At 42.4% G+C, this 72,089-nt stretch overlaps 2 protein-coding genes across 2 annotated transcripts in view; one reads left to right on the forward strand and one right to left on the reverse strand.

The window, feature by feature from the left end:
* tstd3 (thiosulfate sulfurtransferase like domain containing 3) overlaps nt 1-13,478 on the forward strand; it is a 26,166-nt gene extending 12,688 nt beyond the window's left edge. Inside the window, exons 3-4 of the mRNA XM_068025994.1 lie at nt 2,052-2,211; nt 12,855-13,478. Coding sequence (XP_067882095.1) covers nt 2,052-2,211; nt 12,855-12,921 — 227 coding nt within the window. The 3' untranslated portion in view covers nt 12,922-13,478. The remainder of the gene's footprint in view (nt 1-2,051; nt 2,212-12,854) is intronic.
* A 9,109-nt stretch (nt 13,479-22,587) lies between these two features.
* Nucleotides 22,588-59,899, reverse strand: ccnc (cyclin C). Its single transcript, XM_068026002.1, has 12 exons — nt 59,650-59,899; nt 56,866-56,972; nt 56,224-56,308; nt 52,386-52,455; nt 50,530-50,581; nt 47,238-47,293; nt 38,500-38,535; nt 37,980-38,071; nt 36,764-36,831; nt 35,297-35,376; nt 28,061-28,179; nt 22,588-23,797 (listed from the first exon to the last, which is right to left on the reverse strand). The coding sequence occupies exons 1-12, from the start codon at nt 59,679-59,681 to the stop codon at nt 23,743-23,745; spliced, it is 852 nt and encodes a 283-aa protein (XP_067882103.1). The 5' UTR covers nt 59,682-59,899; the 3' UTR covers nt 22,588-23,742.
* Nucleotides 59,900-72,089: the final 12,190 nt, after the last annotated feature.

Genomic DNA, 72,089 nt, shown 5'->3' on the forward strand with positions numbered 1-72,089 from the left:
CTCCTAGTCTAGAACTGCTCAATTGTTTAATTTCATCTTGTCGTGAAAGCTAATAAGTGTTCGTGGTTTTGTAAGTTGAAGGAGCACATACTAATGAATATCCTTTCCTGGGCGTCAGTAAGTGGGCCTACATTATGCAGCTAGGTTGTTATAATGTTTTAATATGTAAATCGCTTGAAAAATATGAGTAAGTATAGACTTCGTTGTAAGTTACAATTTCAATGTGTGTCCTGTTGAAGTTTGGCTATGCATGAGAATCTATGAAAGAGCTGAGCTGTAAGATTGTGAGAAAGCTTTCTGGAACAGCTTTATAGCATTTAACCTTGGCCGATTGACCAGCTAGATGGTATTGTTTGACATTATTATCTTACATGGTTCCTTAAAGTACTCTTTTTCTCCTCCCACATCTGTCCGCTGCACAGAGCTTGGCCATCACATCCTGCTACACTTACTGTGCAGTCAACTTCTGGAGAGCCGGTCCTGCAATTGACAAAATGGGCAACGTTCCTCACACGCATCTCATGTAGCAGCATTTACAGTTTTCCAGCCATCAAACATCAAAATGTTACATTGCTCTGTCACTAGCTCAGACTGTTTTCTAGCTCCACATTGGGTTTACTTTCCCTTGCATTTTGCCTGCCACTTCTTTAACTATACAACCTTTGAAAATCCTCCCCACTCTCTTTCCCCGCCCCCCCCTATTTCCCCCCCCCCATCTCCCTCTCTTCCCTCGCTCGCCCCCCCACCCGTCTCCTTCTCTTCCCTCGCCCCCCCACCCACCCGTCTCCTTCTCTTCCCTCGCCCCCCCACCCACCCGTCTCCTCCTCTGCCCTCGCCCCGCCCGCCGCCTCCTCTGCCCTCGCCCCGCCCGCCGCCTCCTCTGCCCTCGCCCCTCTCTTTCCCCCCTATCACCTCGTCCCCTTCCCATGGCACATTCCGCTGCAATCACAGGAGGTGTAATACCTGCCCATTTACCTCCTCTCTCCTCACTATCCCAGGCCCCAAACACTCCTTTCAGGTGAAGCAGCGATTTACTTGTACTTCTTTCAATGTTGTATACTGTATTCGCTGCTCACATTGTGGTCTGCTCTACATTGGGGAGACCAAACGCAGACTGGGTGACCTCTTTGCGGAACACCTCCGCTCAGTCCACAAACAGGACCCTGAGCTTCCGGTTGCTTGCCATTTCAACACACACCCCTGCTCTCATGCTCACATCTCTGTCCTGGGCTTGCTGCAGTGTTCCAGTGAACATCAACGCAAGCTCGAGGAACAGCATCTCATTTACCGATTAGGTACGCTACAGCCTGTCGGACTGAACATGAGTTCAATAATTTCAGAGCAGGACGGGCCCCCTTTTTACTTTTATTTTTAGTTATTCTTTTTTTACATTTTTTTTGTATGTTTATTTTATTTCATCTTAGTTTGTTCAGTTTGCTTACCATCTGTTTTTTTAATTGTTTGTACTTGCTGCTGTTCAATCTTCATGTCTATTAACACCCTATCTGTACTAACGCTTTGTCTTTCAACACGCCATTAACATATTGTTTGCCTTTGCTCCATGACTACTTAGTCAGCTAATCTGTGGCCTCGTCCAATCTACACCTTCTCCTTTGTTATCTCTTGCCTCACCCCCGCTTTACTTGCTTATAACCTTTTACATTTTTATATTTGCCCGAAACTTTAACTCTGCTTCTCTCTCCACAGATGCTGCCAGACCTGCTGAGTATTTCCAACATTTCTTACAGATACTGCTCATTTGATTTATGAGGTGTATGCACACCCTTAACTGCAGTGTATTTTGTAACTGAATTTATACATTACTCCAGTTACGTGTGTAAAACTGAAACTGCTGTCATTTGTACTTTAAATTATAAAAATGTAATTTAACCTCTGAGTCACAGTAATGGTGAATGGCAAAAAATTAAATGTTCTTTTGGATTTATGACCATGCAACAAAAAAAATACTGTTGCCCTTTTACAGTCAATATCTTATCGGTGGAACTGTTTAAATATGGGTTACGCTGATTTGTTTTTCCATTTATCTTAAGTGGGGCAAGTGGAGCAAGCCTTGAAGTTGGACCCCAGCAGCTTTATGGAAACTTACAATGGGAAGATGCCATCTACATCAGACAAAATTGTCTTTTCATGTTTGGCAGGAATCAGGAGCAAAAAGGCTTTAGATGCTGCTGCATCAATGGGCTACAGTAGGTGAGTACTGGCAACATAAAACATTGTTACTGGTGTATCTACTTTATTACTTAGTTACCTGAGCAAAATTGTTGGTCAAGACTGAATCATAGCTGTGTGTTGGAAAGGGACTGGATTCATAGACTGTCACAGAACAAGAAAAAGGCTCTTTTCCTATTCTGTCTAGTCTGCCAGTATTCTGGAATTAAAAGCTAGTCTAATAATGGCCATGAAACATTGTTGATTGTTGTAAAGGACATGTCCTTTAGGGAAGGAAATCTGCTGTCCTTACCTGGTCTGGCCTTCGGGTGACTCCAGACCCACAGCAATGTGGTTGACTCTTAACTGCCCTCTGAAATGGCCTCGCAAGCAACTCAGTTGTATCTAACTGCTACGAAGTCAATAAAAAAGAATGAAACTAGACGGACCACCCGGCATCGACCTGGGCACCAGAAACGACAACGGCAAACCCAGCCCAGTTGACCCTGCAAAGTCCTCCTTACTAACATCTGGGGTATCAGTGTGGTGGTGGGTGGTGAGTAGTGATATAGGTGCAATAGATCGTGATGTGAAATCAGATTGGGTGGAAATGAGGAATAGCAAAGGGAAAAAGTCACGGGTGGGAGGCGTCTTTAGGCTCCCGAAGAGTTGCCTCACTGTAGGACGAAGTATAAATCAGGAAATAAAGGAGACGTGTAAGAAGGGTGCTACAATTGTCATGGGTGATTTTAATCTGCATATTGACTGGACAAATCAGATTGGCAGAGGTAACATGGAAGACGAATTTGTAGAGTGCATCAGGGATTGTTACTTAGAGCAATATGTTGCAGAACCTACCAGGGAACAAGCTATTTTAGATCTGGTAATGTGTAATGAAGTAGGATTAATAAGAGATATCATAGTTAAGGATCCTCTAGCAGGTAGCGATCACAACATGGTAGAATTTCAAATTCAGTTTGCAGGTGAGCAACTCTGGTCTCAAACCAATGTCCTCAACTTAAACAAGGGCAATTACAGAGTTATGAACAAAGGGGCGGCGCAGTGGTTAGCACCGCAGCCTCACAGCTCCAGCGACCCGGGTTCAATGTGGGTCCGCCTGTGCGGAGTTTGCAAGTTCTCCCTGTGACCACGTGGGTTTTTGCCGGGTGCTGCGGTTTCCTCCCACAGCCAAAGACTTGCAGGTTGATAGGTAAATTGGCCATTATAAATTGCCCCTAGTATAGGTAGGTGGTAGGGGAATATAGGGAAGGTGGGGATGTGGCAGGAATATGGGATTAGTGTAGGATTCGTATAAATGGGTGGTTGATGGTTGGCACAGACTCGGTGGACCGAAGGGCCTGTTTCAGTGCTGTATCTCTAAATAAAGAGTTGTCTAAAGTGGGCTGGGAAAATAGACTAAGGGGAAGGTCAGTGGATGAGCAGTGGCAGACATTTAACAAATATTTCATAACACTCAGTAATAATGTATCCCAGTCAAAAAGAAGAACTCGATGAGAAGGATCAATCACTGTGGTTAACATAGGCGGTCAAGGAGAGTATCCGATCAAAAACTAAGGCATAGAAAGCGGTGAAAACTAATGGTAGGCCAGAGGATTGGGAATTTTTTAGGAACCAGCAGTGGATGATTAAGAAGCTAATAAAGAGGGAGAAAATTGATTATGAAAGTAAATTGAAAAGAAATATAAAAACAAATAGCAAGAACTTCTACGGGTATATAAAAAGAATAGCTTTCTATTCTTTCTATAAAGTGAGCATGGGACCCTTGGAGGATGCGACTGGTGAATTGATAATGGAGAACAGGGAAATGGCAGATAATTTAAACCAGTATTTTGCATCGGTCTTCATGGTGGAGGACACTATAAACATCCCACAGATATCAGATAAGCAAGGAGCTAAAGGGAGGAAAGATCTTGTAACAGTCTCTATCACGAGGAGCAAAGTATTTGACAAACTAATGGGACTAAAGGCTGACTAGCCACCAGGACCTGATGACCGACATCCAAGGGTTTTAAAGGAAGTGGCTGCAGAGATAGTGGAGGCATTGGTCGAAATATTCCAGAACTTACTGGATTCCGGGAGGATCCCAGCGGATTGGAAAACTGCTAATGTGATGCCCCTGTTCAAGAAGGGAGGAAAGGCAGGAAACTATAGACCTGTCAGCCTAACATTGGTCGTTGGTAAAATGCTAGAGTCCATTATTAAGGAAGAAATAGCAGGACATATAGAAAAGCATAATGCAATCCAGCAGAGTCGTCATGGTTTTGTGAAAGGGAAATCATGTTTGACAAATTTGCCAGAGTTCTTTGAGGATATAACAAACAGAGGTGATAAAGGGGAACCGGTAGATGTAGGCTATTTAGATCATTTGTTAAGATGTCACATAAAAGATTATTGCACAAGATAGGAGCTCACGGTATTGGGGGTAATGTATTAGCATGGATTGAGGATTGGTCAACTCACAGAAGACAGAGTCGGGATTAATGGGTCTTTTTCAGGTTGGAAAGACGTAATTAGTGGAGTGCCACAAGGATCAGTCCTAGGGCCTCAATTATTTACATCTATATTAGTGACATGGAGGAGGGGGCAGAGTGTAATATATCCAGATTTGCTGCTGATACAAAAATAGGTGGAATGGCATGTTCTGATGACATAAGGAATCTGCAAGGGATATAGTGTCGATGTGAGTGGGCAAAAACTTGGCAGATGGAGTTTAATGTAGGAAAGTGAGAGGTCATGCACTTTGGTAGGAAGAATCAAAAGGCAGACTGTTATTTAAATGGAGAGAGACTCCAAAAAAGTGCAGCACAGAGGGATCTGGGTGTCTTGTGTATGAAACACAAAAAGTTAGCATGCAGATGCAGCAAGTAATTAAGAAGGCAAATGGAATTTTGACCTTTATTGCTAGGGGGTTGAAGTTTAAAAATATGGAAGCCTTGTTACAACTGCACAGGTTGTTGGTGAGGCCGCACCTGGAGTACCGTGTACAGTTTTGGTCCCCCTATTTAAGAAACAGTGTACTGGCATTGGAGGCAGTTCGAGAGATTCACTAGGCTGATTCCTGGGATGAAGGGGTTGATTATCAAGAATGGCTAAACAGGTTAGGCCTTTATTCATTAGAGTTTAGAAGAATGAGGGGTGATCTTATTGAAACCTATAAGATTCTAAGGGGGCTTGACAGGGTAGATGTTGAGAAGATGTTTCCACTAGTGGGGGAATCTCAAACTTGGGGACATAGCAACAGAATAAGGCGGCACTCATTTAAAACTGAGATGCAAAGGAATTTCTTCTCTGAGGGTAGTGAATGTCTGGAATTCTGTACCCTCTACAGAGAGTTGTGGAGGTTAGATCACTGAAAGTAATTAAAGAGGAGGTAGACAGATTTTTCAATTATCGGGGAGTTGAGGGCGATGAGGAGTTGAGGTCTGGGGCAGATCAGCCATGATCTTCTTGAATGGCAGTGCAGGCTTGAGGGGCCGAACGGCCTACTCCTATTTCTTGTGTTCTTATGTAAAGTTGGGAGAGCTGTCCCACAGACTAGTCAAGCAACAACCTGCCATAGTCATACTCAAGGAATCATACCTTACAGACAATGTCCCAGACACTGCTATCACCATCCCCGGTATGTCTTGTCCCACCCCCAGGACAGACCCAGCAGAGGTGACAGCACAGTGGTATACAGTTGGGAGGAGGTTGCCCTGGGAGTCCTCAACATCGACTCCGAACCCCATGTTCTCATGGCATCAGGTCAAACATGGACAAGGAAACCTTTTGCTGATTACCACCTACAGCCCTCCCTCAGCTGATGAATTAGTAACCCTCCATCTTGAACACCACTTGGAGGAAGCACTGAGGGTGGCAAGGGCATAGAATGTACTCTGGGTGGGGGACTTCATTGTTCATCACCAAGAGTGGCTCGGTAGCACCACAACTGACTGAGCTGGCCGAGTCCTAAAGGACATAGCTGCTAGACTGGGTATGCGGCAGGTGGTGAGGGAACTAATGAGAGGGAAAAACATACTTGACCTCGTCCTCGCCAATCTGCCTGCTGCAAATGCATCTGTCCATGACAGTATTGGTAGGAGTGACCACTGCACACTCCTGGTGGAGACGAAGTCCTGCCTTTACATTGACGATACCCTCCATCGTGTTGTGTGGTACGACCACCGTGCTAAATGGGATAGATTTCGATCAGATTTAGAAATGCAAAACTGGGCATCCATGAGGTGCTGTGGGCCGTCAGCAGCAGCAGAATTGTACTCGACCACAGTCTGTAAACTCATGGCCCAGCATATCCCCCACTCTACCATTATCATCAAGCCAGGAGACCAACCCTGGTTCAATGAAGATGGCAGCAGGGCATGCCAGGAGCAGCACCAAGCATACCTCAAAATGAGGTGTCAACCTGGTGAAGCTGCAACACAGGACTACTTGTGTGCTAAACTGCGTAAGCAATTGCGATACACAGAGCTAAGCGATCCCATAACCAACAGATCAGATCTAAGCTCTGCATTCCTGCCACACCTCGCTGTGAATAGTGGTGGACAGTTAAACAACTAACTGGAGGAGGTGGCTGCACAAATATCCCCAACCTTAATCCTGGAGGAGCCAACACATCAGTGCAAAAAATAAAGCTGAAGCATTTGCAGCGATCTTCAGCCAGAAGTGCCGAGTTGATGATCCATCTCGGCCTCCTCCTGAAGTCCCCAGCATCACAGATGTCAGACTTCAGCCAATTCGATTCACTCTGCGTGATACCAAAAAATGACTGAAGGCACTGGATACTGCAAAGGCTATGGGCCCTGACAATATTCCAGCAATTGTACTGAAGACCTGTGCTCCAGAACTTGCCGCGCCTCTAGCCAAGCTGTTCCAGTACAGCTACAACACTGGCATCTACCTGGCAATGTGGAAGATTGCCCAGGTAGGTCCTCTATACAAAAAGCAGGACAAGTCCAACCCAGCCAATTACCGCCCCCTCAGTCTACTCTCAATCATCAGTAAAGTGATGGAAGGTGTCATGGACAGTGCTGTCAATCGACACTTGCTCAGCAATAATCTGCTCAGTTTGGGTTCCGCCAAGGCCACTCAGCTCCTGACCTCATTACAGCCTTGGTTCAAGCATGGACAAAAGAGCTGAACTCGAGGTGAGGTGAGAGTGACTGCCCTTGACATCAAGGCAGCATTTGACCGAGTATGGCATCAAGGAGCCCTAGCAAAACTGGTCAATGGGAATCAGGGGGAAAACCCTCTGCTGGTTGGAGTCATAGCTAGTACAAAGGAAGATGGTTGTGGTTGTTGGGGGTCATTCATTTCAGCTCCAGGACATCACTGCAGGAGTTCCTCAGGGTAGTGTCCTAGGCCCAAACTTCTTCAGCTGCTTCATCAATGACCTTCCTTCAATCATAGGTCAGAAGCGGGGATGTTCGCTGATGATTGCACAATGTTCAGCACCATTCTTGACTCCTCAGATACTGAAGCAGTCCGTGTAGAAATGCAGCAAGACCTGGACAATATCCAGGCTTGGGCTGATGGTGGCAAGTAACATTCATACCACACAAGTGCCAGGCAATGACCATCTCCAACAAGAGAGAATCTAACCATCTCCCCCTGACATTCAGTGGCAGTACAATCGCTGAATCCCCCACTATTAACATCCTGGGGTTACCATTGACCAGAAATTGAACTGGGTAACCATATAAATACTTTGGCTTCAAGAGCAGGTCAGAGGCTAGGAATCCTGAGGCGTGTAACTCACCTCCTGACTCCCCAAAGCCTGTCCACCATCTACAAGGCACAAGTCAGGCATGTGATGGAATACTCTTCACTTGGCTGGATGGGTGCAGCTCCAACAACACTCAAGAAGCTCGACACCATCCAGGACAAAGCAGCCCGCTTGATTTGCACCCCATCCACAAACATTCACTCCCTCCACCACCGTGACACAGTGGCAGCAGTGTGTACCATCTACAGGATGTACTGCGGCAATGCACCAAGACTACTTGGACAGCACCTTACAAACCCACGACCTCTACCAACTAGAAGGACAAGGGCAGCAAATGCATGGGAACACCACCACCTGCAAGTTCCCCTCCAAGTCACACACCATCCTGTCTTGGAACTATATTGCTGTTCTTTCACTGTTACTGGGTCAAAATCCTGGACGTCTCTTCCTAACAGGACTGTGGGTGTACCTGCCTCACATGGACTATAGCGGCTCAAGAAGGCAGCTCACCACCACCTTCTCAAGGGCAATTAGGGATAGGCAATACAGGCTAGCCTAGCAGTGACACCCGCATCCCATGAATGAATAAAAAAAAAGAAAGCCACCTAGTTTAATCTCACCCTCATGATTACTCTCTATCTTGTATTGCACCTTTTTGTTTTGCAAACAGCTTTCTAATTCCCCTTTTAAAATACATTTTGGATTCCTGTTTCAAAAATGACGTGCAGCAAAGATAACATTCTAATCACTTTCAAGATTTTTTTATTCTAGCCTTCTCTTAACTCTTTGTGATTCTTAAATGTACATCCTCTTGTCACCATCTGACTGGCCAGTGGAAACAGTGTTTGCTATTTACAGTATTATAGCTCTTCAAAATGTTGATTTCTTTCGGGCCACTGAGCCTTCTCACCTCTAGTTAAAATGTTCTAACCTTTCTTCATAACTTCAACCCATAAAGCCAGATAACACCCCTTTTCCGTTTTAACGTTTCAGGTCTGTGGAACAGACATGAAATGTTAACTGTTTTTCTGTCCATGGATGCCATCTGACCAGAGAATTTCTAGCATTTTCTGCTTTTTGTTGCAGATTTCCAGCATTCACAATATTTTACTTTTGTGACACCCTTTATCCATTGTTTTGAAATTGATGTAATGATGAGCCCAAAAATGCATACAGTGCTGCAATTGCAGCCTAAGGTCTTGTACAAGTCCAACAATATCTTATTTTTGTTTTGTGTCCCTAATTTCAAAACCAAGCAGTTTGCCTTTTTATGCCGTCTCAAGTTGACCTGGCACCTTTGTTGACCTGTGTGTCTGCATACCAAGATGCCTGTACTCCATTTTAAATCTTTACTATTTAATGTGTGTTTTTTCAGTGCTTCCATAATGCAATATTTCATATTTTCTACATTGAACTGCATCAACCGCTTATTTGCCAATCCTAATCTACATGCGTCCTCTGACAGTCTTTCACAGTCCTTGTTACAGTTTCCAATGCTCTCCAGTTTGATGTCATCAAATTTTAATCTTCAATTCCTAAATCTAGATCATTTATTTAAATAGCAATTGGGAGTGGCCCCAACAGACCCCTTTGAATACCATTCACCACATCTTTCTAGTCCAAGAAAGGTCTTTTAACTCCAACTTTACTTTCTACCCACAATCAGCAGTCTACTCATGCACCTATATTTTTTTAATGCACTGTGCCATTACTTTTACGTAGAGTGTCTCTTATGTGGTATCTGATCAAATGCTTTGTGAAAGTCCATACGTCCCATCCATTTTATCTTTCCTATATTATCAGTTCAAGTAATTCTATAGGGTTGAAATGTGACTTGCCTCTTGTAAATCTGTGCCGATGTTTCTCCACATATAAGGTAGTCAAGAAGGCATACGGCATGTTTGCCTTCATCGGTCGGGGCATAGAGTATAAAAATTGGCAAGTCATGCTGCAGCTGTACAGAACTTTAGCTAGGCCACACTTAGAATATTGCGTGCAATTCTGGTCGCCACACTACCAGAAGGACGTGGAGGCTTTGGAGAGGGTACAGAGGAGGTTTACCAGGATGTTGCCTGGTCTGGAGGGCATTAGCTATGAGGAGAGGTTGGATAAACTCGGATTGTTTTCACTGGAACGACGGAGGTGGAGGGGCGACATGATAGAGGTTTACAAAGTTATGAGTGGAATGGACAGAGTGGATAGTCAGAAGCTTTTTCCCAGGGTGGAAGAGTCAGTTACCTGGGGACATAGGTTTAAGGTGCGAGGGGCAAAGTTTAGAGGGGATGTGCGAGGCAAGTTCTTTACACAGAGGGTGGTGAGTGCCTGGAACTTGCTGCCGGGGGAGGTGGTGGAAGCAGGTACAATAGTGACGTTTAAGAGGCATCTTGACAAATACATGAATAGGATGGGAATAGAGGGATATGGTCCCCGGAAGTGCAGAAGGTATTAGTTTAGGTAGGCATCAAGATCGGCGCAGGCTTGGAGGGCCGAATGGCCTGTTCCTGTGCTGTACTGTTCTTTGTACTCAGAGACTAGTTGTTTACCAACTGAAGTCAGACCAATTAGACTATGATTTCCGGGCCTATCCCTATGTCATGTTTTTTGAAGGAGGACTGAGCTACTTTCCCCTCTCCACTCCTCTGGCATAGTTTTACTTGCCAAAGAATTTTGGAAAATTATCATCTGTAAAAGTAGGGAAAATCCCAAGATATTCTATAAATATATCAATGGGAAGAGGATAACCAGGGAAAGAGTAGGATCCATTACGGACCAAGGGGGAAATCTGTGGGTGGAGCCAGAGGACATTGGTAGCGTGTTGAATGAATACTTCACATCTGTCTTCACCCAAGAGAATGAGGATGTAGATATTGAACTCGGAGAGAGAGACTGTGAGGTTATTGAGCAAATTGTCATAGGGAGTCACAAGTATTGGAGGTTTTGGCAAGCTTAAAAGTGGACATATTTCCAGGTCCGGATGATTTGTGTCCCAGGATGCTGTGGGAGGCAAGGGTGGAGATTGCAGGGGCTCTGACCCAAATCTTTAATTCCTCTCTGGCCATGGGGGAGGTGCCGGAGGACTGGAGAACAGCTAATGTGGTCCCACTATTTAAGAAAGGTTGTAGAGATAAGCCAGGGAACTACAGACCAGTGAGTCTCACGTCAGTAGTAGGGAAACTATTGGAGAAAATTCTGAAGGAGAGAATCTATCTCCACTTGGAGAGGCAAAATTTGATTAGGAATAGTCAGCATGGCTTTGTCAGAGGGAGGTCATGCCTAACAAATTTGATTGAATTTTTTGAGCATGTGACCAGGTGTGTAGATGAGGGTAGTGCAGTTGATGTAGTTTACATGAATTTCAGCAAAGCCTTTGACAAGGTCCCACATGGGAGACTTATCAAGAAAGCAATTGCAAATGGGATACAGGGTAACTTGATAAGGTGGATTCAAAATTGGCTTAGCTGTCGGAGACAGAGAGTGATGACAAACGGCTGTTTTAGTGACTGGAAGCTCCAGTGGCGTACCACAGGGATCTGTGCTGGATCCCCTATTGTTTGTCATTTATATAAACGACCTAGATGACTATGTGGGGGGTAGAATCCGTAAGTTTGCGGATGACACGAAGATTGGCCGAGTGGTTAACAGTGAGGTGGAGTGTCTTAGGTTACAGGAAGATATAGACGGGATGGTCAAATGGGCAGAAAAGTGGCAGATGGAATTTAACCCTGAAAAGTGTGAGGTGATACACTTTGGAAGGAGTAATGTGACACAGAAGTATTCAATGAATGGCCTGACACTGGGAAGTTCCGACGAACAAAGGGACCTTGACGTGTTTGTCCATAGATCTCTGAGGCAGAAGGGCAGGTTAATAGGGTGGTGAAAAAGGCATATGGGACATTTGCCTTTATCAATCAAGGCATAGATTACAAAAGCAGGGAGGTCATGTTGGAGTTGTATAGAACTTTGGTAAGGCCACAGCTGGAGTACTGTGTGCAATTCTGGTCGCCACGTTATAGGGAAGGATGTGATTGCACTGGAGGGGGTGCAGAGGCGATTCACCAGGATGTTGCCTTGGATGGAACATTTAAGCTATGAAGAGAGGTTGGATAAGCTTGGGTTGTTTTCGCTGGAGCAGAGAAGACTGAGGAGTGACCTGATCGAGGTGTACAAGATTATGAGGGGCATGGACAGGGTGGATAGAGAGCAGCTATTCCCCTTAGTTGAAGGGTCAGTTACGAGGGGACACAAGTTTAAGGTTTAAGGGGGATTTGAGGAAGAACTTTTTTACCCAGAGGGTGGTGACGGTCTGGAATGCACTGCCTGGGAGGGTGGTAGAGGCAGGTTGCCTCACATCCTTTAAAAAGTACCTGGATGAGCACTTGGCACGTCATAACATTCAAGGCTATGGGCCAAGTGCTGGCAAATGGGATTAGGTAGCCAGGTCAGGTGTCTTTAATGCATCGGTGCAGACGAGATGAGCCGAAGGACCTCTTCTGCACTGTATTATTCTGTGATTCTGAACTCTTTTGTTCTTTAGCTTTTCTCTGGCTCATCGGAGCAGCAAATCCAGGATTATTCCAAAAGGATCACAAATTAAATTCATCTGTTGCTTTAGTATATACAAGTCACCGACTAACCAGTGACCCTTTTGTAAAAAGCATCTGTGGGCTTTGATGATTGTTTAGTATTAGGGGATGTAATATGATTTCAGGAAACTTGCATTAGCTTCCCCATGTCTGAGAAATGTCCTATTTTATAAAAGCAAATAATTATTTTTAATTCAGTTCCAGAACAATTACTGTATTACAAAAGCAATTCAGTATATCAGGTGCTTTGAGAAGAATTGATGTGATACTTAAATCCAAAGATTTATCAATGACAAAAATTCATACTGTTATCACACAATGTCAGATGATAAGTGGCTAATTGTTGCTTTTTGTTTCAGAGCTCTACATTTTCCTGGTGGTTGGGAAGAATGGATGAAACATGAATTTTCTGAGAAGCAACATTGAACTGTTTTAGGAGATTCTTGCAGAAATTTTTCTCGAAAGCATACGAAGGAATAAATCTAAAGATAGAAAATAAATGATTTTTGTTGCAAAATGTTTTTGCAGGCATGTATTATTATACATAATCATTACTCAGGAATATTATATTTGCACTTTTAAATTTGAGCTTTTCTTCACTTTAGTTCAAAAGTCAATGTTTGGCTATAATATTTGGGGATTGTGAAATATTAAGGACTTTTTGAGGAATGGTTTTACAAAGCAATATATTGTTTTGTTCATTGCTCAAAGTGCTTCAAATGATGTGAATTCTCCAGCAATATTAATGGTGACATAGCTGATAAAATGACCAGTTTTACCATGAGTATTCTTTTTGAATAAGAACCTAAAGGGGCTAAATTCACTGGTATTCACTGATTCAGCAAAATCTGTACTAAAGCATTTTTAATTTGAGAATCATGATTCATAATTTAAACACAACCTGTGTAATGTAGTTGTATTCAAACTTAAAATTTTGTAAATGACATCTCTGAAAACAAGTAAAACTTTTTATTCGTTTGGAATGAATGTTCTTCCCTATTATTTAGATCTCATCATCTAACAAGCTGTTGTACTTCATATGTTAAAAGTAGTCCTGCTGCTGTCACTGCATATATAGTTTTTCTTGTAGCGTTTCGTACACATTTGATCATAGTAAAGCTGTCCCATAGTAAAGCTGTGGGCGGCACAGTGGCGCAGTGGTTAGCACCGCAGCCTCACAGCTCCAGCGACCCGGGTTCAATTCTGGGTACTGCCTGTGTGGAGTTTGCAAGTTCTCCCGGTGTCTGCGTGGGTTTCCTCCGGGTGCTCCGGTTTCTTCCCACATGCCAAAGACTTGCTGGTTGATAGGTTAATTGGCCTTTATAAATTGCCCCTAGTATAGGTAGGTGGTAGGGAAATATAGAGACAGGTGGGGATGTGGTAGTAATGTGGAATTAGTGTAGGATTAGTATAAAATGGGTGGTTGATGGTCGGCACAGACTCGGTGGGCCGAAGGGCCTGTTTCAGTGCTGTATCTCTAAACTAAACTATAACTGTTACCAAAATATGAGCTTTTATTGGCAATAATTGCATAAGGGACTATATTCAGAACTTTTTCTACCTTTTGAACCATTTGGTTTGTCACGCTTACAAAAGGAACAGTCGTGAACTAAAGTGAACTGGAGCTATTCTGAACTGCAAAAATGAACTGGTGAATTAAACTTTTTTTAAAAAGACACATTTTTCTGCAGACAAGATGGAGTAAGAAGTAAGTTGACCCCTCCTATACATTGTGACTGTTGGAGACTAAACCCATCATATCTAGACTAGTTCTGGGGATGGCATATTAAAATACTATACAGGCCATTCAATGCTAAATGGCTCCTATCTTCAAGGATTGAGTTGACAAAGACTTCACAGCCAGGGTGACTCTCGATTCAAAGCCAAGATAATAGGTGGGACTTAACACCACTTTATCAAGTTAAACCACATTCAAACCCCATTGTGTAACAATGGCCCCATGTTCAAAGACATTTTATGAGCACACCTGATCTAAACCAGATAAGGTTTTTCCTTTTTTTTAAAAAAAGGGATTTCTCTGAACGAGGGAGAAAGCCAGCCAGCAAGGCAGCAGAGAGATCCATTTAAGCCAAGAATAAGACTGTCTGTAAAATCTTTAAACTACTGCGGCAGAGACTGAAAAAGATGACCTTGAAAACTCCCATCTGAGGAATTTTAACAAGATTGTCCACTGACTTTGAGTAAACAAAGGAGTCTGCAATACTTCAGTGAACCTAGAAATGGAACACCAGGCCTGCAATGCCATTCTTAAAAATTCCTCCTGGAAAACCAAGGAGGTTTCAAAGTGAACTCTTTTTGCAACTGTTACGACTGACTGCTCCTGTCAAAGCCCCCAATCAAAATATATGATTCTGTTAGCCAATCTATGGAATGACAGGATTGAATTAACACATCATTTGAAACTTTCCTAATGAAAGAGAGACCCAGCCAAATTTTACCATCTATTAACCCCCGAATGAAGCTAACTAAGCCAGGTGTCTTTAAATCTATAAATTAACTCTAAGAATGTAGTTCTTCTAATTAAATACTATGAAGATATAAGAACATAAGAAATAGGAGCAGGAGTAGGCCATTCAGCCCCTCAATCCTGCCCCGCCATTCAATAAGATCATGGCTGATCTGTCCCAATCTACTTCTCTTTCGGGCCTGCTCTGCCTAACCCTCGACTTCCCGAAATTTCAAAAATCTATCTACCACCTCCTTAAATACCAGCCTTCACTGCTCTCTGAAAAAGACCCATTGATTCTGACTCTCTGCCTTCTGTGTGTTAGTCAATCCTCAATCCATGCCAACACATTACCCCCAGTACCCTGAGCTCCTATTTTGTGCAATAACCTTTTATGTGGCACCTTATCAAATGCCTTCTGAAAATCCAAATACACAACATCTACTGGTTCTCCTTTATCCACTCTGCTTGTTATATCCTCAAAGAACTCTTAACAAATTTGTCAAACATTATTTCCCTTTCATAAAACCATGTTGACTCTGTTTGCATTGTTTTTCTAAATGCCCTGCTATTTCTTCCTTAATAATGGACTCGAGCATTTTCCCAATGACTGATAAGCTAACTGGTCTATAGTTTCCTGCTTTCTGTCACCCTCATTTCTTGAATAGGAGTGTTACATTAGCGGTTTTCCAATCCACTGGTACCCTACCGGAATCCAGTGAGTTTTGGTATATTATGACCAATGCCTCCACTATCTCTGCAGCCACTTCTTTTAAAACTCTTGGGCGCAGGCCATCAGGTCCTGGGGACTTGTCTGCCTTTAGTCCCATCAGTTTGTCCAGCACCTTTTCCGTCATGATAGCGATTGTTACAAGTTCCTCCCTCCCATTTACACCTTCATCTATTATTATTGTTATGCTTATAGTGTCCTCCACCGTGAAGACTAATGCAAAATATTGGTTTAAATTATCTGCCATTTCCCTGCTCCTTGTTATTAATTCCCCATTCTCATCCTCTAAGGGCCCCGCACTTACTTTAGCTACTCTCTTCCTTTTAATATACCCATAGAAGCTTTTACTGTTTGTTTTTATATTTCTTGCCAATTTACTCTCATAATCAATTTTCTCCCTCTTTATTAGTTTATTAGTCATCCACTGCTGGTTTCTAAAAACTTCCCAATCCTCTGGCCTACCACTTCACTGCATTGTACGCATTTGCTTTTGATTTGATACTCTCCTTAACTTCCTTTGTTATCCACGGATGGTTCATCTGCCTCTTTGAGTCCTTCCTTCTGACCAGAATAAATGTTTGCTGAGTGTTATGAAGTGTCTGCTTAAAAGTCAGCCACTGCTCATCTATGGACTTCCCCTGTAGTCTATCTTCCCAGCCCGCTTTAGACAACTCTTTCTTCATACCTCTGAAATTGCCCTTAAGTTGAAGACTTTGAGACCCGAGTTGCTCACCCTCAAACTGAATTTGAAATTCTATCATGTTATGATCGCTTCCCCCTAAAGGATCCTTCACTATGAGATCTCTTATTAATCTTACCTCATTACACATTACCAAATCTAAAATAGCCTGTTCCCGGGTAGGTTCTGCAACATATTGCTCTAAGTAACAATCCATGAGGCACTCTACAAATGCGTCTTCCATGTTGCCCTTGCCAATTTGATTTGTCCAGTGTATATGCAGATTAAAATCACCCATGATATTCGCAGTGCCCTTCTTACACGCCTCCATTATTTCCTGATTAATATCTTATCCTACGGTGAGGGAACTCTTTGGGGGCCTATAGACCACTCCCACCCTTGATTTCTTTCCCTTGCTATTCCTTATTTCCATCCAAACTGATTCTACATCACGATCTATTACACCTATATCATTACTCACAACTGCACCAATCCCTTCCTTTAATAGCAAAGCTACCCCACCTCCTTTTCCTTTCTGCCTATTCTTCCGGAATGTTGAATATCCTTGAACATTTAGATTCCAGTCCTGGTTATCCTGCAACCACGTCTCACTGATAGAAATAAATGAACTTAATTTGATAACTATCTGTGCTGTCAGCTCATCTATCTTGTTACAAATGCTATGTGCATTCAGATAAAGAGCCTTAAGATTTGACTTTTTACCACTTTTACCTACTCCGGTTCTAATTTCTGCTGTACTCTTGTGCTTGTATTCTCTGTCCCTTCCTGTCACTCTCTGATTAATGTATGTTCCTTCACTACCTTGCATCTCTGCTCTCCCGTTACTTTTTGACTTTTTAAACTTCCTTTCAATTGAACACTCCCCCCCCACCCCCACACTATTTAGTTTAAAGCCTTATCTACAACCCTAGTTATATGATATAAACATTTAAAATAGAAAAAATTTGAGTCCTTGCAAATTTACAGTCCAATGTTGCTTTAAGTCCTCACAGGATGTTACTCGAAGTCCTCAATGTTGCTTTCCTTCTCCAGCGAATTTCAACAATTAACAAGTTGTAAACACTTTCAATAGAATCAATCTGACTTTAGCGTTTTTGAGGGATAAAAGATTGTCACAGTCTAACTTCCCTTTCTTCAATTTAAATTACCAGAGATCAGTGTTTTGGCTTGAATTTTTTATTAGAATTTTGAGAGATAATAATTAAATAGACTAAAAATCCTCTTCCTTCAGTTTAAATGGTTGAGAGCTCTTTTTCAGGTGTCCTCTCTGCCTGTTAGAACAAACTGTCTCACTAAAAGCCAGTTCAAACTGAATTGAAACAAATGTATCGCATCAGGCTCACTCCCAGTGGCTGTTTCCATGGTATCGAGAATGCATCCTTTGATTCGCAGTCTCCAAATGATCGTTTCTAAGGCAACAAAAATGCACCTTCCTATAACTCCTGAGGCTTGCTCATTCTTAAAGCAATACTGATCCCTTGCAAGCCTTAAAGGCAAACTGCATATTCCAAATAAAAACTACAGAACCATGACATCAAAGTGAACTCTTTTTGCAACAATCAAACTCAAATGTCCTCTAACCTCTATCTTTTTTTGTGTGTGCCTGTGCGCCTGGGTGAGGTTGTGAACATTTTTAGGTATTGTTTAATGTAGTTATCTTTTTAAACCTATGAGGAAACCTATCGTTGGTCCGTTTATTTGACCTTTAAAACACTCAGGGACTAAAATGCTTTTTTTACAAAAATGCTATCAGCAGTCAGTTGAGAGGTGAATAGCATAAGTCATCCACACCATCTCCCACCGTAATAGGTTTTCATCATGCTATTAGGATCTCTTTGCACCCAGTGTCACATTAAGGACCTCATTAGATGCAGCGTAATATCAGAAGAGTATCTTCCCACCATCGCAAGATTTCTTTTTATATGGTCATGTTCAGAGTGCTGATTTAAGCGTAGCCTAGGCCCAGTACTTGTTTATATTGAGACTGGATTAGGACTACCCCAATTTACTTCATTGGACTCTTACCTCTATAGGTTTTCTTATCTGTCTGCACTAAATTTGAATGTAGGTCTCCAGATTTAAAAGGATATAGTTAATCACCCACTCTTTTTACCCCTCAAAATATATGCAACACATACACCCGTTATCGGCACTTAAGCATTATAAACAGCATTTAATATCAATGTTTTATTGGCAACCACAATTTCAGTAACATTATTTTGGATATAGTATTCCTTTTATTAAACAATGTGGTTGACTCTTAAATGGCCTAGCAAACCTTTCAGTTGTACCAAACTGCTGCAGAAAAAAGTCAAAAGAATAAAACAGGACGGACCGCTTGCTATCGACCTAGGCACCGGAAACAACGGCAGTCCCTGCCCTGTCGACCCTGCAAAATCTTCCTCACGAACATATGGGGTCTGGTGCTAAAACTGGGAGAGCTGTCACACAGGCTAGTCAAGCACCAGCCTGACACAGCCATACTCACCAAATCATACCTTACAGCCAATGTCCCAGACTCCTCCATCACAATCCCTGGGTATGTTCTGTCCGACAGGCAGGACACACTAACCAGAGGGTAATGGCACAGTGATATACAGTTGGGAGAGTGTTGCCCTGGGAGTCCTCAACATTGTCTCCGGACCCCATGAAGTCTCATGCCATCAGGTCAAACCTCCTGCTGATTACTATTTACTGCCCTCCCTCAGCTGATGAATCAGTATTCCTCCATGTTGAAAACCACTTGGAAGCGGTACCGACAGTAGTAAGGGCATAAAAAGTACTCTGGGTGGAGGTATCAATGCCCATCACCAAGAGTGGCTTGGTAGCACCATTACTGACTGCGCTGGCTAAGTCCTGAAGGACATATCTGCCAGACGGGGCCTGCTGCGGGTGGTGTGAAAACCAATGAGGTAAAAACCTGCTTGACTTTACACTCAACAATCTACCTGTCGCAGATGCATCTGTCCATGACTGTATTGGTAGGAGTGACCACTACACAGTCCTTGTGAAGACGAAAACCTGACTTCACACTGAAGATACTGTCCATTGTGTTGTGTGGCATTACCCCCATGCTAAATTGGATATATTCAGAACAGATCTAGTAGCCCAAAACTGGGTATCAAAGTGTGCTGTCGGCCATCAGCAGCAGAATTGTATTCAAACACAATCTGTCATCTCATGGCCTGGCATATTCCTTACTCTACCATTATCATCAAGCCAGGGGATCAACACTGATTCAATGAGGAGTGCAGAAAGGCATGCCAGGAGCAGCACCAGGCATACCGGAAAATGAGGTGTCAACCTGGTAAAGCTACAACACAGGATTACTTGCATGCCAAACAGCGTAAGCAGCATGTGATAGACTGGGCTGAGCAATCCCGTAACCAATGGATCAGATTAAAGCTCTGCAGTCCTTCCACATCCAGTCGTGAATGGTGGCGGACAATTAAAAAACTAACTGGAGAAGGCTCCACAAATATCTCCAACCTCAATGCTGGGGGAGCCCAGAACATCAGTGCAAAAGTCAAGGCTGAAGCATTTGCAACCATCCTCAATCAGAGGTGTCTAGTGGATGATCCATCGCGGCCTCCTTCTGAGGTTCGCAGCATCACAGATGCCAGTCTTCAGCCAATTCCTGATATCCAGTGGAGTGAATCAAAGCATCTGAAGGCCCTAACAACATCCTGGCAGTTGCACTGAAGACTTGTGATCCAGAACCAGCTGCGCCCCTAGCCAAGCTGTTCCAGTACCACTACAATACCGGCATCTGCCCAACAATGTGGAAAATTGGCCAGGCATATCCTGTTCACAAAAAGCAGGACAAATCCAATCAGCCAATTACCACTGCATCAGTCTACTCTCAATCAGCAGCAAAGTAACGGAAGGTGCTATCAAGTGGCACTTACACAGCAATAAGCTGCTCACTGACATTCAGTTTGAGTTCTGCCAGGGCCACTTGGCTCCAGACCTCATTACAGCCTTGGTCCAAACATAGATAAAAGAGCTGAACTCAAGAGGTGAAGTGAGTGGTTGCCATTGACATCAAGGCAGCATTTGACCAAGTGTGGCATCAAGGAGCCCTGGCAAAATTGATGTCAATTAGAATTGGGGCAAACTCTCCACTGGTTGTAATCATACCGAGCACAAAGGAAGATGGTTGTGGTTGTTGGAGGCCAAACATCTAAGCCCCAAGACAGCACTGCAGGATTTCCTCAGGGTGCTTTTCCGAGGCCCTACCATCTTCAGCTACTTCAGCAATGAACTTCCCTCCACCATAAGGTCAGAAATGAGGATGTTCACTGATGATTGCAAAATGTTCATTACTATTCGCGATTCTTCAGATACTGAAGCAGTCTGTATCCACATGCAGCAAGACTCAGACTTGGGCTGATAAATGGCAAGTAACATTCATGCCATACAAGATAGATTGTGTCAAGTATTATGAGCTGACTTGAGTAGACCTCTTTGGCAGAAGTCAGGGATAGTTGAGGTCTGCTAGAGTTGGGGTAGGCCATTTGGAGCAAGTCAAAAATAGGTACATAAATTTAATTTTTTAATATTTGGGCTGTATTCTATGGTTACTGTTGAAATCACTAAATAATAGTTGGGGTGATTTCATTGGCTGCCTTTTACTAGTTCATTGGCAGCTTTCCTATTTAGTCAAATGAGGAAGTCAGTATTCTTCAGTTAATTTTTAATCAATATATTTAATCAGGTGCAAGTACAATATTTTCCTCTGAACCTTTGCCAGTCAGTTGATCATCTTTCAAAGTTCTGAATTGGAGACCAGAGGTTCCCGTACATCACTGTTTCCAAGTCATATAGTCTGTTTAATCACCCTGCTTGGAAAAAAAGTGTAAAATGACACTACTTCCATATACTCCATCCACAATGTAAAATTGAACAGTAATGCATTTAGTTTTTAAAAATGTTTCACTTATCACTTAGACATACCCGTACTATGCACCATACCCGAACCAAAGAGGAAGAGACAAACTGCCCTGGGGTTTTTCTAAAACTAGTATTAACTCCATAATCCCATCCTCCCTGATAGAAACTCACTTAGCACTTAAACAGCCAAGATCTGGATCATTTCAAATCGGTGTAATTTCAGGCAGAAACCTGTAATGCCAAGGCATACCATTTATGATACATAAGTCTTGGTATACAGCCCTGTAGAAAATGAATACAGTACATTAAATCTACAAAGATCCATCTGTTACAATTAAGATGCTATATTTTGAACATCTTTACATTTTTGTAAACGTCACTATCTACTGAACAGAGGTATAAAAACTCCAAATTTTAAACTATTGGAGAAATAGTTTATGAATGCTTAACTGGCATTTCTATTTATAGTCTATTCCAGTGTAGATGGTTAACAGACACATGATATGTTCGGTCACCTTGATCTCAAAAAGTTAAGTCTTTGAACTTTGTAACCAGCAGCAACGAGCTATAAGGCATCCTTAGACCAGTATTTAACTTAGCACAGATAGTCCTATTTAAAGGATATGGCATTATGGTACTACAGTGAAAACCACAGGTTTCAAGTTATTCCAAGCTATCCTAGTTTTGGCAAGTATAGCCCTGGGTTAGTCCATATTTATGATATATTCTGTACTGGGTTAAAAATTCAGTTTAAGACATTTCAAGCATATCATATTAAAACATTACATCAATGTGACAGTTGGTTTGCAGGCTTAGATAAGTGAAGGCAGTCGCAAAAACAAATCCTATTTGCCACAAACCCATAAACATTCTAGATCAGACTTGTCCACTACAACAATTCATAAGGTTCACTTTACAATTCACTTTAATAGCAAAAAGACATCTGAAAATGTGCTAAGAATTTGTCAGTAGTAAACTTTGTTGCTCTTCACAAGTGTAATGTTCTCTACTGACCTTTCATGATTGTTTCAACCACTGTACTTTCATAAAATGCTGTTTTACTCCCAGTCATGTTATTAGGATGACTCAAAGTACCAAATGTAGCAATGCCCCATCCACACAAATGCATATCACTCTCTAACAGAGACCTGATTTTTAAAAACTTGCATTTATATATTGCCTTGTATGACCCAGGATGTCCTAAAGCGCTTTACAACCAATTAAGTACTTAAGTATAATCACTGTTGTAGCCTCACAATTATATAAGTAATCTGGTACAATTATAATTTCATAAAATCAGCATTAAAAATTGATGCCACTCAAATGCTGGCAAATTTAATTCAAAAAATAATTCAAAAACAAAGGTGGGGGGGGGGGGGGGGGGGGCGGTGGAGAAGGAAACATTGTATACAGGACACAGTTTAGCCAGACATGAACAGAAAATACACAATTGTGCATATTTATGCTATACCCATGACAAGACAGTCAAAAAGCAGCCACAAAACTCACTATGGCACTGGTCCATTTTGTTTATTTTTTTTTAAAGTTCAGCCAGCTACTTTCAAGTTATTGAACAAATACAGTAGCCAAAATAAGTTTAACCTTACTAAATATGACCATTTTATATAGACCCCTGCATCTAACAAAATAGAAGTAACTCCTTTTTAAAGTTCCATTTTAAAAATGGTATTTCTTCAGATTTTAATGAAGTAAAATGAGAAAATAACAGTTTTACTCCAAAGCTTTTAAAATATGAAGGATCAATGCTTAGCATTATATCTGGAAACTTGAGTGGGAGGTATAACCTTATCCTGGTTATATAGTTAGAAATATATCTATTTCAACCTATACAAATTACATTTCATATTTATGGGAAATTAATTCCACATAACAGCTCATGTACCAAATAAACAATACTTCTAGTTTTCTTTATAAGGTATAAAGAAATATACTGTCTGGAAATTATTTTCAGGAGCTTACAAATACAATTAAGCTACTGCATCATTCCCTTGCCTACCCTAATTGCTCAGCCACTTTTTCTTGGACTTTAATTCAGAATTGAACTGGGGAATTTGCATGAATCTTATAATTTGGTGTAGATTTTATTACAACACAATTCTAAAGCATAGCTCGAGTAGGACAAGAAGTACAATGCCTCCTCTGAAACACATAACACAAGTTACAAACATAAATGATCAAAAGTTAAATGAAACTCAAGTGTTTGTTTTTGCAGCAGCAACTCTAAAAGAGTAATTTTCTTGGTTTCCGACAATAGCTTTTCTTTCTTTGAATAATTGTGATAATTCATGTCCAGTTTCTCACACCACACCCAAGTGTCTTCGCTCCACCACGCTGACTGGCAGAAAGTCTTTACGAAGTGAAAGGAATTTCCTCCTCTATCAGATAGTCAAAATCCACTTTATTTCACATCTTTTGGTACATGGAACTGCCAGTTTCTTAGGACTGGTTGTAGGTAGAATTTTGACTGCCATTAGGACCCTGTTCTCCTTCACTGTTTATGACAAAAGAAGAAAATTAAAGAGAGAAAATAAAATACCCAAAAATTAGAACATTTTTGCAAGCTATTTCTCTACTGTCTTTCTCTAAGTCTCCTCAAAACATTCAATAGCCAATAATGTCAACTGACACATTTCCAGATCTCTACAACTGCCGTTTAACCAGAAGGCTTAGGCAACTTATTCAGATATTTCTTCCATTTCATGGCAAAACATCAAACCTCCAGTTGGCAGCTGAAATTAAGAACTCAATTTCTGGGGAATCAAAGGCATTGTACTGTAATAATTCAAAACAGTTCTAGGTCCTACAATTTTGCTATTCTTTATTCAGAGTCTAATCTTGCATTTAATTATATATAATTGCTCAGGGATAGGAGCTAACAACCCCACTGCCTTGTGGGCATCTCTGGAGAGATCAAGGCTAAGGGAGTAAACCCTAACAGAAAATCTGGATTGGAACCCCAAAGGTGGTCATGTGTCACCTTTAGCATGTTTCCGGCAGTTCCTGCAGCCATACCGGTGCCAAATGTCATGCTCTGCACTCCTTTGGACCCCACCAGGAAGGCAGAGAGGGGGGTTTTGATGCTTGGGCAACTCACAACCTCTATACATCTGCCCAGGCATGCGCCATGGAGGTGTCACTCCATAGTCGCCTCACAGCGAGCAAAACAACACGGAAGGCAACAGTTAAGGGTTAGAAGTCCAGCACAATTGGCGTAGAGATTGGGCGCCACAGGTTGCCTTTGTTGGTGGGAGAGGTCATCGCATCTCACTGGACAGCTACCGCCCGCCTCAAACCGGGCAGCCCCGGGTCAGTAAGATTCTGTCTCGCCACAGTTCACCTGCTTCAATGGGTGCTTGGAGCTCAGGGCTATCGCCCGACAAATGGACTGTAACACCACACCAAACAGAACGACAAAAAAAGGAAAGAAGGTACCAGCCCTTTGTTTTGCAAACTGGAAATGTGTGTCCTGGCCTGTCGGAAGACCTTACACAAATCAATGACTCTCGGAAGACTGCCATCATTAACAAAGAGCTCAGCAGACTCAATGTGGACATTGCAGCACTTCAGGAGACACGCCTCCTTGTGAGCGGATCTCTAAGAGAGCAAGACTACACCTTCTTCTGGCAGGTTAGGGATCCTGAAGAACCAAGACAGCGTGGAGTGGGCTTCGCCATCAGAAACTCTGCTCAGCATGATACAGCTACCTTCAAATGCTCAGAATGCATACTGTCCATCCGACTGCTCACTGCCTCTGGTCCAGTACACCTACTCAGCATCTATGCTCAAACACTCTGCTCCCCACCTGAAGTTAAAAACCAGTTCTACGAGGAACTTCATAATATCATTAGTAGCATTCCCAATACTGAACATTTGTTCCTGTTGGGGGACTTTAACGCCAGGGATGGGGCCGACCTTGACTCATGGCCCTCCTGCCTTGGGCGCTATGGCATTGGAAGGATGAATGAGAATGGACAGAGACTGCTGGAGTTGTGTACCTATCACAACCTCTGCATCAACAACTCGTTCTTTCATACTAAACCCGGTCACCAGGTTTCATGGAGACACCCAAGATCATGTCATTGGCACCAGCTGGACCTCATTGTCACAAGGTGAGCCTCTATAAACAAGTGTCCAAATCACACGCAGCTTCCACCGTGTGGACTGCGACACCGACCACTCCCTGGTGTGCAGCAAAGTTAGACTCAAACCAAAGAAACTACATCAGTCCAAGCAGAAGGGCCCCCACGGATCAACACTAACAGAACTTCTTATCCACGGCTGTCACATAAGTTTCTAAATTCACTTGAAAAAGCCCTTCAAAACACTCCTACAAGGGATGCAGAGAACAAGTGGGCCCTCATCAGAGACACCATCTATGACTCAGCAATGACCACCCTATGGCAAACGTGAGAAGCAGAATGCAGACTGTTCAATCACACTTTGATGAGCTGGAACCTGTCATAGCCGCTAAGCGCATTGCACTGTTGAACTACAAGAAAGCCCCCAGCGAATTAACATCCGTAGCACTTAAAGCAGCCAGAAGCGCTGCACAAAGAACAGCCAGGCGCTGTGCAAATGACTACTGTCAACACCTATGCAGTTATATTCAGCTGGCCTCCGACACGGGAAACATCAGAGGAATGTATGATGGCATTGAGAACTTTTTGGCCAACCATCAAGAAGATCGCCCCCATCAAGTCTAAATCAGGAGGCACGATCACTGACCAACGCAAGCAAATGCACCATTGGGTGGAGCACTACCTAGAACTGTACTCCAGGGAGAATGTGGTCACTGAGACCGCCCTCAATGCAGCCCAATCTCTGCCAGTCATGGATGAGCTGGACGAACAGCCAACAAAATCGGAATTCAGTGATGCCACTGATTCTCTAGCCAGTGGAAAAGCCTCTGGAAAGGATGGCATTATCCCTGAAATAATCAAGAGTGCCAAGCCTGCTATACTCTCAGCACTCCACGAACTGCTTTGCCTGTGCTGGGATGAGGGAGCAGTACCACAGGACATGCGCGATGCCAATATCATCACCCTCTATAGGAACAAGGGTGCCTGCGGTGACTGCAACAACTACCGTGGAATCTCCTTGCTCAGCATAGTGGGGAAAGTCTTCACTCGAGTCGTTTTAAACAGACTCCAGAAGCTGGCTGAGCATGTCTACCCTGAGGCACAGTGTGGCTTCCGAGCAGAGAGATCCACCATTGACATGCTGTTCTCCCTTTGCCAGCTACAGGAGAAATGCCGTGTACAACAGATGCCCCTCTACGTTGCTTTCATAGATCTCACCAAAGCCTTTGACCTCGTCAGCAGACGTGGTCTCTTCAGACTACTAGCAAAGATCGGATGTCCACCAAAGCTACTATGTATCACCTCATTCCATGACAATATGAAAGGCACAATTCAGCATTGTGGTGCCTCATCAGACCTCTTTCCTATCCTGACTGGCGGAAACAGGGCTGTGTTCTCACACCGACACTGTTTGGGATCTTCTTCTCCCTGCTGCTCTCAAATGCGTTCAAGTCGTCAGAAGAAGGAATTTTCCTCCACACAAGATCAGATGGCAGGTTGTTCAACCTTGCCCGTCTTAGAGCGAAGACCAAAGTACGGAAGGTCCTCATCAGGGAACTCCTCTTTGCTGACGATGCTGCATTAACATCCCACACAGAAGAGTGTCTGCAGAGACTCATCGACAGGATTGCGGCTGCCTGCAACGAATTTGGCCTAACCGTCAGCCTCAAGAAAACGAACATCATGGGACAGGACGTCAGAAATGCTCCATTCATCAATATTGGTGACCATGCTCTGGAAGTGGTTCAAGAGTTCACCTACCTAGGCTCAACTATCACCAGTAACCTGTCTCTCGATGCAGACATCAACAAGCGCATGGTAAAGGCGTCCGCTGCTATGTCCAGACTGGCCAAGAGAGTGTGGGAAAATGGCGCACTGACACGGAACACAAAAGTCCGAGTGTATCAAGCCTGTGTCCTCAGTACCTTGCTCTACGGCAGCGAGGCCTGGACAACATATGTCAGCCAAGAGCGACTTCTCAATTCATTCCATCTTTGCTGCCTTCGCAGAATCCTTGGCATCAGGTGGCAGGACCGTATCTCCAACACAGAAGTCCTTGAGGCGGCCAACATCCCCAACATATACACCCTACAAGCCAGCGGCGCTTGAGATGGCTTGGCCATGTGAGCCGCATGGAAGATGGCAGGATCCCCAAGGACACATTGTACAGCGAGCTAGTCATTGGTATCAGACCCACCGGCCGTCCATGTCTCCACTTTAAAGATGTCTGCAAATGTGACATGAAGTCCTGTGACATTGACCACAAGTTGTGGGAGTCAGTTGCCAGTGATCGCCAGAGCTGGCGGACAGCCATAAAGGCAGGGCTAAAGTGTGGTGAGTCAAAGAGAATTATCAGTTGGCAGGAGAAAAGACAGAAGCGCAAGGGGAGAGCCAACTGTGTAACAGCCCCGACAACCAATGTTATCTGCAGCGCCTGTGAAAGAGTCTGTCACTCTAGAATTGGCCTTTATGGCCACTCCAGGTGCTGCTTCACAAACCACTGACCACCTCCAGGCGCTTACTCATTGTCTCTCGAGACAAGGCGGCCAAAGAGAAGAGAATCTTGTATTTAAAATCCCACTTCAGACAGCCTAACCCTCATAACTAAAATGGCCTTTATTATATACGGATGGGCCAAATGGCCTCTTTTTGTGCTGAATCATTCTACGATATACCTGTTTGGAGGTGGTTTCGGTTTTGGCATCTTGTTAAGGATTGCAGCCATTTCTTTGCGGTCATCAAAATTCTTCCATAGATCATATAGCTTTAAAATGACTCGAATTATCTCAAGGATCTGCCCACACAAACAAGAGCCAGAATGTTAAAACTAATTAAAAACTAAGTAAAGTTCCTTATGTGTTATAAATATTTCTCTCCACTTATACACTAAACAATTTAGCATACTTTAATAGAAGGTAATGTTCAACAAAGATAGATTATTCAGTGTTTTTCATTGACTGGAAATCTCTCGGTGCAGGAGTAGCTGTTACATGGGAACTGACCCCAGGGAGAAAACTAGTGAAGTGCCTCTTACTGAAAGGCTTTATCTATGCAAAGATATGGAGGTAACAATTACCAACATCAGTTTTTTAAAAAAGTGATCTGGGTCAAAGGGCTAATGCAAACAAAAAATAAATAAACTGCACTTACATTATCAGTTGCTGCCAACTCCATCTCAAATTTTGCCTCTGGCTATTGCTTCTCCAAATGACATCGCCATCCTACAAGTTTCCCCAGGCCCAGTCACCAGTGCTCCAAATTATCCCTGCAACTCCACCAACCAATTCTCCTCCATAAGCACTCCCACATTCCAACCCATACTCACAAATGCTCCTTATGCCCAAGCCAACCACCAACCGCCCCTCCATAGTATTCACTAATCCCAGACCCACCAGCTTCACTTAAGTTGCTCAAACCCTAGCTTACCCACTCCCTCCCAGACCCCTGCTCTATACCTCTCCTATCTGCAACATCCTAATTATGTGTTCCTCGAGGTAAAGTGCTAGTCTTGGCTCAGTGAAAATGCTCTTGCCTCTGACACAGAAGGCTGTGGTTTCAAACCCCATTCCAAAGACTTGAGCACATAAACTGCTACCATTCTAATGCAATACTGAGGGACTGCTACATTGTCAAGAGGTGCCATTTTTCAGTTGAGGACTTCTCAGGAGGACACAAATAATCCCACAGCACTACTTCAAGAAGAATAGGGGAGCTTTCCTAGTGCACTGGCCAACATTCATCCCTTAGCATACATTGCTAAAACAAATTGGTTCATTATCTCATTGCTATATATGGGACCTTGTTGTGTAGCCTGTCAGTGTGGAAGTCGAGTGCTATGTTTCCTTACATTACAACTGTGACTACATTATAAAATAAGTACTTGATTGAATTTTTCGAGGAGGTGACTAGATGTGTAGATGAGGGTAAAGCAGTTGATGTAGCCTACATGGACTTCAGTAAGGCTTTTGATAAGGTCCCACATGGGAGATTGGTTAAGAAGGTAAGAGACCAAGGGATCCAAGACAATTTGGCAAATTGGATCCAAAATTGGCTTAGTGGCAAGAGGCAGAGGGTGACGGTCGAGGGTTGTTTTTGAGAGTGCAAGTCTGTGACCAGTGGTGTACCACAGGGATCGGTGCTGGGACCCTTGTTGTTTGTAGTTTACATTAATGATTTAGACATGAATATAGGAAGTATGATCAGTAAGTTCAATGACACAAAAATTCGTGGTGTCGTAAATAGTGAGCAGGAAAGCCTTAGATTAAAAGACGATATAGATGGGCTGGTAAGATGGGCAGAGCAGTGGCAAATGGAATTTAATCCTGAAAAGGAGAGGGGTGATGCATTTTGGGAGGACTAACAAGGCAAGGGAATATACAAGATATGGTAGGACCCTAGGAACTACAGAGGGTCAGTGGGACCTTGGTGTACTTGTCCATAGATCACTGAAGGCAGCAGCACAGGTAAATACAGCAGATAGGAAGGCATATGGGATACTTGCATTTATTAGCCGAGGCATAGAATACAAGGGCAGGGAGTTTATGATGGAGCTGTATAAAACAATAGTTAGGCCACAGCTGGAGTACTGTGTACAGTTCTGGTCACCACACTGTTGGAAGAATGTGATTGCACTGGAAATTCACCAGGATGTTGCCTGGGCTGGAGCATTTCAGCTATAAAGAGAGACTGGATAGGCTAGGGTTGCTTTCCTTAGAGCAGAGAAGACTGAGGGGGGACCTGATTGACGTATATAAAATTATGAGGGGCATAGATAGGAAGAAACATTCTCCCTTAGTGGAAGGATCAATAACCAGGGGGCATAGATTTAAGGTAAGGGGCAGGAGGGTTAGAGGTGATTTAAGGAAAAAACTTTTTTCACCCAGAGGGTGGTTGGAATCTGGAACACACTGCCTGAAGGGGTGGTAGAGGTAGGAACCCTCACAACACTTAAGTATTTAGATGTGCACTTGAAACGCCATAGCATACAAGGCTATGAGCCATGTGCTGGAAAATGAGATTAGAACAGATAGGTGCTTGATGGCCGGCATGGACACGATGGGCCGAAGGGTCTATTTCTGTGCTGTATAACTCTCTGACTGTGAAGTGTTTTGGGACATCCCGAAGGCGAAGAATGGTGTAATAGGAACGCAAGTTCTTTCTTTAAGGTATAGTGACTCCACCAGAATGGTGATTGAAATTATAAAATTGGAGACAGCTCCAAAGAACCTTTCTGTAGTGTTTAGATATTGAACTTCCTTACCAATATCAAAGCTGCACAGTACAGTCAGACACAATTTGATCTCCGAGGTACAACTTCAGAAGAGAAACCCCCAACACAGTAACAGTAATAGGCAATTCTGCTCTTTAAGCCTGTTCCATTAGATCATGGTTGATCTATGGCTTAACTCCATCTACCTGCTTTGGTTCCTTAACCCTTAATACCCTTGTCTAAGAAAAATTAATCAATTTCAGTTTTGAAATTTCCAAATTGACCTAGCCTCAACAACATTTTGAAGAAGAGTGCTTCCTGTCATCACCCCTGAGCAACCTTGCTATAATTATGCCCCATTGTTCTGGACTCTCCCATCAGAGGAAATAGTTTCTATCTTCCCTATCATCTTAAAAACCTCAATCAGATCATCCCTTAATTTTCTATAATCAAGGGAATACATGCCTAGTCTATGCAACTATCCTCATAAACTCAGCCTTTTAGCCATGGTAGCATTCTGGTGAATCTGGGCTGCACCCCCTCCACTCAGGCCAATACATCCTTGCTGCGGCCCAGTGCTCAGATTTGAATAAAGTACTCCAGATGGGGTCAAACCAGAGCTCTCTGCAACTTCCATCCCTTTGTATTTCAGCCCTTAAGATAAAAGCAAACATTCCATTTGCCTTTTTAAACTCATTTTACTTTTAGCTTTTTGTTCACTAGCTTTTAATGATTTCTGTACTTGAACCCCTAAATCGCTGCCCATTCTGAGTTCCTAGCTTCTCACCATTTAGAAAATACTCTGCTCTGTCTTAGGTCCAAAGTGGATTACCTCAATTTCCCCACATTGAATTCCAGCTGCCAGTTTTGACAATCACTTAATTTAACAAAGTCCTTTTGCAACTTTCTGTTCCCACCTATGCTATTTACTGTTACCTAACTTAGGGCCATCAGCATTCTTAGATATACGGCTCTCTATACCTTCATCCAAGTCATTTATAAATATGGTGAAAAGCTGTGGCTCCAGTATTGATCCTTGGGGGAAATCACTAGTCACAGCCGGCCAATTTGAGTATATACCATTATCTCCACTCTCTCTCCTATCTCCAAAACAATTCCTTATGCAAGCCTCCAATTCCATGCACTCTCGTTTTTGTTACAGTCTCTTAGGTGGAACCTTGTTGAATGCCTTCTGGAAGTCCATATAAAATCACATCCATAGGCACTCCATTATCTACCAAGTTAGTTATTTGTTCAAAGAAATTCAACTAGGTTTGTTACACACAACTTAACTTTACAAATCCATCTCGGCTCTCTTTGATCAGCTGAGTCACTCTGTTCCCAATAACGCACCACCACCTTCTCAAGGGCAATTAGGATTGGGCAATAAATACTGGCCTATCCAGCGATGCCCACATCCCGCAAAAGAATAAGTTAACAAACAACAGATTCTAGTAACTTCCCCATAACTGGTATCGGACTAATAGGCCTATAAATCCCTAGTTATTTTGTTGACAGTTCTTAAATAGTGGAGTGAATGAGCAATTTTCTAATCCAAGAGACAATTCCTGAATTGAGTGTGTTTGGAAGATTATGACTGATGCATTAACAATTTCCTCACCTACTTCATTTAATACCGGAGATGGAAACCATCTAGAGATTTATCTATCTTTAACAACAGTAGTTTTTCTACTGGTATGTTTTTAAACTTATAATGAATCTAATTATTTCTCCCTGGATTTATTTTTAGTTTTCCTTATATCTCTGATATTTTGCTTTCATCCTCTACTGTGAAGACTGACACAAAGTAGCTATTTGGTCAGTCTGCCATGTCCTGATTTCCAATTACAATATCACCTGTATCTGTTTAAGGGGCCCACATTACTTTTAGTCACCCTCTCTTGTAATATATTCATAAAAATTTTTAGTGGTGTTTTTTTCTCATATTCCCTATTACCACTTTCTTTGTATCCCTTTGGTATTATTTACATCTCTCCCAGCCCTTTGTTCTTTGCCTTTGTATAAGCCCTTTCTTTTACTTTTACACTATCTCACTTCCCTTGTTGACCAAGGCTGTTCAATTACTCAAGTAGAGCTTTTGCCCTTTAGGATTCTGTAACAGGTCTTGTATTCTACCAAATACCTTTTTTGAATATTTCCTATTGTTTATTCATAATTTTATCAGTTAATAGTTCTGGCCAGTCTATTGTGGTCAAATTCTGTCTCACCCCTCCAAAGTTAGCCTAACCTAAATTTAAAACCTTGGTTTGTGACTTGACTTTTTCCCTCTCAAACCTAATAATCGAACTCTATCATATTATGGTCACTGTTAGCTCAAGCATCTTAACCAGTAAAGGGGTGGGAGGGGAAGACACACAGAAAGAAAAAATAAAAATTGCCTAAAGAAAGACTTAAAAAAAGGACAAGAATGAAGTCTAAGCTAATATTAAAAAAAAAAATCAGGTTCAGAAGGAAATACAGGAAATAATAAAATAACTGATCAAAATACAACAGAAATGATTAAAAGAAGGAAAGGGTTAAAATGTGTTAAAAACATCAGGACGTAAAGGCTGTTCCCTTACCATTTTATTGCCTATTTCGGACTCATAATTCATGATTAAATTTAAGATGGGCTGTTCTCTTTTTGGTTCAAGAACATATTGTTCCAGAAAACTGTCCCAAGTATAATCAAGAAATTCACTGCCTTTAGAACACTAACTGTTCTGGTTCTCCCATTGTGTGTGAAAATTAAAGACTGTTTTTGCAACAAGTTTCTCTAATCTCCAAGTTTATTTATCTTGCCACTTTATAGACCTCCAAATAAGAGAAAAAAAACAACTTTCACCAAAGTGATGCATTCTTTATATTCCTCAATTCTACACAGCATTTCTACTGCCTGCTCATCCTTACTGGTATCCCCTCTTTCGACTACTGTAATATCAATCCCTCATCAGTATTGCTACTCCCCCTCCTCTTCTGATTTCTCTGTCCTTTTTGATTTTATAACCTTGAAAATTTATCTCCCACTCACTATTTCATAGCCTTTCAGCTGAATTTGCACTTCTAGTTCACTTGTTTTATTTATTATGCTATTTGCATTAGTGTACAGAACTTTGAATTTGGTAATAGTCCCTGGTCTGCCTTTACGTCCTGATGTTTTTAAACACATTTTAACATCACTTTCCTTCTTTTAATCATTTCTGTTGTATTTTGATCAGTTATTTTATTATTTCCTATAATTCTTTCTGAACCTGATTTTAAAAAAAATATTAGATTAGACTTCGTTCTTGTCCTTTTTTTTTTAAATGTCTTTAGCCAATTTTTATTTTTTGTTTCTGTGCGTCTTCCCCTCTCATCCCTTTACTGGTTTAAAATGCTTGAGAGTCCTATTTATCCTTTCAGCAAAGACCTTAATCCCAGTCCAATTCAGGTGTAACCCGTCCCAGCAGTAGTTCCTTCCTGTTCCAATACTGGTGCCATTATCCCATGGAATGAGGTCCCTCTCTCCCACACGTTTATTTTCATAATCTGTTTGTCACTATGCCAATTTGTAAATGGCTTGGGGAATATTTCCCTCGAGGTCCTGCCTTTTAATTTAACTCCCATCTCTTGGTACTTCCTCAGCAGGACCTCATCACTTTTCCTCACATGGACCATGACAACTGGTTCTGCCCCACTCCCCCCCCGTTCCAAATTTCTTTCCAACCGCTCCAAGATATCTTTACCTTTGCAATAGCTAGGCAATACACTCTTCTATCATGGCTGTAGAGGATGCTATCTATCCCCCTCAATATTGAATACCCGACATCTACTAATCTACTATGTTTCTATTTTGTTCCTCCCACCTTTGAACAGCCTGCTCCTCCACATTGCCTAGGTCAGCATTGTGGCGCTCATCTGCACCGTCTCTTTCCTTATTCTCAGAGGTATCAAGTACATTGATCCCGTTGGCTAGGATCAGGTGTTCGCAAGACCTCTTCCTCTATCTCCCCTCAGCTTACTGACAGTCAACGCTCCCCTTCCTGTGCTTTCCTCGGAGGTGTGACTATACTCTGGAGTAAACTATGCAGAAATTCCTCCCCCTCCACTATGCTAAGTCTCACAAACCCACATTCCAACTTAACAACTCCAAACTGGTGTGATTCAAGGCAGAGACATATCCTACAGATGTGGTAGTTCGAGGCAGTCTTGCTGTCCACAAACTCCCACATATTACGAGTAGGCGCTTCATCTCTCACTAGTAACCCTTGATACTTTGAACAATGCAATGGGAAATTGATTACTAATTTAAAAAGATGAAAATGCAACAATTGCAATAACTGTGCAGAATATTGAAGATTAAAGAGGAAACTGCAATGGAGAAATTTGAGAAGTTTACAATAAATATCTGAACCCATAAATGAGATCACTCCTTTGAAATTTTCCTGTGCATCTTCGATAATGTATACTGGAGTTGGAGAGAGTACTTTTATTCTACTTTCCTATTGACAATAAGTGGATATCCACAATACTCTTGTGCAAGTGATCGAAGGACTAAACAATCGGTGCAATAACATAAGCTTACCTAGTAGTTATCAATACTACTTTGTAATATCTGGTTGTGTTTCATATTTTTAAACAATTCCTTCCAAAACTGCTTTGAAAATTGGAAAATTAGAAGACAATGTACGCAATCAATTTGACTGCTACACAATTGCATCACCTTCTCCATATCCACTGAGAGTTCAGCAAACCACTGCCGTGCATCTTTTTGCTGGACCACACAAGCCACGTGCAAACAAGCTGTAAAAGGAAATCAAACCAAGTTTCATTTTACTATTTGTTTACTCTTTACAAAACATTATTTTATGGGTTTTCCTTCCTATAAAAATGTATATATAAAACTGTGTGCTTGCAGCATTCTCAACATGAAACCAAACATTGAACCTAGTTGATAATTACATGTCTAAATTCCAACTGCTGTTTACGTATTCACATACTAACTTAAAAGGTTAAACCAGTATGCAAATGTGATTAGGCCACTGATTAATCATTTTGTGCAAGAGTGAGCAAGGAAAGAAAAGAGAATATTTGTGTTACCATGTGGGTCTCAGAAACAGGGCATGCATCTACCACTTTGTAAAAGAAAGCAGAAAATAGTCTACTAAATACAATGATCCTGATACATTGGAATATAGTTGAGTAAAATATTAAAACACAGATAAGTATTACCAATTTTTTAAAATCTAAGGAACTAGTAAGTACCCAAGTTAATAATGTTTTAGGATTCAGACAAGTTGGGGGACCAGCCATTTATTATACTTTGTAATATCTTGTTAATTAGAGAGCCTACATATTTGACCAGGGAATCCAGTAGTGAAATTGATCCCAAGATCATTTGAGGTTTGAAGGCCCCATCCATGTAGGCACCTCCAATACCTGATTTGAGCTTGTGGGGATTTCTATGATGGTAACATAGTGGTGTCACAACACATTGTAGTTTAGCTGATCTTTAGACTTCAAACTTAGTTCAACCTTCATACCCAGGAGGGACAACAGAAAGGAATAATTTTTTGTAAGTTTTTTTCTTCTGTGTCCCCCATAAACTTTGCGTTTTGGAACTTGAACTGCACTTTGGGTTTGAAAACAAACTACAAGCATGACGCATGACTGCACCGGATTATAAAATGTAGCAACGAACTTTCAGACTACATACTTCCCTTCAATTAAATATTCATTTAATCTCATGACCAAAAAGCTATTAATGGCTAACGCACATCAACAAAACAGTATTTTATCTCTTCCTTCTTTCCTTACACTTCTATGTAAAAAGAAATATAAATGTGTTCATCTGTTTATTACAAGCAAGTCTGAAATGCTCACTGACTTGAATATAATTTAGACTTTCAAAATCAATCGTCCTTATTTTAACACAAATATGGAGAATTTCTATTCAAAATTAACTTTCAAATATCTGAACAATTGTACTGCAAGTCAGTTATAAAATACTCAAACAATTACTTATCATGAAATGCTCGTGGTTTTATTAGTATTAAATTTGCAGGCAAGTATAAATTTATTAACCCCCGTTGAAAACATCAATTCAGAAATCCTTGAAAGAATAACAAATGTATATTTAATAATGATGACACCCAACAAACTTTGTCAAGTCCAATGACTATATACTCACCCAAGGCTATCATGAATGGAGGATACATGAGGCATAGGTCTGTCCTGTAGGTGTCATTCACTATCCTCCTGTGCAGATTAAGTCACGTAGTTTTAAAAGCTATTTTCATGAACGTAGCTACAAATATTTATAACTGATTTGACTTGTAAGCTAAGCAATGCTATTTCTAATAAGTCTTATTGCCAGAACCCAGAAGCTCATTGGCAGCAGCATATCTAAACCAAACCTAAAAAGTCAATTTCTGGTATTTGTGTTCCTGCAAGTAAATAGCAGGTATTAAAAAAAAAATCATGTTTCATTTATCTTTGGCTCAGTTGCTAGTAGTCTCACCTCCAGGACTGGCCCACATAATCTAGGGTGACACTTCAGTGCAGTACTGAGGGAGTGCTGCATTGTTAGAGATGCCATCTTTCAGACGAGGCTCTGTCTGTCTGTTCAAGTGGTCGTTAAAGAACCCATGGCACTTTTCCGAAGAAGGGCAGGGGGTTTTCTCAGCGTCCTGCCGAACAGCCAACACCACCAAATCAGATTAATTGGTCACTTATCTCGCTACTGTATGCAAATTGGCTGCCACATTTCCCCACAAAACAGTGACTGCACTTCAAATGTAATTCAATGGCTGTGAAGTGCTATGGGATATTTTGAAGACAGGGAAGGTACTATATAAATGCAAATTCTTTCTTCTTTACTCATCATTGCATTCTGGTTAGGTATGCTCATGAAAAGTAGGCAGATTGTTAATGAGCTGTTAATTATCGATATTTAACATAAAACATGCAAAATACAACTTTAAGTGAAAAAGTTCCAAGAATGTGCCCACAGCTACCATTCTTGAGCTCTACTGATCTAATGTACAAGTCTCAGATCTGGAGTCCAGCACTACTGATTGAGAATAACTCTATTCTGCAGAGCTACCAGTCACAATATTACTGTTTATATATCAAAAATAGTCCGACAATTAACGTATTAGTCGTAATGAGCTTTCAGAAGTCCTGACAATGTGGTAAGGTGCTATATAAATACAAATTCTCTTTCTGAAGAAAGCATTTTGTTGGAAGAGAAAAAGCCAGACAAAAATTCCTAGCATGTGTAAATATAAAATATTCAATAAAATCAGTAATCTTTAACAATGTAAACCATATCATAAATGCAAACTCCTTTAATCCATTACTATCATAGGTGTATAACAAGACTACTAATCACTAGAAGGTCTTACCATGCTAATGGCAGCAGCATGTCTTCCTGTCCCATATCTTGTACATACTGTAGCAATGGTCTATATGGATGGTATACTATCAGACAGCAATCCTGAAAAAGGTAAAATAGTATTAATTAGCTGACATGCGAGTCTCCAAAACTGTTTGGTGCAGTGTGTTAGCAACTCTGGGATCAGAGTTTGAATCCAAGCCAGACTGAAGAGATGGAAGTCTCCTATGTTTGTGGCTGTAAATGTTTCACTTGAAATATATATGGCAATCTCCTAGTTGGTCCAAAGCCACAGTACAAAACTATTACATAGAAATCTCACTCAGTGGGATCACAAGGATGGCGATGTCACACTGGTATTGGAGTTTGGAGAAGCAATGCAGTGTTACAGCAAACTAGAGGGGGGTTTGCTCTACATCCACAACTGACGTGAGAGTATTTGACATTGACAATGAGTACCTTAAATAGGGAAGTGATCGATATTCCAGATCTAACATCCCTTGATGAATATAAAAAGCCAAAGCACTTACCATTAACTCTAATAAATAGAATTCACATTCCAATATCTGTAAAATATTAAATAAAAGTTTCCAATTAGTAAAAGCACTTTTACGAAGTTGGAAATGTTTACTTTATTTAGATATTCTATAACTAAATGCTTTTAAATGCCTCGATGATTGCTGCCTATCTGTAGCCTATCTACCCTTCTTTCTTCCTTTGAAGATTCTCCTTCAAACCTATGTCTTTGACCATCTATCCTAATATCTCATTATGTGGTTCAATGTCAAATTTTGGGAAGCAACTTGGGACTTTTTACTCTGTGAACATCACTTTACAAATGCAAGTGTTGTTGTGCTAAGTGTGTGAGATTAATGTTTTAATCTCTAGTCAATTTGATGCATTATTCTAGCGATATACTGCATTGAAAACTTATGTTGCATCTAGTGGGGTGTGGGGGGAGTGGGTATAGAGTTCTTTGTTTGCTCTTGTTCTGTCTTGCTGCAGTGATAAAACTACCTGCAATTTCAAACTGGAAATATTTAACATTTTAACTAAAAACAGAAAATTGCTGGAAATACTTAGCAGGTCAGGCAGCATCTGTGGAGAGAGGAAAGAAGTTATTTAACAGGTATCATCAACAAGCATCTTAAAAGCCACTGTGATCAGAAATTATTCCACTCACTCTATTTATCAGGTGTCTATTTCTGGAGCAGTGATAGCAGGAATAGGTGAGAAAGTCAAACACACAGGCACATCATATTTGGACTTGTTTAGGAACACTGATAGAGGCCTGGGAGCAGGTATTACACCCGCACTCGTTAGTACAACTGTATACACCCCAGGGGGGGAACCTAAAAGAACAGAGAGAAAATAATTCACAAAATAAAGATTTTTTTAATCTTCATTTTAAGAATTATTTTGGCAATGGTAAACTGAACAAATTAAACTGGACACCAAATGGCAAACCAGAACAAGAGCAAACAAAAAACTCTACACCCGCTCCCCACAACACCCCACTAGATGCAACATAAGTTTTCAATGCCAGAGTAATGGCATCACATTGGCGAGAAATTAAAACATTAATCTCACATTTAGCACAACAACACTTGCATTTGTAAAGCGCTGTTAACAAAGTAAAAAGTCCCAAGTTGCTTCCCAAAGTTTGACATTGAACCGCATAATGAGATGTTAGGGTAGATGGGCAAAGACATAGGTTTGAAGGAGAATCTTAAAAGGAGGAAAGAAGGGTAGAGATGCAGAGAGGTTTAGGGAGAGAACTCAAGAGTTTAGAGCCTGAAAGCATGGCTGCCAATGCTGCAGCAATAAAACTGGTGCAGTTTCAAACTGGAAATATTTAACATTTTAACAAAAAGCAGAAAATGCTGCAAATACTCAGCAGGTCACGCAGCATCGATGGAGAGAGAAACAGAGGTAACGTTTCTGGTCGATCACCCTTCATCAGATCATCAGTCAGTCATTTGACCGGAAACGTTACATCAGTTTCTCTCTCCATAGATGCTGCCTGCCCTGCAGGTATTTCCAGCATTTCCTGTTTTTATTTTAGATTTCCAGCATCTGTAGTATTTTGCTTTTGTAATATTTTAACTATGCTCCAACACAGTGTTTACTTCTGTCTCTGTAATCACTTTTATAAGTATGAGTAACAGTTATTTTAATCCATCCAAACACGAATTATATTTTTAAACTGATATGCTATGAACATTTCAACAAAAGCAAAATATGGCTGATGCTGGGAATCTGAAATAAAAACAAAATACTGGAAGTATTCAGCAGGTCAGACAGCATCTGTGGGGGGGGGGGGAAAAGAGCAAGAGGGAGAGCGAGAGAGCGAGCAAAGTTAACACTTCAGGTTATCGACATTTCATCAGAACTGGAAAAAGTTGGAAATGTACCAAGATTGAAGCAAACACTGAGAAGGGGAGAGGGGAAAAAACAAAAAGTCTGTGATTGGGTGGAAGCCAGGATTGATTAAATAATACAAAGGATGATGGTGCAATGGGGTGGCAACTGGACCAGTAAAGAAACAAAAAGATGGGTCTAGGTGAGGTGTAAACAGCAACAGGAGAATCATTACCAGCCCCTACTGTCCAAAATAAATGGGAGCAGTGATTAAGAGCTGAAACTGTTGAACAAAGAACAAAGAACAGTACAGCACAGGAACAGGCCATTCGGCCCTCCAAGCCTGCGCCGATCTTGATGTCTGCCTAAGCTAAAACCTTCTGCACTTCCGGGGTCCGTATCCCTCTATTCCCATCCTATTCAGGTATTTGTCAAGATGCCTCTTAAACGTCTCTATGGTACCTACTTCCACCACCTCCCCCGGCAGCAAGTTCCAGGCACTCACCACCCTCTGTGTAAAGAACTTGCCTCGCACATCTCCTCTAAACTTTGCCCCTCTCACCTTAAACCTATGTCCCCTAGTAACTGACTCTTCCACCCTAGGAAAAAGCTTCTGACTATCCACTCTGTCCATGCCGCTTATAACTTTGTAAACCTCTATCATGTCGCCCCCCTCCCCCCCCCCCCACCTCCGTCGTTCCAGTGAAAACAATCTGAGATTTTCCAACCTCTCCTCATAGCTAATGCCCTCCAGACCAGGCAACATCCTGGTAAACCTCTTCTGTACCCTCTCCAAAGCCTCCACGTCCTTCTGGTAGTGTGGCGACCAGAATTGCACGCAATATTCTAAGTGTGGCCTAACTAAAGTTCTGTACAGCTGCAGCATGACTTGCCAATTTTTATACTCTATGCCCCGAGTGATGAAGGCAAGCATGCCGTATGCCTTCTTGACTACCTTATCCACCTGCGCTGCCACTTTCAGTGACCTGTGGACCTGTACGCCCAGATCTCTCTGCCTGTCAATACTCCTAAGGGTTCTGCGATTTACTATATACTTCCCACCTGTATTAGACCTTCCAAAATGCATTACCTCACATTTGTCCGGATTAAACTCCATCTGCCATTTCTCCGTCCAAGTCTCCAACCGATCTATATCCTGCTGTATCCTCGGACAATCCTCATCACTATCTGCAACTCCACCAACCTTTGTGTCGTCCGCAAACTTACTAATCAGACCAGCTACATTTTCCTCCAAATCATTTATATATACTACAAAGAGCAAAGGTCCCAGCACTGATCCCTGCGGAACACCACTAGTCACATCCCTCCATTCAGAAAAGCACCCTTCCACTCCTACCCTCTGTCTTCTATGACTGTGACAGTTCTGTATCCATCTTGCCAGCTCACCTCTGATCCCATGTGGCTTCACCTTTTGTATCAGTCTGCCATGAGGGACCTTGTCAAAGGCTTTACTGAAGTCCATATAGATAACATCCACTGCCCTTCCTTCATCAATCATCTTCGTCACTTCCTCAAACAACTCGATCAAATTAGTGAGACACGACCTCCCCTTCACAAAACCATGCTGCCTCTCGCTAATAAGTCCATTTGTTTCCAAATGGGAGTAAATCCTGTCCCGAAGAATCCTCTCTAATAATTTCCCTACCACTGATGTAAGGCTCACCGGCCTATAATTTCCTGGATTATCCTTGCTACCCTTCTTAAACAAAGGAACAACATTGGCTATTCTCCAGTCCTCTGGGACCTCACCTGTAGCCAATGAGGTTGCAAAGATTTCTGTCAAGGCCCCAGCAATTTCTTCCCTTGCCTCCCTCAGTATTCTGGGGTAGATCCCATCAGGCCCTGGGGACTTATCTATCTTAATTAATGCTTTGCAAGACACCCAACACTTCCTCCTTTTTGATAATGAGATGACTGAGACTATCTACACTCCCTTCCCTGGGCTCATCATCCACCAAATCCTTCTCTTTGGTGAATACTGAAGCAAAGTACTCATTTAGTACCTCGCCCATTTCCTCTGGCTCCACACATAGATTCCCTTCTCTGTCCTTAAGTGGGCCAACCCTTTCCCTGGTTACCCTCTTGCTCTTTATACATGTATAAAAAGCCTTGGGATTTTCCTTAATCCTGTTTGCCAATGACTTCTCATAACCCCTTTTAGCCCTCCTGACTCCTTGCTTAAGTTCCTTCCTACTGTCTTTATAATCCTCAAGGGATTCGTCTGTTCCTAGCCTTCTAGCCCTTACGAATGTGAAGGGGAGGTCATGTCTCACTAATTTGATTGAGTTTTTTGAGGAAGTGACAAAGATGATTGATGAAGGAAGGGCAGTGGATGTTATCTATATGGACTTCAGTAAAGCCTTTGACAAGGTCCCTCATGGCAGACTGGTACAAAAGGTGAAGTCACATGGGATCAGAGCTGAGCTGGCAAGATGGATACAGAACTGGCTCTGACATAGAAGACAAAGGGTAGCAATGGAAGGGTGCTTTTCTGAATGGAGGGTTGTGACTAGTGGTGTTCCGCAGGGATCAGTGCTGGGACCTTTGCTCTTTGTAGTATATATAAATGATTTGGAGGAAAATGTAGCTGGTCTGATTAGTAAGTTTGCGGACGACACAAAGGTTGGTGGAATTGCAGATAGTGATGAGGATTGTCCGAGGATACAGCAGGATATAGATCGGTTGGAGACTTGGGCGGAGAAATGGCAAATGGAGTTTAATCCGGACAAATGTGAAGTAATGCATTTTGGAAGGTCTAATACAGGTGGGAAGTATACAGTAATTCGCAGAACCTTTAGGAGTATTGACAGGCAGAGAGATCTGGGCGTACAGGTCCACAGGTCACTGCAAGTGGCAACACAGGTAGATAAGGTAGTCAAGAAGGCATACGGCATGCTTGCCTTCATCGGTCGGGGCATAGAGTATAAAAATTGGCAAGTCATGCTGCAGCTGTACAGAACTTTAGTTAGGCCACACTTAGAATATTGCGTGCAATTCTGGTCGCCACACTACCAAAAGGAAGTGGAGGCTTTGGAAAGGGTACAGAAGAGGTTTACCAGGATGTTGCCTGGTCTGGAGGGCATTAGCTATGAGGAGAGGTTGGATAAACTCGGATTGTTTTCACTGGAACGACGGAGGTGGAGGGGCGACATGATAGAGGTTTACAAAGTTATGAGCGGCATGGACAGAGTGGATAGTCAGAAGCTTTTTCCCAGGGTGGAATAGTCAGTTACTAGGGGAAATAGGTTTAAGGTGAGAGGGGCCAAGTTTAGAGGAGATGTGCGAGGCAAGTTCTAGACATAGAGGGTGGTGAGTGCCTGGAACTTGCTGCCGGGGGAGATGGTGGAAGCAGGTACGATAATGACGTTTAAGAGGCATCTTGACAAATACATGAATAGGATGGGAATAGAGGGATACGGTCCCCGGAAGGTGAGAAGGTTCTAGTTTAGGCAGGCATCAAGATCGGCGCAGGCTTGGAGGGCCGAATGGCCTGTTCCTGTGCTGTACTGTTCTTTGTTATTACAACAGTGTTGGAGACAAAGGACAGCAAAGTCAGTGAGACTTGGATGAATTAAAATGGCAGATGACTGAAAGCTCCGGGTCACGCTTACGGACTGAATGGAAGCGTTCAAATTGATCACCCAGTCTCCGTTTGGTCGCTCCAATGTAGAGAAGGCCACATCGTGACATGCGAACACAGTATACTAAATTGAAAGTACAAGTAAATCGCTGTTTCACCTGGAAGGAGAGTTTGGGCCATGGATGGTGGAAGGGAGGAAGTTAAAGAGCAAGCATTGCATCTCCTGTGCTTGCATGGAAAAATGCAGAGGGAAGGGGAGCGGGTGTTGCTGGTGACTGAAGAGTGGATCAGGATGTCGCAAAGGGAACGGTCGCTTTGAAATGCCGAACATAGGAAACAGGCTATTTGACCCCTCGTGCCTTTCAACTAGATCATGGCTGATCTTCTACCTCAACGCCACTATCCACATATCCCTTGAAAGCTTTAATACCTAGAAATCTATCAATCTCTGTCTTAAACATACTCAATGATTGAGCCTCCAGAGCCCTCTGGGATCGAGAATTCCAAAGATTCACCACCCTCTGAGTGAAGAAAGTCCTCCTCATCTTTGCCCTAAATGGCCTACTTCTTATTCTGAGACTGTGTCCCCTGGTTTTAGACCCCCAGCTAGGGGAAACATCCTTCGTGCATCAACCCTGTCGAGCCCTGTAAGAATTTTGTATGCTTCAATGAGATTACCTGATCAACGAGGTCACCAATGAGAAAGGGGAGGGTAAGATGTATTTAGTGGTGGCATCGGTTGGAGGTGGCAGAAATGGTGGTGGATGATCCATTAAACATGTGGCCTGATGGGCTGGATGGCAAGGACAAGAGAACCCTATTGTGGTTCTGGGAGAGAAGGGAAGGGGTGAGAGTGTAAGTGTGGGAAATGGAATGCACAATGTTGAGAGCCCCATCAACCATGGTGGAGGGAAATCCTCAGCTGAGCAAAAAGGATAAGATCTCAGAAGCATGGTTGAGGGTCCTGTCAACCGTGGTGGAAGAACTGAGGAAAAAGGAAGACATATTGGAAGCACTGGTGCGGGAGATGGTATCATCAGAACAGATGCAACAGAGATTGAGAAACTGGGAGAAAAGAAAATAGAGTCCTTACAGGGAACAGGGTGGGAGGAAATGGAATCATGGTGCCAATGGGCATATAGTAGATATTGGTTGATAGCCTATGCCCAGAAATGGAGATAGGGAAGCTGAAGGGAAGGGAAGAGTTGAATAGACCAGGTGAAGGAGAGCAGAATTTGGGGGGGGGGGGGGGGGGGGTGGAAATTGGAAGCAAAGTTGCTGAAATTGTCCAGTTCCCGGCAACAGTGGGAAACAGCACTGACTCATTCATCAATATGTTGGATAAAAAAGGTGAGGGATGGGAGCCAAGTAGAACTGGAACAAAGAATATTCTACGTACCCCATGAAAAGGCAGGCATAGCTAGGACCCGTTCAAGTTCCCATAGTAACATTGTAATAAAAGTTTCATTTTATTTGGAGATAGTGAGTAGAATCAGAGGAGAAATTGTTCAATACAAGAACAAGTACAGTCAGGTCAAAGATGATGGTGTTGGATGGGAACTGGTTGGGTCTCCATTCAGGGAAGAAGTGGAGGATCAGCAGACCATCCTGGTGAGGAATGGAACTGTAGAGAGATTGGACATACACAGTTAAGACGGGGCCAGGAAACTGGAAACTATTAAAGTGGCAGAGGCATGAAAGAGTCATGTATCTAGATGGGAAGAGACTGGACAAGGGGAGAGAAAGAATCGAGATAGGAAAAAATAAGTTCCGTTGAACAAGATCAGGCTGAAATGATGGATCTACCAGGGCAGTCCTGTGGATCTTGGGAAGAAGAAAGAAGTGTAATCCGCTGGATTGGGGGACCATGAGTTTGGAGACCATGAAGCAAAGATCTCCAAAGGAGATGAGGTCAGTGACAGTCCTGGAAACAACGGCATGATGTTCAGTGGACGGGTAATAGTCCAGGGGGAGGTAGGAAGAAGTGTCAAAGTTATTGTTCAGCTTCTGCAAGATAGAGGTCCACGCGCCAAACAACAACCCTGGTCAGTAGTTTAAATGACAATTTAAGGACTGAAGCCGAGAGGACCAATTGCTGCAAGTTCAAAAGGGAGGTAGGTTAGAGTGAGTGAACAGACTGGAAAAATTGAGGTGGCTGAGGTCACACCAGCAGCACCCAATGAAAAGATCTAGAAAGGGTAAGAGGCCAGAGGGAGCAGCCCAGGCGGAACAAGAACTTTGGAGACCGGAGAAAGGATCGCTGTGAAAGAGGAAGACTCTGGGCAAAAGAAGTGGGCATGAAGGTGAAGACTATGGAAGAGCAGCCCAGCGTTGTACCAAGTGCAAAGTAATGGAGGTGGTGATGTAGGACGATAAAGCGGAGGCCTTTGCTGTGGACTGATTGTTTGGGGTGATGAGGGCGGGGGAGGTGTTGGTGGTGGTGGTGTGGAAGGTCAGAGGGGATAGTGAAAACACGGCAACGGGTGACATTGGAAGGAAGGACGGGGTCAGAGGAAAGTAAGGGTGGAGATGGAGCTGGAGGGGTGTTGGTATCCAAGAGTTATTGAAGCTTATGATCCTTGATAACCGAAAAGAAAAGGAAAAAGAGCTTTTGTTAAAGCACCAGGTGAAGCAGAAGATGAAATGGAACTGCAGACCAGAACAACTCTGAAATAGATTGAGTTGGTGCTGCTGGAACATTTACCTTTACATTTACTATTGGAAGTGAACTGCTATAAGAATGGAATAGTTTTTTTTAAAAAAACAACCAACTGAATAAAAAACAAAATGAGCAATATTGGGCAAGGTTTCCCTTAAAGGCAAAAAGAATTTTAAAGTTTGAAGATACAATTTTGAATGTAACGTTAAGGTTGACAATATATTCTAAATGTAGTTGTAGAAATAGAGAAAACTGAATGCTGAAATTTGTGGTGATGAAATGTCTGTAGAACTTGGGCATGTCACATGATTACACAAGTGCCTCAGATAGGAATTCATGATTTAACAAATACATCTGAAATATGCAAGGGTGCCCAACCTCAAATTCTCCATCCTGTTAATATAATTATTTCCACTGTCTCTCCTGTGAAGCATGAAAAGCATGTAACAACCTCCTGCAATATTGTGGGCATGTTGAAACCCACCCAAAATGAATCACCACTTCAATGGTCAGCCAAAGCGAAGGGAATACAGATAAAAGTAAAGCATTGAGAAAATCACCCCATTTGGGCAAGTATCACTGAAATGACCAAGGATATAATGAGAAATTAATTTCATTAAAAAGAGGAAATAAACTTTGATACTTACATGATTCATTCTGTAGGGAAATTCCTTAGGAAATGCATAAGAAAACCTGGTTTTCACTACATTGTAAAGGAAAGATGACAAATTTAAAATTAAAAAACAAAGCTCAGGTCCAGCAGATTTATATGAATATATGCTGTATACATGTTCTCTTTAGTTTTTCTCCATTCACAAATGACAACGTTTGAAGTAGACACCCAGGAATCTAAATTTTACACCATGAGTAACATGAAATTATGCTTTACAGAAAACATAAAAAGCCTTCAGCATTCCATACACAATTTTTCCTCTACCAGCTCGAAATTACCAGCTTAGTTGACTGCAACCAGAGCTAAGATGCGAAAGCTTGAAATATTTTGGTGCTGCAATCAACATAGATGGATCAAAAAAACTAATACATGCTAATAACTTGAAATATATACATTTTTATAAAAACAATTCCAAAATAACAGCCACAACTACTTTATCACTAGTGTTACAACCGAGGCGGGAGGAGTGCACTGTTAATTCAGTCCCACTTCTCCACAAATAACAGATCAATAAATTTTCCCCAGAAACTGCCAATTAAATACTCTATTTGTCCCCAGAATAAAGCACACCAACCAGATTTCTTTAATAAACAACAAGATTATCCGTTTATTATAAAACCAAGTCTTAACCAATAATGAAGTAAATATATACGCGAATTGAAATATTAAAGCCCCATATTTTTATATATATCCTAGCCCTCATGCACATACATCCAAAAGATGGTTAACTGGAAAAAAAGGGATTTTTGTTTACAGCTGTTTCAAAGGAATAAAAAAAAAACTTAGACTGCAATGATCTGGAAGGAAGTTCTTTGGTTTGGCGAGGTATCCCAAAGCTGAATAGTTGGCTGCCTCTAGGAATTTTTCCAGGCGAGGTTGATGAACAGTCTATTTGAGTAGATATTTGAAGAAATTCAATTGCAAAAGCTTCACATAGGTATTCCATCAGGTGTGTAGCAAAAGGTGTCAGTTCTCTCACATATTTGATGCAAAAGTCCTTTTTTTAAAAAAAGATGCAAGGTTTCTGCAAGCATTCAGGATGTCTTCAAAATTACAGGAGGCAAGAGTACCACTTCATACAAGCTTTTGCTTTTCCAGAGCAGAGATTCTTTAAAGAGAGATAATAACTCTCTGTTCTTTTAGTTTAGTTTAGAGATACAGCACTGAAACAGGCCCTTCGGCCCACCGAGTCTGTGCCGACCATCAACCACCCATTTATATTAATGCTACACTAATCCCATATTCCTACCACATCCCCACCTGTCCCTATATTTCCCTACCACCTACCTACACTAGGGGCAATTGCTAATGGCCAATTTACCTATCAACCTGCAAGTCTTTGGCACGTGGGAGGAAAGCAGAGCACCCAGAGGAAACCCACGCAAACACAGGGAGAACTTGCAAACTCCACACAGGCAGTACCCAGAATTGAACCCGGGTCACTGGAGCTGTGAGGCTGCAGTGCTAACCACTGCGCCACCCAACTCCTGAACTCCTGGCAGGTCCATCTCAAATTCCAACTGCCTGCTTTAGTCCAAACCCAACTGGCTTTTAAAGTTCAAAATGAAACTACTTTTCCAAGCAAGTCTCATGCTAAGTCATAAATTCTCTCATGTGACAACAGAGAGTAGCTCTTAGGTCAAACCACCCCCCCTCCCCTCCCCTCCCCCCGGCTGGTTTGCTTGAAATCACCTGGTTTCCAGTATTTGTTTACTAGTCAAAACCAGGAACCTCTTACTGACCTTGCTTTTTTTTGAAAAGCATCCATAAAGTTCAGCTATCTCCAGATGTTTCAATGTCCATGAAATTTTTTTCAGATTTAAAAAAAGATTCCCAAGTTTAAAAAAAAAGGAACTCTTGTATTTTTAAACTGTCAGTAGCTAGTGTTACATCAAGCATCTGTGCATGCTCTCAACATGAGTGGCCTCAAAAATTCCCAGCAGCAGACAAATCTCCATATACTAGCCAATTCAAAGCTGATTCACAAACCATGTACAACCTGTAACAAAATTAGCCAAGGATCTAAATAAGTAAAACCAAACAAACTTCCAAAAAGCTGAAAGGAACTCACATTCATTAAACCATACTCTCAGAAAGTACTAATAACAAGTACTGTGATGACAATAGGCCCTAAGCACAAATATGCAGTAGAGAGTTTAACGATTTGCCTCATGAAATGCAAGTCCCTTTTGAAATTTTATCTGTGCCAAAGACAATCTGAACAAAGATGTATATGAAACCATTGACCACCATATTTATTCCATTTGTGAATAAGCCTCTACAGCTCATTCGTGATTACTGGATACAAGTTATGCAATTTTCTTCACACATGCAATAAACAAAATTCAACAAGAATTCACATACTGTATAGGAACATGAGAAGGCCGTTTAACCCCTCGAGCCTGCTCTGCTATTGAGATCATGGCTAATCTGCAACTGAACTCTATAAACCTGTCTTTGCCCATTTTCATTAATAACTTTGGTTAACAAAAATCTATCAATCTCAGTTTTAAATGTAACAATTGATCTCGCATCAATTGCTGTTTGTAGAAGAGTTCCAAACTTCTGCCACCCTTTGCATATAGAAGTGTGTCCTAACTTCACACCCGAAAGGTCTGACTCTACTTTTTAGACTGTGTCCCCTAGTCCTCAACCCTCCAACCAGCAGAATAGTTTATATTTACCCTGTTTCCCTCAATATCTTGAAACCTTCAATCAAATCACCCCTTCACCTTCTAATTTACAGGGAATGCAGTGTTAGTTTGTCTAATCGCTCCTTGTAACTTAACCCTTGAAGTCCAGGTATCATTCTGATAAATCTACATTGCACTCCCTCCAAGGCCCATATATCCTTCCTAAGCTGTGATGCCCAGAACTGCTCACAATAGTGCAGGTGTGGTCGAATCAGGGCTTTGTATAGCTGAAGCATGACCTGTACCCTCTTATATTCTAGCCTTCTAGGTAGAAAGGCCAGCATTCCAATGGCCTTTTTGATTATATTCTGTATCTGTTCATGACATTTTAATGATCCATATAAACGGACCCCCATTATTTCTACCTTTTCACCATTTAGAAAGAATTCTGTTCTATCCTCTTTAGGTCTAAAGTGGATGACCTCACATTTATCTACAATGAAATCCACTTGCCATGATTTTGCCCATTCACTCAATCTATCTTCTACAAATCTTGTTATTAACTGTATGATTATGAAATCAGAATTTTTAGTCCAAATTGAGATTGTTAACAAAAAAAACCTTTCTACTCACACACTGAAGTTGAAGCTGAAATCAACCGTGTGTTTGAGACAACACCAAATTCCTAAAAACAAGATTAGAACAGAGAGTTATGTCAAATAACACATAACAGAGATAGCAATAAATTCAATTGGATGCTTTAATTTAACTTCAGAACTTTAAAAATTAGGGTTGCAAGCATATATAGTGTGAAGGAAACCACACCTGCCAAACGGAAACATATTAATTTCATCATATGGAACACTAATTACTGGACATTGAATATAACCTGTTTAAAAAGACCACAGTGCTGTATGGCTGAAAACATGGCTGCATGTTTGCATTCTGAAAGACAATTGCATAGAGAGACAATGGGAGTGTTCCCTGATCCAATTAGCCAGATGGGTTTTGTCAATAGTGATGATCTGTGTAAGAGCCAGCACAACATCCATCCATCCATCCACCCACCCCCTACCCCTCCATGTGCCTAGGAAGCTTTGAAGAATCAAAAATCCTCGCAGGTGATGTTGTTTCAAACAAAGAGCTGGTCACATGACAAACCTGCTGGCCAACCTGGGAATTGATTGAATTGTGCCTCACAGAAAAGTTTGGTGCAGACTGCAATTTTGAAGACCAAAGAGAAGCAAAGTCTCTCTCTCTCTCTCACATGCAAAAGTTCCAGGGACCAAGGAAGCAACTTAAGCCTCAAGACAGAAGACCCCTGCAGCCTTCCGGTACCAGCAGAACAAGTTTGAAAGTGTGCACTGGGCCCCAACGAGAACTGCATGACTTAACGTCAATCAAAGACTTCACAGCAAAACCAAAAACAGTAACTGAATTCCATCTATTACTTCAAACCTCCCCCTTTAATTCTTTCTCCTCCTCTGTATCTGTATGTGTGTTTATCGCGTTTGCATGCAAGCGTGATTGTGTCGCATATTTTTGGCAGTTTTAACTGAGTTAGAGTGTTAAGGTTAATACACTTACACCTTTCTTGTTTAAACCTGAGAAAGTCTGTCTGATTGATTCCTTTACAATTAGAGAGCAGTGAGCAAGGACTCTGAGGACTCAATTCCTCAGCAAATAATTAGCTGGACACTCAGTCCACATCTAGGGCAACACACTAAGAATTTCTTCGGCTGGGGAGGGGGGTTGCGGGTGGACAGTGGGGGTCCCACGTGGCCAGGGCAACTTTGGCAGATCACCAGAAATCCCGTTTGTTAATCTATCCAGGATTTCCAGTGATCTTCCAAGGCAACCAATCAAAAGAACTCCAGAGGAAATTCCTGAATATCTTTTTATGTCCTATGATTCTCAAAATAGATTCCTCCAATACCACTGCAAACAATCTGAGATGCACTTCTTTGCAAGAATTCTTTTACTTGGTGACAATGCATTAGATAAGCACTTATGATGAACAATTTTTTTTAATTACTGGAGGTAAGCTAGGTCTGCTCTTCAGTTGTGAAGCCTATTTTGAGTTCAGTCACGTTGTTGAAAACACCATTTTCGGACATCTTTGAATATTTTTAGGGCTCCATTAGGTCACTTGTCCTACAAAGGAATAGAACTGCTACCCCAAAAACACAATAAGAATGCATTAATTTCACCTCAAGGTTCAGAATTATTAGAAACCACTTCAGTGCCATCTCAAAGTTTACATCATCATTCAAAACCCTCCACAAATTAGTGCCTTGTAATCACTCCAGGGTCATCAATTCTTCCCCATGAATTTCCTAAAAAAGATTGTAAATTCATAATCTGTTCGAACAATACTGCATCTCAATAAAATCCTCACTCGAACTAGTAACTCAGGTGGTGAGGTTCCACTATCTGAATATCTATAATTAGAAACTAGATCACCAATAACAAATATTATTTAAAAATACCTCTACTTTTGATGCTAAAAATACACAAGTTGGAGCCATCAGTACTGGATCTATACTCTTCAGTGAGTATCTGAAATGGTAGAAAGAAGGTCTCATTAACAGTTCACTCACTATAACAGAGTAAAAAATATTTCTCCAAGTTTTAATGGCATTGATAAACCCAGCTGCAATATTATGTCTAATTCTGAGCGCCAGATTTTAGGAAGAACATGAAGGCTCTGGAGAGGGTACAGAAGAGATTTACCAGAATGGTTCTAGGGATGAGGGATTACAGTTAAATGGAGAAACTGGGCTTGTTTATCTTCGAGCAGAGAAGGCCAAGAGGAGAATTGATCATGATTTTAAACATCTCTAAGCGTTTAAATAGAATAAAGAGTAACTATTTCCTATGGCTAAAGGGTTGATAAACAGAGGGCACAGATTTATGATGATTGACAAAAGAACCAAAGGCGACATGAGGAAAACATTTTTACACAACAGGTGGTTAGGATTTGGATTGCAATGCCTGCTGGGGAGATGGAAATAGATTCAACAGTAGCTTTCCAAAAGGAATTGGGTAAATACTTAAAGGAGAAAAAAAGTTACAGGAATATGGGGTAAGAGCAGGGTAGTGCGATTAACTGGATCACTCTTCCAAAAGGTTGGTGCAGACTTGATGGATGGAATGGCCTCCTTCTGTGAGGAGAACACATGATCAGGAGCAAATACAGTATTCTAAATTGAAAATACAAGTAAGTAGCTGTTTCACCTGGAAGGAGCGTTTGGGATCCTAGATGGTGTGACGGGAGGAGAAAGGCAGATGTTGCTTCTCCTTTGCTTGCATGGGAAGGTGCCAAGGGAAGCAGAAGGGTTGTTGGGGCGACTGAGGAGTGGATTAAGGTGTGGTGGAGGGATTTTTCTTTTCTTTTTATTCATTCATGGGATGTGGGCATTGCTGGCTAGGCCACCATTTATTACCCATCCCCAAGTGCCCTTGAGAAGGTGGTGGTGACCTGCCTTCTTGAACAGCTGCAGTTCATGTGGGGTGGGTACATTCACAGTGCTGTTAGGAAGGGAGGTCCAGGACCTCGACCCAGTGACAGAAGGAACGGTGATATAGTTCCAAGTCAGGATGGCGTGTGGCTTGCAGGTGGTGGTGTTCCCATGCATCAGCTACCCTTGTCCTTCGAGGTGGTAGAGATCATGGGTTTGGAAGGTGCTGTCGAAGGAGCCTTGGTGTATTGCTGCAGTGCATCTTGTAGATGGTACACACTGCTGCCACTGTGCGTCGGTGGTGGAGGGAGTGAATATTTGTGGATGGTGTGCCAATCAAGCAGGCTGCTTTGTCCTGGATGGTGTCAAGCTTCTTGAGTGTTGTTGGAGCCGCACCATTCCAGGCAAGTGGAGAGTATTCAATCACACTCCTGACTTATGCCTTGTAGATGGTGGACAGGTTTTGGGGAGTCAGGGGGTGAATTACTCGCTGCAGGATTTCTAGCCTCTGATCTGCTCTTGTAGCCATGGTATTTATATGGCTACTCCAGTTCAGTTTCTGGTCAATGGTAACCCGCAGGACATTGATAATACGGGATTCAGCGATCGTAATGCCATTGAAGGTCAAGGGGAGATGATTGACCATCTCCAACAAGAGAGAATCTTTGTCTGGCATTAAGTGGCAACTAACATTCACACCACACATAAGCCTAAGCCTGGATGTTGTCCAGGTCTTGCTGCATTTCTACACGGACTGCTTCAGTATCTGAGGAGTCATGAATGGTGCTGAACATTGTGCAGTCATCAGCGAACATCCCCACTTCTGACCTCATGATTGAAGGAAGGTCATTGATGAAGCAGCTGAAGATGGTTGGGCCTAGGACACTACCCTGAGGAATTCCTGCAGTGATGTCCTGGAGCTCAGATGATTGACCTCCAAGAACTACAACCATCTTCCTTTGCGCTAGGTACGACTCCAACTAGCAGAGAGTGTCCCCCCGCTTTCCATTGACTCCAGTTTTGCTAGGGCTCCTTGATGCCATACTCGGTCAAATGCTACCTTGATGTCAAGGGCAGTCACTCTCACCTCACCTTGAGTTCATCTTTTTTGTTGATGTTTGAACCAAGGCTGTAATGAGGTCACTAGCTGAGTGTCCCTGATGGAACCCAAACTGAGCGTCACTGAGCAGGTTATTGCTAAGCAAGTGTCGCTTGATAGCACTGTCGATAACACCTTCCTTCCATCACTTTACTGATGATAGAAAGTAGACTGATTGGCCGGGTTGGACTTGTCCTGCTTTTTGCGTACAGGACATACCTGGGCAATTTTCCACATAGCCGGGTAGATGCCAGTGTTGTAGCTGTACTGGAACAACTTGGCTAGGGGTGTAGCAAGTTCTGGAGCACAGGCCTTCAGTACTATTGCCAGAATGTCAGGGCCCATAGCCTTTGCCGTACCAGTGCCTTCAGCCGTTTCTTGATATCACGCAGAGTGAATCGAATTGGCTGAAGACTGGCATCTGTGATGCTGGGGACTTCAGGAAGAGACCAGGATTGGTCCCTTCGGAATGCTGAAAGGGGAGGGGAAGATGTGTTTGGTGATGGCATCACACTGGAAGTGGCAGAAATTGTGCAGGTTAATAGGGTTCCCCTTGTCCTCACCTTCCACCCAATCGTGGTTCTGGGAGGGAGGGGGCAATGGCAGAAGTGTAGGAAATAGAACACACATGGTTGAGCCATGGTGAAGGGGTATCCTCAGTTGCGGAAAAGGGAAGACACATCGGAAGCACTCATATGGAAGGTGGCATTGTCAGAACAGATGCATTGGAGATGGAGAAACTGGGAGATTGGAAGTGTAGTCAAGGTAGCTGCAGGAGTCAATGGGCTTAAAGGGGAATCCCTGAGTGTCGTGCTTTCAGATAAGACTTTAAAATCAAGGCTCTTTTGGCCTCGCCAACTGTCCAAGGGCATTTTTGGAAGAAGAGATGGGGAATTCTGCAGATGTCCTGGCAAGATTTATTCCTCAACCAACATCACTAAGACAGATTTTCTGGCCATTGCTATCTGGGGGAGCTTGCTCTGAGCAAATTGATTGCCATATTTTCCTATACTGCAACAGTGACTGCACTGAAATGTAATTTGCTTTGAACTGTTTTGGTGCATCTACTTTCTTTGTGCATGACATGCTTTAAGTGCTCACCTCATAATTCAGAATCACTGTCCTTTCAGTTATATCACATATTTGTATTTAATGGAAAAAGATGTTTTTGTTAAATAAAACTTGTAAGACCCCAATTTAAAACTAATGAAAAATTATCTGACTTTATTTAACAGCACACCAGTAAAGCAAAATTAAAAGCATTCAGAATGCAAAAAGCATAACAATACCAACATCAGTAAAACCATAAATTCTAACCCCTTGTCCAATCAATTGGCTAGATTACAGAATATGTAAAAGAAAATAGGCAGACATCTAGCATAGAAATCAAATATGGAGCAATGATTTTATCACTGCACACAACTGCAAGTTTAAACTGAAATAAATAATCTATAAGACTATATGTATATTGACACACAGTACCCACCATGTGAAAGCCACAGTTATTACAAAGAAGCCACATCCCATTTGTATACCATTTAAGTGGCTGCTGTAGCTGTCAGATATGCTAGACAACGACCACTAACACAGCTTGTAGTGCTCTTAATTATCTGCAGCAGGCATATAATATATATGTGTAATGCAATAAGCACCAAGACATATGCAAGTCTTCCTACCAAATGTGAATATCTTGTCTTGTTCCAGTTATGTACTATATACTGATGGAACAGTTCAATGTAAAATTTAATTTAAAAAAAAAAATCTTACCTGGCATAGAATCTCTTGAAGTAGACTGTTGCAGTTGCAATAACTTGCTGCCTCAGTTTGAGGTGTTCCCCCAGAGCTTGGATTACTATTGGTGAAACAAGAAATGTTTATTTGCAATGTTTGCTCACCCTTTGGTGATATACATAATTCATTGAATTGAGATGGGACACAACCATACACCTTAACCTAGCTCGACTACAATTTGTCACAGTAGCAACAAGATGTAAAATTTACAACAATTTTTTGAAGTTGATAACTGTAAGCACTGCATTTTCTTTCTGCATTTCCAGCATTTTCTGTTTTAGTTCAGATTTCCAGCACCACAGTAGTTTGCTTCTGCAGTACTGTCTTCGGGGCTATATCTACAATTTCCCAGTTGGTGTAACTTAATGTTGTCCTGTTTACCTCCTCCCCATCTCCATCAATGTCACACTATACATCTGGTTAATAAAGGGGTGTGTTTCAGTGTTCTCTCCAGGGAAATGGAGGTTATAGTGGCTATAACTCATGGATTTGCAATCTGCCTGAAAATATCAGCCCTGCTAAATGATATGAAACTAGGGAAATCTTTCACTGTATTCCCAAAACAAAGCAATCATGTTCTTTTCACTTTTCTCACATAGAAACACTGAACAGTATTACCATTAGCAAAAAATATTTGCAATTTCCAATATTCTTCTTCTGTCAGGAACTTCAAATCTTTCTGCCGCTCCTTCATTACATCTTGCTTATCAAGGATCCACTGTAAGCTGAGAAAGAACAAACATAAGCTTGGTACAGTATTTAAAACAGACAGTAATAGGTGGCAGTGTGTTGAACAGCAGGCAAATCGAAAAAGTTTCAGTATGTTACAAGTTAATTTTGTAAGGAGTTCCAATATCAGACATCTTATCGTGGTCACCTAAACCCTGGGATAGGTTACTCCTTATAATGGACATGCACTGGAGGATTTTACAAAACACGCAAGTGATTTTTTTCCCCCATTTTTGCACTAGTTTTCTTTTCAGACAGTAGTACCACAATGAAACTGATAGGCAGTAACTCTAAAAATTAAACTGAAGGGGCAATCAGGTTTTACTTCATTGTATTAAGTGGAATTGTGTACTCTGGATACAAATGGTTTGAGCAGCAAGCTGCTAAAGATTTTCTTTCGTAGATATACAGAAATATCATTCAATTATCAATGAAAATCAAGTTTTGAGAATACAATCGGCTTCACACAGCTTGTCTTCTCTCACAAGTAGTGTCTTACCTTCATCTGCCTCTTCATCTAGCAGACTGGCTGACAGCTGGGTTCAAGCAGCCAAAGGATTGAAACTCATCACACACTTTGGACGGAAGTCAAGCCACCTACTGCATAAGCCTTTTTCCATTGAAACAAAGGCTATAACATAATGGATTTTCTATATAAATACAACTGCACTGACTACAGTTGTGGAGTTCATGGGAACAATAAAATGTATCTCATCCTAGAAAAGAATATACTCATATATGCATGGTACCTCCTAGACCTAATACTTAAACAGTATTAACCTCAAAAATTAAAACAAAATTCCAAAAGTCAAAAATACAAAAAAAAAGAACCTCAAAAAACATATCACTTGCCAAGATATCATTTGGGCAGATTGCAGCATTTAGATTTTATAGCCACAGGTCCACCCTCTAGGTGCTTAGTGGCAGGAGGCAGAGGGTGATGGTCGAGGGTTGTTTTTGCGATTGGAAGCCTGTGACCAGAGGTGTACCACAGGGATCGGTGCTGGGACCCTTGCTGTTTGTAGTGTACATGAATGATTTAGACATGAATATAGGAGGTACAATCAATACATTCGCAGATGACACGAAAATTGGTGGTGTCACAAATAGCGAGGAGGAAAGCCTTAGATTACAGGATGATATAGATGGGCTGGTAAGATGGGCAGAGCAGTGGTAAATGGAATTTAATCCTGAGAAGTGTGAGGTGATGCATTTTGGGAGAACTAACAAGGCAAGGGAATATACAATGGATGGTAGGACCCTAGGAACTACAGAGGGTCAGTGGGACCTTGGTGTACTTGTCCATAGATCACTGAAGGCAGCAGCACAGGTAGATAAGGTAGTTAGGAAGGCATATGGGATACTTGCCTTTATTAGCTGAGGCACAGAATATAACAGCAGGGAGGTTATGACGGAGCTGTATAAAACACTAATTGGGCCACAGCTGGAGTACTGTGTACAGTTCTGGGCACCACACTTTTGGAAGGATGTGATTGCACTGGAGAGGGTGCAGAGGAGATTCACTAGGATATTAAAATAAAAGCAAAATACTGCGGATGCTGGAAATCTGAAACAAAAACAAGAAATGCTGGAATCACTCAGCAGGTCTGGCAGCATCTGTGGAAAGAGAAGCAGAGTTAACGTTTCGGGTCAGTGACCCTTCTTCGGAACTGAAGAAGGGTCACTGACCCGAAACGTTAACTCTGCTTCTCTTTCCACAGATGCTGCCAGACCTGCTGAGTGATTCCAGCATTTCTTGTTTTTGTTTCACTAGGATATTGCCTGGGCTGGAGCATTTCATCTATGAAGAGAGACTGGATAGGCTAGGGCTGTTTTCCTTAAGAGCAGAGAAGGCTTAGGGGGGAACCTGACTGAGGCATACAAAATTATGAGGCGCATAGATAGGAAGAAACTTTATCGGTTAGCAGAGGGATCAATAACCAGGGGGCATAGTTTTAAGGTAAGGGGCAGGAGGTTTAGAGGGGATTTGAGAAAAACCTTTTTTCACTCAGAGGGTGGTTGGAATCTGGAACACACTGCCTGAAGGGGTGGTAGAGGCAGGAACCCTCACAACATTTAAGATGTATTTAGATGAGCACTTGAAACGCCATAGCATACAAGGCTATGGGCCAGGTGCTGGAAAATAGGATTAGAATAGAAAGGCTTGATGGCCGGCACGGACACAGTGGGCCAAAGGGCCTGTTTCTGTGCTGAATAACTATGCTACGTTAGGACCCTGTCCCTACAGTCGGTTAAGATAACATTTCACTTACATTTTAAAATGCACCTGACTTTCTAAACATATTTATAAGCAGAAATCTATTATAAATTGTTCTCGTTATTTCTGGACAACCCCCACCCCAAATAAAACAAGAATGAACTTGTTCTCATTTGTTCTAGTTCTTTCATTGTCTCCCCCAACAGGGAGATGGTTTAAATATTAATTCCCGTCTGAAACAGTTTATTTAAAGAGCAGAAAGAAAGGCCATAATAATGCAGCATCCTCCACAACAAAAAGTAAGGCAGAGCTGACAAACTGCACGGTGCACCCAGCCTGCAGTTTGAAATATGAGACGTACAACTTTGGAAATCATTCACTAGAATCAGCTACTTGCACATTTTCTGATGCTGTTTAGGCCTCAAACTCTTGAGCCCCTGAGATGAAGTACTCACTAGTGCGAGCTCTGCCAGAAGTTCCCCGCCATCTCCTCTCACCCAGGGCCGGTCTCCCGGCCGCTCCTCTCCGGCTCGGCTCCTCCCAGGGTGTCGCTGATCTTTCTTTCTCCTTCTGCTCTTTTTGTCAGTGTGTCTGTGAAATGTTAATCCTCAATTTCCAGTCCTACTCCCTCTGTAACACCTAAATGTTTCCGTCAAGCAACCCGAGGTTACGATTAAAGTTCCCGGGTAAAAGCCTTCCGGGGCAAGTCAGAGCAGCTGCAGGGAGGGGAGAGTGCGTGATCTGTGCTCTGCAATTCCCAGCTCCTCATTAGTCAAGGAGCTGGGGCTAATGATAAGGGAGAAAAACGCACATTAGCTTTATTTGTACAAAACAGTAAAATTAAGAATAATAGTTGGGTGGGGACAATAGGGAGTTTATCTTTTTCTAAATAAATGCATAAATATATGTGTTTATATTCCCTCCCCCCGCATGTTTAATAACATTATAATTTGCAATGAGAGAAATCATTTTTCAGTTTGTTTTCAAAATATTTGAAAGACTTAAGGAGACTCAGAACTCCTATTGCAGCATGAAGATAGAGATGTTTCAAGTTGTATACAATCAATCCTCTTAGTGCACAGATGGACATTCTGCATAACCAGTAATGGAATTGGAGGCAACTGATTAACATGGATAGGGAATTGAGTGGAAGGTAGAAGAGAAAGAGTAGGGAAAATGAGCATGTACTTTAATTGGCAGGATATGACTAGTGATGTCCCCAGGGATCTATACTGGGGCCACAGCTTTTCACTATATTTATAAATCACTTGATGAAGGAATTGTGAGTCATATATTTAACTTTGATGATGACGCTAACTTAGGTGGCACAGTAAATAATGTACATGGAAGCAGAAAGTTGCAAAGGGACATTGATAAATTGGTGGGCAAAACTTACACTTGAAGTTGAATGTGGAAAAGTGTGAGGTCATCCACTTTGAACCTGAGACAGAAAGATCTGAATATTTTCTAAATGACGAGAAGTTAAGAACTGTGGAGGAGTAGAGAGATTTAGGAGTCCAAGTTCAGAAATCATTAAAAGCTGGTGGAAAAATACAAAAAAAAATTAAGAAGACTAATGGAATATCGGCCATTATCTCGAGGGCTGGAATACAAAAAGGAGGAAGTTATGGTACAGTTATAGAGAGCTCTTGTTAGAGCCCATCTTGAGTACTGCATTTTGATCTGGGCACCGCACCTTCAGAAGGATATACTGGCCTTGCGGGGGGTGGGGAGAGGGAGATGGGGGGGTTAGGAGGGGGGCAGTGAAGCGCAGATTCACCAGAATGAAACCGGGGCTAAAAGGGTTAACTTGTAAGGACAGTCTCCATAGACTAGACTTGTATCTCCTTGCGTATAAAAGAATGAGGGGTGATCTAGTTGTAAAGTGTAAGGTGATAAAAGAAATTGATAGGGTAGATAGCAACAAATTCCTCTGGTGCTGGAGTTCAGAACAAGAGGCTTTAACTTGAAATAGAGGATCATTTTAGGAAACACTTCTTCACCCAAAGGGTTCTAGAATCTGCAACACATGGGTGGCACAGTGGCGCAGTGGTTAGCACCGCAGCCTCACAGCTCCAGCGACCCGGGTTCAATTCTGGGTACTGCCTGTGTGGAGTTTGCAAGTTCTCCCTCTGTCTGCATGGGTTTCCTCCCACATGCCAAAGACTTGCAGGTTGATAGGTAAATTGGCCATTATAAATTGCCCCTAGTATAGGTAGGTGGTAGGGAAATATAGGGACAGGTGGGGATGTGGTAGGAATATGGATTTGGTGTAGGATTACTATAAATGGGCGGTTGATGGTCGGCACAGATTCGGTGGGCTGAAGGGCCTGTTTCAGTGCTGTATCTCTAAACTAAACGCCCCAAAAGCTACTAAAACAAAGAGATCAATTAACAATTCAGAGCAAATTGATAGATTTTTGTTAGACTTGGGTATTAAGGGATCTGGAATCAAGGTGGGTAGTTGCAGTTAAAATACAAACCACTCAAATGCCATGTATGGACTAGCATTTATTATGCCAGGTTCTGTTAAGGTGCAATTAATGGGATATACGCCTAGCTATAACATACTGGCCCAGCAGGGTGACTTCTAAAGAATTTTCTGCCACAGAAATTCCCATTTTTAATGTTTAAAGCTATATTTAGAAAGTGTTAAGACACAGTTATGAGTTCATTGACAACTAATACAAGTCAGGTAAATATAGAATTAGAATAATATAAATGAATTTTTGTTTCCTACAGTGACAGCGCCCACCTCTGCCCATAGTGCTGTCGTCCTTCTAAGGCTGCAGGCCCTTTGGCCCTGCAGCCTCAGGAACCCATCCACTGTCCTTAATTGGAAGGCAGACCTGGAGACAGCCTCTTAATTCACCGCCTCCTGGAAGATCTCACAGGCGGGCGTGTTACCCTCAAGTGCTGGTCGGGACCCAGAAATGGTCACGCTACTCAATTATTTTTTAAAGGAGATAAGATTCCGCCCACTGTGAACAGAGTATGGGAGAGCCACTGCTACGTTAAATAATTCTGTACATTATGGCAGACCTGATAAAATTCATTCCATCTTCGCTGCCTACGGAGAATACTTGGCATCAGGTGGCAGGACCGTATCTCCAACACAGAAGTCCTCAAGGCGGCCAACATCCCCAGCTTGTACGCACTACTGAGTCAGCGGTGCTTGAGATGGCTTGGCCATGTGAGCCGCATGGAAGATGGCAGGATCCCCAAAGACACATTGTACAGCGAGCTCGCCACTGGTATCAGACCCACCGGCCGTCCATGTCTCCGCTTTAAAGACGTCTGCAAACGCGACATGAAATCCTGTGACATTGATCACAAGTCGTGGGAGTCAGTTGCCAGCATTCGCCAGAGCTGGCGGGCAGCCATAAAGACGGGACTAAAATGTGGCGAGTCGAAGAGACTTAGTAGTTGGCAGGAAAAAAGACAGAGGCGCAAGGGGAGAGCCAACTGTGCAACAGCCCCGACAAACAAATTTCTCTGCAACACCTGTGGAAAAGCCTGTCACTCTAGAATTGGCCTTTATAGCCACTCCAGGCGCTGCTTCACAAACCACTGACCACCTCCAGGCGCGTATCCATTGTCTCTCGAGATAAGGAGGCCCAAAAGAAAAGAAGAAAGATAAAATGTGAATATCAACGTTATGAGTGAATTGGAGTATCACATGCATGAAGACATTTGTTGCTCTCTATAATTAATATTGAATAGTTTATTTAAAAATAACATTTATTTGTCAGGATTGTGCAGATAATGTTATATAGTTTAATGGGTAAAAAACACCTTTACTGCAGTAGGATATACTTCGTGCACCAGGCAACAAAAATAAAAGTGCGGTAGTAGAATTGACAGTGCAGTGTTCTAGCCCTGTCTTCAACCAGTACTCCCTTTGAGTGCAGCTCCTCACTGGGTTGCACTAAATTTACCCTTAACAATTTTTCCCATGGCCAAATCATTTCGGAAGTTATATATTCTATGTGCTCAATATATAATAAAGAAATAACTTTCCTTTGTATGTATAGCGAGATGTAAATTTTAAATAAACATGTTTTAATTCATACAAGTGTCAAGAAATGACAAAGTGAGTCTTTGCACAATCAGCCTTTGAGGTCTATAATACAAATTATACTGCGGACAAGCATTTCCAACAAAAACAGCAAAGGAGATGTGAAGACAACATGATATTCTTACAATTGTGTGCCCATTATTCATACCATGATCTTGCTTTTTAACTTATACATTCTGTCCATAAAGTAATTCTCCAATTTTATGATGGCAAGTGGAAGTACTTATCTTCACAATGGTACATAATTGTAAATTATTTACCAATGGGAAGTTTCTGCTAAAGTTACCTAGTGATTGAACACTTATAGTTTAGAACAGTCTTATATTTAGTGGGTGAAGTCTGCCATGTCAATGGGGTCTATTGTAACAATTGTATGAGGTTCATTGGGAATATTTCAAGTCAATGGATGATGAAATTTAACGTAGATTGAAAGACAGATTAATTAACCTAATTAGATTAAGGCAAAACTGACAATCTTTATTATTTGAAGACACAAAGGCATGAGGATGATAATGTAGAATGCTCAGGAGGACTTACCAAGCTGTTCTAGTGCAGCTACAACACATTGGGAAAATTGCCCAGGTATGTCCTGTCCACAAAAAGCAGGGGCGGCACAGTGGCACAGTGGTTAGCACCGCAGCCTCACAGCTCCAAGGACCTGGGTTCGATTCTGGGCACTGCCTGTGGCCACGTGGGTTTTCGCTGGGTGCTCTGGTTTCCTCCCACAGCCAAAGACTTGCAGGTTGATAGGTAAATTGGCCATTGTAAATTGCCCCTAGTGTAGGTAGATAGTAGGGAATATGGGATTACTGTAGGGTTAGTATAAATGGGTGGTTGTTGGTCGGCACAGACTCGGTGGGCTGAAAGGCCTGTTTCAGTGCTGTATCTCTAAACTAAACGCCCCAAAAGCTACTAAAACAAAGAGATCAATTAACAATTCAGAGCAAATTGATAGATTTTTGTTAGACTTGGGTATTAAGGGATCTGGAATCAAGGTGGGTAGTTGCAGTTAAAATACAAACCACTCAAATGCCATGTATGGACTAGCATTTATTATGCCAGGTTCTGTTAAGGTGCAATTAATGGGATATACGCCTAGCTATAACATACTGGCCCAGCAGGGTGACTTCTAAAGAATTTTCTGCCACAGAAATTCCCATTTTTAATGTTTAAAGCTATATTTAGAAAGTGTTAAGACACAGTTATGAGTTCATTGACAACTAATACAAGTCAGGTAAATATAGAATTAGAATAATATAAATGAATTTTTGTTTCCTACAGTGACAGCGCCCACCTCTGCCCATAGTGCTGTCGTCCTTCTAAGGCTGCAGGCCCTTTGGCCCTGCAGCCTCAGGAACCCATCCACTGTCCTTAATTGGAAGGCAGACCTGGAGACAGCCTCTTAATTCACCGCCTCCTGGAAGATCTCACAGGCGGGCGTGTTACCCTCAAGTGCTGGTCGGGACCCAGAAATGGTCGCGCTACTCAATTATTTTTTAAAGGAGATAAGATTCCGCCCACTGTGAACAGAGTATGGGAGAGCCACTGCTACGTTAAATAATTCTGTACATTATGGCAGACCTGATAAAATTCATTCCATCTTCGCTGCCTACGGAGAATACTTGGCATCAGGTGGCAGGACCGTATCTCCAACACAGAAGTCCTCAAGGCGGCCAACATCCCCAGCTTGTACGCACTACTGAGTCAGCGGTGCTTGAGATGGCTTGGCCATGTGAGCCGCATGGAAGATGGCAGGATCCCCAAAGACACATTGTACAGCGAGCTCGCCACTGGTATCAGACCCACCGGCCGTCCATGTCTCCGCTTTAAAGACGTCTGCAAACGCGACATGAAATCCTGTGACATTGATCACAAGTCGTGGGAGTCAGTTGCCAGCATTCGCCAGAGCTGGCGGGCAGCCATAAAGACGGGACTAAAATGTGGCGAGTCGAAGAGACTTAGTAGTTGGCAGGAAAAAAGACAGAGGCGCAAGGGGAGAGCCAACTGTGCAACAGCCCCGACAAACAAATTTCTCTGCAACACCTGTGGAAAAGCCTGTCACTCTAGAATTGGCCTTTATAGCCACTCCAGGCGCTGCTTCACAAACCACTGACCACCTCCAGGCGCGTATCCATTGTCTCTCGAGATAAGGAGGCCCAAAAGAAAAGAAGAAAGATAAAATGTGAATATCAACGTTATGAGTGAATTGGAGTATCACATGCATGAAGACATTTGTTGCTCTCTATAATTAATATTGAATAGTTTATTTAAAAATAACATTTATTTGTCAGGATTGTGCAGATAATGTTATATAGTTTAATGGGTAAAAAACACCTTTACTGCAGTAGGATATACTTCGTGCACCAGGCAACAAAAATAAAAGTGCGGTAGTAGAATTGACAGTGCAGTGTTCTAGCCCTGTCTTCAACCAGTACTCCCTTTGAGTGCAGCTCCTCACTGGGTTGCACTAAATTTACCCTTAACAATTTTTCCCATGGCCAAATCATTTCGGAAGTTATATATTCTATGTGCTCAATATATAATAAAGAAATAACTTTCCTTTGTATGTATAGCGAGATGTAAATTTTAAATAAACATGTTTTAATTCATACAAGTGTCAAGAAATGACAAAGTGAGTCTTTGCACAATCAGCCTTTGAGGTCTATAATACAAATTATACTGCGGACAAGCATTTCCAACAAAAACAGCAAAGGAGATGTGAAGACAACATGATATTCTTACAATTGTGTGCCCATTATTCATACCATGATCTTGCTTTTTAACTTATACATTCTGTCCATAAAGTAATTCTCCAATTTTATGATGGCAAGTGGAAGTACTTATCTTCACAATGGTACATAATTGTAAATTATTTACCAATGGGAAGTTTCTGCTAAAGTTACCTAGTGATTGAACACTTATAGTTTAGAACAGTCTTATATTTAGTGGGTGAAGTCTGCCATGTCAATGGGGTCTATTGTAACAATTGTATGAGGTTCATTGGGAATATTTCAAGTCAATGGATGATGAAATTTAACGTAGATTGAAAGACAGATTAATTAACCTAATTAGATTAAGGCAAAACTGACAATCTTTATTATTTGAAGACACAAAGGCATGAGGATGATAATGTAGAATGCTCAGGAGGACTTACCAAGCTGTTCTAGTGCAGCTACAACACATTGGGAAAATTGCCCAGGTATGTCCTGTCCACAAAAAGCAGGGGCGGCACAGTGGCACAGTGGTTAGCACCGCAGCCTCACAGCTCCAAGGACCTGGGTTCGATTCTGGGCACTGCCTGTGGCCACGTGGGTTTTCGCTGGGTGCTCTGGTTTCCTCCCACAGCCAAAGACTTGCAGGTTGATAGGTAAATTGGCCATTGTAAATTGCCCCTAGTGTAGGTAGATAGTAGGGAATATGGGATTACTGTAGGGTTAGTATAAATGGGTGGTTGTTGGTCGGCACAGACTCGGTGGGCTGAAAGGCCTGTTTCAGTGCCGTATCTCTAAATAAAATAAATAAATCCAACCGGCCAATTACCGCCCCATCAGTCTACTCTCGTTCATCAGCAAAGTAATGTAAAGTGTAATTGACAGTGCTATCAAGTGGCACTTACTCAGCAATAACCTGCTCAGTGATGCTCAATTTAGGTTCCACCAGGGCCATTTAGCTTCTGACTTCATTACAGCCTTGGTCCAAACATGGACAAAAGAGAGGAACTCAAGAGGTGAGGTGAGAGTGACTGCCCTTGACATCAAGGCAGCATTTGAGCAAGTGTAATATCAAGGAGCCCTAGCAAAACTGGTCAATGGGAATCAGGGGGAAACTCTCCACTGTTTGGAGTCATACCTTGCACAAAGGAAGATGGTTGTAGTTATTGGAGGTCAATCATCTCTGTCCCTGGACATGGCTGCAGGAATTCCTCAGGATAGTGTCCTAAGCCCTTCAGCTGCTTCATTAATGATCTTCCCTCCATCAGAAGTGGAGATGTTCGCTGATGATTGCACAAAATGTTCAGCACCATTGGTGACTCCTCAGATACTGAAGCAGCCTATGTCCATATGCAACAGGACCTGGACAACATTCAGACTGGGGCTGATAAGTGGCAAGTTATATCAGCGCCACACAAGTGCCAGGAAATGACCATCTCCAAAAAGAGAGAATCCAACCATCTCCCCTTGACATTCAATGGCATTACTATCACTGAATCCGCCACGATCAACATCCTGGGGGTTACCATTGACAAGAAATTGAACTGCAGTAACCATATAAATACTATGGCTACAGGAGCAGATCAGAGGCTGAAATCCTGTGGTGAGTAACTTATCTACTGACTCCCCAATGTCTGTCCACCATCTACAAAGCACACCTGGAGTATGGTGGAATACTTTCCACTTGGCTGTATGAGTGCAGCTCCAACAACCCACAGAAAGCTCGACACCCTCCAGGACAAAGCAGCCCACTTATTTGGCACCCCATCGACCACCTTCAATAATCACTCCCTCCACCACTGATGCACAGTGGTAGCAGTGGGTACTATCTACAAGATGCACTGCAGCAACTCACCAAGGCTCCTTCGACAGCACCTTCGAAGCCCCTGGCCTCTACCACCTAGAAGGACAAGGGCAGCAGATGCATGGAAACACCACCACCTGCAAGTTCCCCTCCAAGCCACACACCATCTTGACTTGGAACTACATCGCTGTTCCTTCACTGTCGCTGAGTCAAAATTCTGGAACTCCCTTCCTACACCATATGGACTGCAACGATTCAAGAAGGCTGCTCACCACCACCTTCTCAAGGGCAATTGGGGATGGGTAATAAATACTGGCCTAGCCAGCGACACCCACATTCTTAGTTTAGAGATACAGCACTGAAACAGGCCCTTCGGCCCACCGAGTCTGTGCCGACCATCAACCACCCATTTATACTAATCCTACACTAATTCCATATTCCTACCACATCCCCACCTGTCCCTATATATTTCCCTACCACCTACCTATACTAGGGGCAATTTATAATGGCCAATTAACCTATCAACCAGCAAGTCTTTGGCATGTGGGAGGAAACCGAAGCACCCGGAGGAAACCCACGCAGACACAGGGAGAACTTGCAAACTCCACACAGGCAGTACCCAGAATTGAACCCGGGTCACTGGAGCTGTGAGGCTGCGGTGCTAACCACTGCGTCACTATTCTGTGAAAGAATAAAAAGACAGCACTATGTTTTCCAGTTTGGCATCATTTCTGCCCCCTGTAGAAGTTTTGACACATTCCATTAACACCTGGTTCAAAGCATTTTTAACTTAATTGGATTTATTCATTAGAAGCAATCAATCTTCTTCGCACAGTCTGTTTTGGTAGCATTGTATGAAGTCTTCTTGTTGTTTTTACGATCACCAGTCCAGTCGAAGCCCCCAATCAAAATATACGATTCTGATTGTGGTGGGACCAACACACTGTTAATTCAATCCTGTCGCTCCACAGATCGCCTAACATATCATTTAAAACGTTCCAAATTAAAGAATGACCCAGCCAAATTGTACTATCTATTAACCCCCGAATGAGGCCAACCAAATCAGGTGTCTATAAATCAACAAATTAACTCTTTAATTAGAAGAACTAAATTCTTAAACACTATGAAGATATAAACAACATTTAAAATAGAAAAAATTAGAGTCCTTGCAAATTTACAGTCCAATGTTGCTTGAAGCCCTCATAGGATGTTACGCGAAGTCCTCACAGAATGTTGCTTTCCTTCTCCAGCGAATTTCAACAATTAATGACTTGCAAACACTTTCAACAGAATCGATCTGACTTTAGAGTTTTTGAGAGATTAAAGATTGTCACAGTCTAACTTCCCTTTCTTCAATTTAAATTACCAGAGATCTCTGATTTGGCTTGATGTTTTAGTATTTTGAGAGATAATAATTAAACAGACTAAAATCCTATTCCTTCAGTGTAAATAGTAGAGAGCTCTTTTTCCAGGTGCTAAAACCAGCTTTCCTCTGTGTCTGTGTGTTAGAACAAACTGTCTTCAACTAACAGCCAGTTCAAAACTGAATTGTAACAAATGTGATAGCATGAGGCTCACTCCCAGTGGCTGTTTCTATGGTAACAAGAATGTACCCTTTGAATCGCAGTCTCCAAATGGCTGTTTCGAAGGAAACAAAAATGCACCTTCCTATAACTCCTGAGGCTTGCTGGTTCTTAAAGCAATACTGATCCCTTGCAAGCCTTAAAGGCAAACCCGCATATTCTGAAAAAAAACTACAGGACCATGACATTGTTCAGCGAAGGGTTCACATCTAAAATATCAGCTCTTCTGTACTCATAGAGTCGTAGGCTAAATTTTCCTGGACCCATGGTGGCAGGCTTGGAGGCCGGTTGGGGATGGTGGCCAGGAAAATAGTTGGGAACCGTGTCAGTACAGCTCCCCGACACATTTTTTCTGCGAGAAGTTTCCTAGGGGCAGCCTGGGAAATGGATCCGCTGCCTGTAAAACAGAGGCAGGCAGCCAATTTGCATGTTTAAGGCTTCAATAAGGGGCAATTTAGAGGGATTGCTGGCATTTTACCACCACCAGAGTGGCCCCCTGCCACGTGTGGATGCCGCCTGCTCCATGGAGGCAGCCTCCCTGCGGCAGGCCAGGGGGTCATTGGAGCCAGAGGTTCCCTCCCTGAAGGTGGGGGTGGGGGGAGGGGGGGGGAGGTGCCACCGGCAGCAGAGACCACACCAAACTCTGCCAGCAGAGGGGTTTCCCTTCCAGTCCCAGGGGCCTACCTACTTTGCCCCTTTGAATTTTTAGTTTAAATTTATGCCTCTGAGGGCACTTTCATTTTGAGGCACCCTCACATTCTCAAACATGTCTCAGCAGCGTGCACCTGCCCCGGTGAGGCTGCCAAGGCTCTACAGCTGCCAGCCCTGTGATTGGGCTGGCAGCATCGGGAGCCATAAGTGTGAAGGTGGTCAATTAGGAGGCCGCCTTTGGGAAAATAGTTCCCCCGGCCTGGATCCTGACAACTGCAGGCACAGGACCCCAGTTTGATCCCAACGTTAGGGTTCCGAAGCTCATGGGAAAATTCTTCCCCTCGAATCATTATGGCACAGAAGGAGGCCATTTGGCCTATTGTTCCTGTGTTGGATTTATTCCTCATGACTATTTTGTGGAATGCACAGCACAGAAACTCTACTTCATTTAATGAGGCAACTTTCTCCCTAATCTGTCTGCCCTTAAATGCATCTTTCCTATTCGCCTCAACTACTCATTGTGGTATGATGAAGTAACAGAGAAGGTTGATGAAGTGAATGCAGTGGATGTTCCACATTCTAATCGCTGTATGGGTAAAGAAGTTTCTCCTGAATTCCCTATTGGATTTATTAGTTATTATCTTATATTTATGGCCCCAACTTTGGACTCCCCTACAAGTGAAATCATTTTCTCTATGTGTACCCATCAGAACCTTCCATAGTCATAAACTCTATCAAGTTACCCCTCAGTCTTCCCTTTTCTAGAGGGTTGTTGCCTGTGCCACGTGCTAGCAAAGAGAGGAATAGGGAGAGAGAGGAGTTGAACACGTGGCTGCAGGGATGGTGTAGGAGGGAGGGTTTTGGTTTCCTGGATAATTGGGGCTCTTTCTGGGGTAGGTGGGACCTCTACAAACAGGATGGTCTTCACCTGAACCAGAGGGGTACCAATATCCTGGGGGGGAGATTTGTTAGTGCTCTTCGGGGGGGTTTAAACTAAATCAGCAGGGGAATGGGAACCTAAATTGTAGTTCCAGTGTACAGGCTGTTGAGAGTAGTGAGGTAGGGGATAAGGTTACAGGGACGCAAGAGGGCACTGGCAAGCAAGAACTTGGTTTAAAGTGTGTCTACTTCAACGCCAGGAGCATCCGGAATAAGGTGGGTGAGCTTGCAGCATGGGTTGGTACCTGGGATCCTGATGTTGTGGCCATTTCAGAGACATGGGTAGAGCAGGGGCAGGAATGGATGTTGCAGGTTCCGGGATTTAGATGTTTCAGTAAGAACAGAGAAGAGGGTAAAAGAGGGGGGGGGTGTGGCATTGTTAATCAAGGAAAGTATTACAGCGGCAGAAAGGACGTTTGAGGACTCGTTTACTGAGGTAGTATGGGCCGAGGTTAGAAACAGGAGAGGAGAGGTCACCCTGTTGGGAGTTTTCTATAGACCTCCGAATAGTTCCAGAGATGTAGAGGAAAGGATAGCGAAGATGATTCTCGACAGGAGCGAGAGTAACAGGGTAGTGGTTATGGGGGACTTTAACTTTCCAAATATTGACTGGAAATACTATAGTTCGAGTACTTTAGATGGGTCAGTTTTTGTCCAGTGTGTGCAGGAGGGTTTTCTGACACAGTATGTGGACAGGCAAACCAGGGGCGATGCCACATTGGATTTGGTACTGGGTAATGAACCCGGCCAGGTGTTCGATTTAGATGTAGGTGAGCACTTTGGCGATAGTGATCACAATTCGGTTAGGTTTACCTTAGCGATGGGCAGGGACAGGTATATACCGCAGGGCAAGAATTATAGCTGGGGGAAAGGAAATTATGACGCGATTAGGCAAGATTTAGGATGTGTAGAATGGGGAAGGGCACAAACGAAATGTGGAGCTTTTTCAAGGAGCAGCTACTGCGTGTCCTTGATAAGTATGTACCTGTCAGGCAGGGAGGAAGTTGTCGAGCGAGGGAGCCGTGGTTTACTCAAGAAGTTGAAGCGCTTGTCAAGAGGAAGAGGGCGGCTTATGTTAGGATGAGACGTGAAGGCTCAGTTAGGGCGCTTGAGAGTTACAAGCTAGCCA

The sequence above is a fragment of the Heterodontus francisci genome, chromosome 3 (genome assembly GCF_036365525.1).
Source record: "Heterodontus francisci isolate sHetFra1 chromosome 3, sHetFra1.hap1, whole genome shotgun sequence".
Lineage (NCBI taxonomy): Eukaryota > Metazoa > Chordata > Chondrichthyes > Heterodontiformes > Heterodontidae > Heterodontus > Heterodontus francisci.

Excerpts from the sequence above, each read along its gene's own strand:
- ccnc (XM_068026002.1), bottom strand. The coding sequence starts at position 59,681 with ATGGCGGGGAACTTCTGGCAGAGCTCGCACTA. Across the intron at positions 47,294-50,529 it reads TTCAGCTTCAACTTCAGTGT|TGAAAACCAGGTTTTCTTAT; the intron begins GTGAGTAGAAAG and ends TTTACAATGTAG. Across the intron at positions 38,072-38,499 it reads TCTATTTATTAGAGTTAATG|GATTGCTGTCTGATAGTATA; the intron begins GTAAGTGCTTTG and ends TACCTTTTTCAG.